At 47.7% G+C, this 71,304-nt stretch overlaps 2 protein-coding genes across 2 annotated transcripts; one reads left to right on the forward strand and one right to left on the reverse strand.

Annotated features, from left to right (window-relative positions):
• The first annotated feature begins 1,226 nt into the window (after nt 1-1,226).
• Nucleotides 1,227-6,319, forward strand: TCL1B (TCL1 family AKT coactivator B). The gene is made up of 4 exons (XM_053224907.1): nt 1,227-1,468; nt 1,855-3,845; nt 5,908-6,084; nt 6,266-6,319. Exons 2-4 carry the CDS (start codon nt 3,684-3,686, stop codon nt 6,317-6,319), a joined length of 393 nt encoding a protein of 130 aa, XP_053080882.1. The 5' UTR covers nt 1,227-1,468; nt 1,855-3,683.
• Nucleotides 6,320-35,201: 28,882 nt separating this feature from the next.
• Nucleotides 35,202-38,177, reverse strand: TCL1A (TCL1 family AKT coactivator A). Its single transcript, XM_015069113.3, has 3 exons — nt 38,008-38,177; nt 35,673-35,843; nt 35,202-35,258 (listed from the first exon to the last, which is right to left on the reverse strand). The coding sequence occupies exons 1-3, from the start codon at nt 38,125-38,127 to the stop codon at nt 35,202-35,204; spliced, it is 348 nt and encodes a 115-aa protein (XP_014924599.1). The 5' UTR covers nt 38,128-38,177.
• Nucleotides 38,178-71,304: the final 33,127 nt, after the last annotated feature.

Consider the following 71,304-nt stretch of genomic DNA (forward strand, 5'->3'; position numbering starts at 1 on the left):
TTAGATGATATTAAATTCATCAGATATCAACATGGAAAAAAATTAATCTAGACCCCTTCCTTTCCTCCATCATACCCGAAAACCAATCATATCTAAAAGTGAAAGAATAGGGGCGCCTGGGTGGCTCAGTTGGTTGGGTGGCCGACTTCGGCTCAGGTCATGATCTCGCGGTCTGTGAGTTCGAGCCCTGCGTCAGGCTCTGGGCTGACAGCTCGGAGCCTGGAGCCTGTTTCGGATTCTGTGTCTCCCTCTCTCTGACCCTCCCCCATTCATGCTCTGTCTCTCCCTGTCTCAAAAATAAATAAAACGTTAAAAAAAATTTTTTTAAAAAAAAGTGAAAGAATATAACCTTGGAAGAAAACAGAGCACATCTTCAATGCCTTAGAATTAGCAAGGCTCCCTGAAACCCACCTTCTTCAGTTCTGCGTTTGGGTTGAATTTCTTTTATCATCCAGCAAATTTATTCTGTTCACCATGTGACATAAGTAGAGTTGGGATTTATTTTACTTAATTTTTTTTTTTTAATTTTACTTAATTTTGAGAGAGAGAGAGACAGAGCGTGAACGGGGAAGGGGCAGAGAGAGAGAGGGAGACACAGAATCTGAAACAGGCTCCAGGCTCCCAGCTGTCAGCACAGAGCCCCACGCGGGGCTCGAACCCACAAACTGTGGGATCACGACCTGAGCCAAAGTCGGACGCTTAACCGACTGAGCCCCCCAGGCGGCCCTAGAGTTGGGACTTAGATGTTCTTATTTGTGTTGTTAACTGAAACATCCCCACCCAGGCCTTTTCTAGTGGTCACTGACTATGGAGTCGCTCTTTGTTTTACCATTGGTTCCAACATTCATCAAGTGCGTACAGATGCCATTCCCTTTGTCAAGCACCGTCATTGCTCTTGACCAACTTGACAACTGGTCGGGCTGGCACTTTCGATCCTCACCATAGAGCACTGACTTCCTCCCACCCACGCACACTGCCTCGTTTCTTACCCTTCCTCTTAGGAGCCTGTGTCCTCAGCACTGGCTAAGCCTCATCATTTCCAGGTCTCCAAACACACCCTGATTTCCCCCTCTTCCAAGTCTGTTCTCACTGCTTCCCCAGTGGAACAGCCCCCCCTGTGCCATGCTACTTCCAGGCTACCTGCCTGCGGTGTCCTGCCTGCCTTGGCCAGCTTGGGCTCGGTATGCGGGAGGAGCTGAGCAGACGGTGCAGAGATCTCCGTGACTCTTAGAGTTTTCTGAGCCCGAGTGTTCTGTGCCCCTTTATTCGGGGTTTGGAATCATCCCCAAGCTGGGTGGGCCTGGTGCCAGGACCCTGGGGCTTAGGGCTTGGGAAGGGCTTCCTCTGCTGGAGGAGGACAGCACAGGGGCCAGGCAAGACTACCCAGTCATTAACAGGCTCTGCCAGGGAGCAGTCCTGGAGAGGTTAATGTGCTTCTCAAAGACTTTTGTGACACCCACCCCAGAGAGTGAGTATACTTCAAGTTGTGGGTACCCAAGACAGACCACTTGGTCAAGAGATGTTGCTGTATCTCAGACGTGATACACAAAGAGGCCTGCTGCACCACAAGGGCCTACACTTGTGTTCTCCTTGCCTGCCAGCTCTGGTCTTTCTTCAGTGCAGGGCCAAGGTCACGAGGGGACGTGGCACGAGGAGGGCGGTCAGTGAAGCCGTCTGTTCATTGCGGGTCTCTGTGCTATCTGATGGTTTTGTTCTGTTTGCTCATGGAAGCCTCTAGTTACATCTTGTCCCCATACCGATGGGGAGGTGTTCTTGGCCTTCACCTCGCCCCCGTGGCCATTTCAGCAGCAGCCATGGGAAATCTCTCAGCTCCTGGTTCTGCCTCTCCCACAGGTGAGCCAGACTGGGTGAAGACAGGCAACAAGGCGCATGAGCGTTAGAGCCGGGAGCAGCCGGGTCCACGTTCCTCCTCCACCACCCGCCCTGCTTGGGCCACGAAGCCCCTCAAGCCTCAGCTTCTCCATTTACGAAAAATGCAGATGACAATCTCCAGCTCACGGAGCTGTTGGAGGACATAAATGAGACAACATATGTCGAATGTCTCACTTAGCGTGGGTGCCCTGCATATATGCACCAACTGTGTCCCCACCCCATCTATAGCCACACACCTGCTCATCAGGAAGTGAGACTGAGAATATCCACTATCAGTGGAGGGACAGAGATAAACACTCTTCGCGTCAGTGTTACAAGGGCAGGACTGATGGATTGTCCTCAGGGGAGAGGGGACTAGTGTGGGGACATAACTATTGGGCATCATTTTTCCAGGACCCACTGGGTACCAGGCACTGCTTTTTACACACACTCATCTGTAACCATCCTCGCGGTAACCCAGGGGGTTGGTACTTGCAGCAGACCAAGGCTCTGGGTGGCAGGGGGGGAGGGGGTCCCATAATCCCTGTCTCCTGGTATCCACACCTTTGTGTGATCGGTCCCCTCTGTTTGGATATGGGTGGGACCTGCTCCAACCAATAGAATACGATAACAGGTGTATTCCATGTATGCGATCACTTTATACAAGACTGTAATGACCTCTTAGGACCACCCCAATCCCAGGCCAGATGGACAAACACCAGGGAAGGCAGGTAGAGTTGCCGTGAAAAAGGCTCAGAAGCTCGGAAGCTGCCCAGTGATTTCAAAGGTGGTTGCCCTACCTGCCATTTATTGCAGATCAGGAACCTGGCCAGAAATCACTTTTTGCTCTTCCCAGAGGAATGACATCATCTCAGTAAACAGTGTCCTGTGTGCTAGAAGACCCATACCTGTGGTTTTCAAAAGGAAAATGACCCTTTCGTGGTGCATTCAGACAGAGCACGGAGTGCTTACCAAATGGCCTGCCTCCAGCTTCTGTAGACTCATGACAAAGCAGATCTGATAAGTTGGTGGGGCCAGGTGGACACTTTGGACCCTGTGGCCTAGGATGGACAGGCAAGACGGATACTTGCCCTCCTTCCCCTCCTTTCTGTTACCAGAAGATTTTGATATCAGATATCCCTGGGGCACTGGTGCCTTCTCTGACAGGAGGGAGTTTGATTTGTCCTTTAGACCTTGGCCAGGTACCCCCAGGGGCAAGAGCCCACTGAGCTTGAGGGACCTCTAAACTCAAGATAAAGTCTTGGCCTGGAGTCCTACTGAAGGAGTGGTGAGAAGTCTGTGCCGGCTCAGAATCTGGGGCAGGGAGGTCTGCATGAGGTCTGGGCACAGACCCAAGCCCGGGAGGAAGGTCGGGGATAGAGCCTGCCATGAAAACTGGGGAGGGGGTGCTCAGGAAGGGGGCTGCATGCAGGGGAATCATGGGAGCGAAGTGAAGTGTTGATCTTACGGAGCCATCCAGGCCCTGGACGCAGTGCCCTGGGGTGTCTCTGTACCCAGAGAGTGGCCTCTCGCCCCTTGCGGCTCGTGACCTTGTGCCAACGGGTCCAGACTGACCCAGCTCCACCCGCCCCCACCCTTCGGCCCTGCCTCTGCCAGCCCCCAGCGGTGGGAGGCCTCCCCCAGCTCTCGGTGGGTCCGCCCCTTGCCGGCCCCCTGCGGCTCAGGCCCTGCCCCTCCCCGCAGCCCCTCCCGCTGGCCACGCCCTGTGCGGGCCCCGCCCCACTTGAGGTTGCTCTGCACCTGGGAGGCCTCACTTGTGTCTCCAGGCCCGGAGGGGATGCGCTCTCGCCATGGCCTCTGGGGCTTCTCTGGTCCTTGGGGTGCCCCCGCACCGTCTGTGGGCCCGGAGGCCTGGCATCTACGAAGACGAGAAGGGGAGGACCTGGGTGACGGTGGTCGTGCGGCTCAGTCCCTCCCAGAGAGCTCGGAGCAGGGCCTCCCCAGGCGGCACAGTGAGTTGTCAGGCATGGCTGTGGGGGTCTGGGGGAGGACTATGCACGGGTGTCAGCCCGTGGGCCTGGCACATGCAGCAATAGGGCCCGGGACAGAGGTGAGAGGAGGCAGTTCTCAATTGTCTGGAAAAAACTGGCCTGTGCTGAGCGCGAGCACAGTGATGTCTATGCCTGATGCAGACCCCCAGGAGCCCCTGTCTGGAGGGACCACTGGTCTGAGCTTAGCCGGAGGAGATGATGCAGCCCTCATTGGGAGCCCGAGGGGGAGGTAGGTCAGGGCCCAGGCCTCCCCCCGGTGCATGCTGGAAAGGCATCACAGCTTGGCTCTACAGGATGAGTAGGAGTTTTCCAGGAGGTATTGCAACCTAGAGGCAGCAGGTGAGCCAACGGCGTAAGAGAAACGTTGACTTCGGGTTCCCTATCTGCAAAAATGGGAATAATCTGCCTCCTTGGCAAGTGAGAGGCGGCTCACCAGCCGCAAGGCCTTGGGGGCATTCAACAGATAACACCTTCCAGAATCCCACCTGGGAAACTGATTCCCGAGGCGAGGGTGGAGTGGAAGACCATTTAAGGTTCAAAAGCTCCCCAGGTGGTGAAGACAATCACTCAGGTTGGAAAGCATTCCCTGTAGACGAGGGCTTTAGATTCTAGTCCCTCTTTGAGGGATACAAGAAATACTTCCGTGTAATATGGTAAAAGCTTATCTGGGTATTAAAAATGCCATGTAGGCCATCGTAAACATTTTAAACAATACAAAATTCTAGCAATCTTCAGAGAGGCTCTGCAGAAAATTTTGGGTTGGAGAACACTGAAAGTCTTTCCCACACCTATGCCAAATAAAGCATGCAAAAAAATTCTGAACAAAGTATTTTGGTGGGTTTTTTTGAAAACATAAACATGTTTTCAGTGGGAAAAGTGGATTCAAGTAACGTAGTGAAGGATGCAGTAGAGGCACCCAGAGAATGAGCATTTCCCCTTATTTAAGATAATTACTTCTTAGAAGTAGATCTCTATTTTCACATATAATCTTAGGATGGGAAGCAGCGTTCTGAGCCTGATCGAACACAAGGACCAGAAAACTTTTGGTAGAGGGTCTGATAGTAACATTGTCAGCTTTGCAGGCCATACGGAGTCTATAGCAACTGCTTGACTCTGTCCTTGTGGTGAAAAACCAGCCGGAGACAATGTGCAAAGGAATGAGCTTTTGTTTATCTACAATAAAGCTTTATGTAACAAAAGAGGTAGCGGGCCAGATTCGGCCCACAATTTGGTGATTGATACCTGATCTAAAGCCAGAATCCAAAGGCAAAGAGATTTCACCATGTAACTAAAAGCATTTCCTCTGCCAAAAGAACCCATACAAAATTAAGACAACAGACCGAGAAGAGTCATTCGCCATATGTATGACTGATACAAGGCCAGTATCCTTAACTCGTAAAGATGCTCCTCACACACAAAAAGACAAATACTCCGATAAAAAAAACTCTGTAAGGAACTTTCCATTTTGTTGCATGACAAAGGGAGCTTTGGTTATAGTTGTTGGTGATTTTCCCACTCACTTTTATACCTTTCTGTATTAGCCAAATTTCATTTTATTTTATTTTTTATGTTTACAATAAGTACGTGAATGCCGTGATGAAATATGCTATATTTTGGGGGGAAACCCATCACTCCCAGATCCTAAGGTGTACAGATACTTTATTTTTGGAAAGATTGAAAAAACTGTAGAAATGGCTGAGACAGAGGCCTAAGAATATAATCAATTGCTGATGGGTGGGGAGAGTGGCTAACTTTTCAGGGGTACAGTGGGGTGTGGTGGGATGCATCAGTGGGAGGACCGTACTTGGGGGATCCAGGAGAGAACCAGTCATCCCAGATCCAGATGACACCCCCAAGGGCCATGCCAGGTGCCATGGCTTTAGGTGTGGGATTCTGAAAATATTCACATCTGACAGGGCAGTTTGCCAGCTGGGCCCCACATCCAGGACTGTGTGTGTTAGCGTGCAGACCAACCATTGGGGGAACCCTGCCCCTGATGTGCCCTTCTGTCTGGTCCCTTCAGCATGAGCCTGAGCCCAGCGTCACAGTCCACATGTGGCAGATGCCGGTGCACCCCCAGGAGCCCATGTCCCCCAGCCAGCTGACCCTGTCCCGGCTGCCCCTCGTGTGGCAGCTGTACTCTGGAAGAAGGTACAGAGCAATGGATTCCAGGCTCTGGGAAATAGTGAGCCATGGCCAGGCAAGTGTGTGGTGGCCCCAGGAGAGGGTGATGAGTGGCCTGTGGTCACTGCATGTGTGCAAAATGAGGCAAAGGATGGAGGGACTGGACTACTGAAATCCACAAACCCATGTTTCCATCTGCTTCAGGCGGATGGACAAGCATTTCCTGGGGACTCTGACCACTGCTCCCTCTCCTGCAGATCGACTCCACAGAGGAGCTGGTCCTGACAGAGCTGCCACCAGGGAATGGCTGACCGCAGAGAGCGGCTCACAGGCTGGTATGTTGGGGTCTGTGTCTCTCGGTGTGGCATTCAGACAAAGGCAAGGCGGTCTCTCTTCTTTACAGGAAGGCAGTGCTGGTTTCCCTTCCCTCATGCTGTTCCCTGAGCTTATCTTCCACAGCTACCCCGTCACCCTCCTCCCCTGATCCCTTGGATGTGTTTTTCACTGTGGGCATGTCCCCCACCTTCACAAAGCATGAGATCCCACCAAATAATAGTCATCATGTAATCTTTGTAAGAATTCTGTGAGGTGTATGTATTGAAGTGCCACTCTCCAAAGGAGAAAACTGAGGGTTGGAAGGATTTCCCCAAGACCTGGAGCCTGGAAATAGTAGCAGTCAAGCTCACATCCAGTGAGCATGATCTCTTGGTCTGACCATGGCCCTGGGGTGTCACCAGTCTCATTGGTGGCAGTGGCCTTCAAGGACCTGCCTCCTCCCTGACACTAACCAGGATAGGGCCAGGTGCCTTGGAAGGACTGGAGCTGAGGCTTGCCCTCCTGTCCCTGGGTCCAGCTTGGGTTGGGCGCCCCATTCCTCCATGGTTCTCTGTCTCCTTCTGTCTTCTCCCAGGTCTTGCCGGCCCTATGGATCTTCAGTGAGGATCTTTTCATACCTGCCCTTCTGTTAGCACATCTAGCATGGCCTCCCCGGGGGGAAGGAGGCAGCTGGGCCCCTGCCTACTCTGCTTTTCTTGTCATCAGCTGTCCTGCTCTGCTCCACACTCAGTGACTTGCTGGATGGACCCCCATCTGTGTGCTGGGCTCAGCTCCCCCACTGGCTGTGATCCCTGGTTTCTCTTTCCCCTTTGTGCCCTCATGCCGGCCTTCCAAGTGCCCCTTCCCAGATCCCCATCAGGCCCCCTCCAGGCACTGGCCCGGTCAGACCCCCGGACTCCAGTGCAGCCCATGATTGTTACTTGCTGTCAACCCACTCCATGTCAGGCAGGGAGTGACTCAGTTTAAGAGCAGGCCTCAGAGGGAGCCAGGTCTGGACTTGGGACTCAGATGGGCATCAGTTCTGCTGGGCTGCTGGCCTGGAGTAGATGGAGTGCTGGGCAGGCTGTCCACTCCTGGTCCCAGGCAGCCTGCACCAGGGGCTGTGCGCAGGGATGGATGGATTTGGCCCATGGCTCTCCTGCTTCTTCAGTCCTTTGGCTCCTGCGTGTGATGCTGGTCTGTGAAGTTTCCTCCCCATACTGGTTAATTAAACTTCATTGCTTGTTGTCAACTTTTGTGCTGAGTCAGAGCTTAAACTGGTTTCTGGTAGAGAAGAGCAGCTTAGGCTGCACTTAAGGTTAAGGTAAATTCTAATTACCCATTTGGTGCTCTCCCCAGTAGGAGGAAGCTGTGATTGGCCCATTTCAGGAGCAGGACACTGGGGGAAGGCAGGGAGGTGAGACTCTTGGGAGGAGGGAGCTCTTGGTGAAGCAGGGAAAAGGCAGAGGAGACCCTGGAAGAAGCTGGAGAGGACCCTGGCTTTTGCAGAGGGACGACGCCCTGGGTGTCTTTGCAGGATGGTGGAAGGAACAGCCTGTGGGCAGAGCATGAGCCGCTGTCCGAAGTGCTGACCAGGGCCACGGGTAGGGGTGGGGGAAGAAGAGGGCCATGTGGCCACGGGGCAGGGTGACAACTCAGTGGTGGCAAGAAGAGGGAATCCCATCCCTCACACCAGTCATGAAGAGAAATCACCAGTGGATTAAAGTCCTAACCTTAAAAAAGGATCCGTGAAAGCATCGAAGAAAGCGCAGGAAAATACGTTCCTGATCTTGGGGCATGAGAATCGAGTAAGACACAGAAAGCCAAACACAGGTTGTTCGAGGTAAATGTTTTCTATATGACGGGAGACTGAAAGGCAAAGGTGGAGGACATTAGGGCTTTATACAAACCCCTAGAATGCAGAATGCATAGAGAACATCTAGATATCTCTAAGAAAAGGGGGAGAATGTCAGGAACTAGCAACTTACGGAAGAGGAGACGCCCAGACGCTGGAGTGGGGAAGCGTGGATTTCAGAACTCTGAGATCTGGGTCTTTGTTGCTGGTAGAACTAAAGGCTCGATGGGATCGTGTTTTGTGGGAGTGTAAACCGTTATAGCTGCTCCAGAGGTTTGGAGGACAGTTCGTAACATGGCACACGGGCCCTTACCCGGAGTGCTTGCCTACAGCAGGGTTGCTAAGCTCAGCGCTGTGGACACTTGGGGCCGGGTAATTCCTTACCACAAGGAGCCGCCCTGTGCCTTGTAAGGTGTTTGGCACCATCCTTGGTGTCCACCCGCTAGATGCCAGAGGCACCCCCCTCCCTGGCCCCTTCTAAGTTTTGACAACCAAGAGTGTCTCCGGTGATTGCTGCGTGTCCCCTGGGGGGAACTAGCGCCCCAGTTGAGAACCACTGGCCAAGAAAATCACTTGCACGTGTGCACAAGAGGGAAGGAGAGGAAGCATCACGGTAACAGCTGGGGTCCACCATGGAGGAGTGATTGAGTAAAACGAGATCCCGTGAGCAGAGGCTGGGCTGGGCCCCTTCCAGTTAAAGGCTTCTGTGATGGGAGAAACAGGCTCTCTGGAAAACTCTCAGAATGCCCTCCCCTCCCACTGGCCTGAGACAGAGGTATGTGGGGTGGAGGGGGTGTTGTGCAGCCTGTATCCTAGTTACAAGCCAGGGGTGTTGTGCAGCCTGTATCCTAGTTACAATCATCGTTATGATTCCATAACGATGCATAGAGCAAGAGTTAGGAAGCCATCCTTTTAGTTCAATGGGAAGCTTACAAAGCCAGGGATGGCAGAAGGAGGCATGCCAGGGCGAGGGAGGGGTGGGGGGGAGCTCTACTGGACACCCAGTGAGCATGTGGTCCTGGGGAGGAAACTCAGCCCCGCTTCGTCTCCCTTCATACATGGCAGGCGTGAGGGCAAGGGTAACGATCAAGAAATACACCTCTTGGGTGCCAAGCAGGCTGGTTTTGGGCGCCAGCTATTTACAGATGTCCGGCACCTGGAAAGGCTCCCAGGGTGGGGGAAGGAAGCCTCCAGTCCTGAGGGTAGCTGGACTGGGGTGCAGCCTCTTTATGGAGAAACGGGGCTCCAGTCCCTGCTCTCCCCCCCCCCCCCCCGCAATAAGTCTCCAGCGTCAGGTTTGGACAGCTTTGCTTCTCCTGTCCCAGGGAGTCCTTGTCCTATGGCATTGGGAGGGTCCCCAGGCTCAGCCTGCTCCCTGGGGATGCACTCCCCTTTACCTGCCTGTGGTCTGCATACCTTTATGGCCTCCCCTGCAGCATTATCACGCATGTTCTGTGCCCGTGACGGCTTCATCTGGGCTCCCACTGCTTCTGTGCAGAGTGTCTCCTGTGACCCCCATGAAGCTTCCGTCTGGGTGGTCTGTCGTCCGCGCCTGCTGTGGGGTCAGCTTGCCCTGGCACCACGTGGGGTATGGTAGTGACTCCAAGAGGATATGCTCCTAGACTCCTCACCCCACCCTCACCGTTTTGTGCCTTCTGCTTTGGCCCCAGGGGCTCCCCCTGGCTCCTCCTACCTTTAAGTTTCCCCCACTTGTGATTTTCCTTCTCTCCGTGCTCAGGAAGGGGAAGTGGGCCAGCTTGATTTTTCTCCTCCCTCCCTGTGTAACCCCCTTTCCTTCCCAGCCCAACAAAAAAGCAGCAGGCTCTCCTTTGACCTCCCCTGGGTCTTTGACTCAGTTGTTGATATGCTTAAGGACAAGAAGAGAAATCTGGAGATCCTCCTACAAGACGGCCGCCTGTCTGGTCAGGGTGCCGTCCTGCGGAGCCTAGGTGCAAATGTCAAAAGTCTTCAGTTGCTCCCTGTTGTCCTGGAGCAAAGACTAAGTCTGCCCTTTCTTCTAGGAGGTGGATGTCTAAGGCCATCTGAGACAGAAGCTTGGTACGGGAGGGAGCAAAGAGAAAAGCACATCAAAATGTTTAAAATCACTCCCGGCACATATTCAGGATGGCCATACTGCGCTGACGCATGCGAGCCAGAAGCCATCATGTGGCCGCCTACGTTCTCTGTGTGTTTTCTAAATGCTTGCTCCACGCGTTCATGAGTGGGGTGTGCGTGTGTGGTGTGGCCTCCTTAAAGTCTGGTCCCAAAACGTCATGACAGTTGGCTTCAGGGCAGGGTGAGAAAACTTGGCCCGGCCCCACCTACAAGGAGCTGAAGACTTAAAAAAACTAGTTACGAGGGACTGTGTTAAAGATTTTAATGTACAAACGAAAGGTTGTCCAGGAACATGAGGAAAATTTATCTTTTTTTAAAGAATTATGGGCAACATACAGGTGGTTTAATTACTTTGCATGGGCACCTCGGGGCCACCCTGTATGTCGGAATCACTGGCCACAATCAGCACCATGAAGGACGTGCCATGAGTGTCCTTCCACTCGGCCAAAACCAGGGGCCGTGTTGGAAACTCTGCACTCCCCATGTGGCCTGGGCACTGACCAACGGCAACAGATGCTGGTCACACGTCCCTGGATGTCTGCATCCTGGATGAGCCCAGCCCTGGCTCTTTCCGGGCCGTGTCACCCACTGGACATCTTCCTCCATGGGAACCATTAAAGACTTCACGTTCTGAGTCTCCTCTCTGTGATAGCTCTGCCCGAGCCTTGTCACTCATTGGTGCAGTTGTTTGTTCTCAAGTATGGGAGCTTCCGGAGGGCCTTTGGCCAGGTCCTACACACATTTATGGAACCTCAGCTTTGTGCCAGACCCTGTGCCGAGTGTTAGGGAAAGAGAAGTGAGTAGGAGTCGGTCCCTGCCTTCACGGGGCTCAGTTTCGCCACAGAGCCAAGGACTGTGCATCAGCACTGAATGCAACTGAGGCCAAAGTGAGGCAAGAGAAAGAGGGGGTGGTTGTCATGCTGCTGGGTGATCCAGGGAGGCTTCCTGGAGGAAGAATCAGGGTAGAAGAATCCTCACCTTTACATGACACTGCCATCTACACAGCACTTTCCATTACAGATTATAAATGAAACACACAGTCTGATTTCCAACTTTGATCCTGAAAGCAAGCCTAGGAGAAAGGCAGGTCTGTTGCCCCAGCAATGTGCCCTGGTCTGTCATCAGAAGTGGCAAAGCCGGGGCCAGAGCCTGAGTCCCCTGAGTCCCCATCCCCGCTCTCCTCCTCTGCGCAGCCAAGCAGTGGCTGCGAGGATGGAGAGAAATGAACACACACGAGCGACTGAGGAGAGAGAACAGATCGAACTTGGTGATGGGCAGACGTTGGAAGTAGCAAGAGGTGGAGTCAAGGATATGCCCTCGGAGTCTCATTTGGCCCACTGGTCCTGAGTTGGGAACATGTGAGCAGCAGAGATCTAGGGTAAATAAAGTGACATGTTCGATTTTGGGTGTTGAGTTGCAGATGCATGTGGGACAGCATCCTGTGAGTGGAGGTGTTGTGTGGGTCTGGAGAAAGATCTGGGCCCAATCAGCCACTCTTAGGAATTCTGCTTAGAGCGTGGAGTATTATACTTCTTTTGTTTTTAATGTTTATTTATTTTTGAGACAGAGAGCATGAGCGGAGGAGAGGAGAAGAGAGAGACAGAGACAGAAACCGAAGCAGGCTCCAGGCTCTGAGCTGTCAGCACTGAGCCCGACACAGGGCTCGAACTCACGAGCTGTGAGATCATGACCTGAGCTGAGCCACCCAGGCACCCCTTACGCTTCTAAAGTATGACAAGATGAAAATCGTAATAGTGTTTGCTTCCAGATATTGGGAAGAGGAATGAGAAGGCAGGGTAGAGTAAGTACATGGGGGTCTTCATGGAAAGGGCTTCAGGAAAGGCCAAGTAACAGAGTTAGGAACTTATTACATAAAGGGGAAAAGTAGCTCCCAGAAAAACTAACACTCATTAAACCAATGAAAACCGGTGGTGGTGGGCGAGAGCGGGCCGTGGGAGGGAACACAAATACACTACATCATCGTTCAAGGTGGAGGGCTGAGAGGCTGGTGAATAACAAACCGAGCTACTTATTACATAAACCTCCAAACGTACCGTACAGACTTTCCAAATCATCGTAAGGAAAACATTTACCACCCGAATATATCTGAACCGATAAGACAATTCAAGAAGGCAAGTGGTTATGTATTTAACACACAAAACCTGTTTTCTTGTACGCAGGTATGAGTCAGAAAAAAATAATGGTCACATTGAAAACACCTATATGGGGACACCTGGGTGGCTCACTCGGTTACAGTGTCCGACTTCGGCTCAGGTCATGATCTCACAGTTCGTGGGTTCGAGCCCCACGTGGGGCTCTTTGCTGACAGCTCAGAGCCTGGAGCCTGCTTTGGATTTTGTGTCTCCCTCTCTCTCTCTGCCCATGTTCTCTGCTCACGTTCTAAATAAATAAATAAATAAATAAATAAATAAATAAATAAACAAACAAACAAAAAAAAAACAAGCATGTAGAGGAAATTTGGCAAAGGACTTATTTTCTGAATATATAAAGATCCCGTGTAATGGTTTCTTCTTCGCTGATCCCTCACCAGCTTAGATTCCATGTTGCAAATGCTCCTCCGCCAATCAGGACTCCTCTCCCCCGTTCTGAATGATCTGCCAGGTAAAATGCCAAAGTCGGTTGAGCCCAGGTCGCCTTCTTACTTTCTAAGCCCAACAGAAAACTACGGCTAGACCAAATCATGTTCATACAATGGGCCGATAGTTGTTTCAACTTCCAGTTCCTGACTGCAAACCTCAGAAGGCCAGAGACCTACTGGGCAATTCTGTGAAGCTTCTCTGGTACATCTGTTTTCACCGGGTCTGGGATGGATTGTTTATTTATTTTTTGAATTTATTTATTTTGAGAGAGCATGAGCAGGGGAGGGGCAGAGACAGAGAGAGAAGGGGGAGAGAGAATCCCAAGCAGGCTCCGCACTGTCAGGGCAGAGCCCAACACGGAGCTCAAAACCCACAAACCGTGAGGTCATGACCTGAGCCGAAACCAAGAGTCGGATGCTTAACCGACCGAGCCACCCAGGCTCTCCAAGGTGGATTGTTGCAAGTCAGCAATCTCCATCAGAGAGGATAGAAACAGTCTGCCTTTACTGGGAAGGGAAGCAGCACACATTCATTGTCTTGCCCCAGGGTATATGAACCCTTCCGGACCTTGAGCCTTGGCGTTTCATGGGGCATGATGCTGGGTCCACCATTTCGAAGACTTCATGCTATTTACCTTATGAGCCTGACTGATGACCTGATTGACCTTCAAAAGCCAGGGAAACCTATCAAGTGCTTCCTCTCCTTAGTGGCAGGAGATGAGGGCCAAGGGGAGGCAGGAGGTGCGACCCCTCCTGTACTTAGGCTGCCGCTTACATCCCTCACCCGCCAGCAAAAACTAAAATTGTATGACACAGCTCATCAGATATTGATAAATATAAGTGCTATATTGAAAACAAAACCTATAAAGTGATACACTCAAAACTAAAAAATACTCCTGTGACGGGCTCCAGGTTTGGGGTGTGCTCAAAGGGCTTTGATTTATAATGTTTTATTTTCTTAGGAGGAAAATGTACTTACAGCTCACTTGTGCAGTTAAAGTTGGTATTGATGAGCTGAAAGATAAACACGCCCCACCAAAAAGCAAGTAATTACAGGGGCGCCTGGGGGGCTCAGTTGGTTGAGCGACTGACTTCGGCTCAGGTCATGATCTCGCAGTTCATGAGTCTGAGCCCCGCATCGGGCTCTGTGCTGACAGCTCAGAGCCTGGAGCCTGCTTTGGATTCTGGGTCTCCCTCTCTCTGCCCCTTCCCTGCTCATGCCTCTGTGTCTTTTTTTTCTCAAAAGTAAGTAAACATTTAAAAAAATTGAATGGGAATGCAAGCTGGTACAGCCACTCTGGAAAACAGTATGAAGGTTCCTCAAAAAACTGAAAATAGAACTACCCTACGACCCAGCAATGGCACTACGAGGCATTTATCCACCGGACACAGGTGTGCTGTTTTGAAGGGACACATGCACCCCCATGTTTATAGCAGTGCCATCAACAATAGCCAAAGTATGGAAAGAGCCCAAATGTCCATCGATGGATGAATGGACAAGGATGTGGTATATACATATATATTTATATATGTACACACACACACACACACACACACACACACACACACACACACACAATGGAATATTACTTGGCAATCAAAAAGAATGAAATCGTGCCATTTGCAACTAAGTGGATGGAACTGGAGGGTGTTATGCTAAGTGAAATTAGAGAAAGACAAATATCACATGACTTCACTCATATGAGGACTTTAAGAGACAAAACAGATGAACATAAGGGAAGGGAAACAAAAATAATATGAAAACAGGGAGGGGGACAAGACAGAAGAGACTGAAATATGGAGAACAAACAGAGGGTTACTAAAGGGGGTGTGGGAGGGGGGATGGGCTAAATGGGTAAGGGGCACTAAGGAATCTACTCCTGAAATCATTGTTGCACTAGATGCTAACTAATTTGGATGTAAATTATAAAAAATAAATGTAATTCAAAAAAATAAATAAAAATAAAAAATTGAGAAAAAAAAACAAGTAATTACAAATGGTTCTCTCCCCACTTACCTAAATACCTTCACTGCCGGTAACTTATTTACCATCTAAAACAGCGGCTAGCAAACTACAGCCCATAGGCCAAATCTGACCAGTCACCTGTTTTTATAAATAAAGTTTTGTTAGAAGAGAGCCATGCTCATCATTTATGCATTATGTGGGGATGCCTTCCATACAATGGCCAAGTAGCCACAACAGAGACTTTTATGGCTCATAAAGCCAAGATATTTACTGTTTGGCCCTTGACAGGAAAAGTTTGCTGACCTCTGGCTCCTTAACTTAATTGGTTTCCCTGGTACCTTCTTATGACTCTGGGTTCAGCTGGAGTGTCCCCTCTTCCGCAGCCGGACCTTCCTGTGTTCCTGATCCCTGCCTTCCATTTACCCCATCATGGTGCTTCCTTCTGTGCTGGAAAGTGCGCCCCAGAGAGCTCCGTATTTGTGCACTTTGCTCAGGGCCAAAGACTGCATTAAACATATGAATACTGGAGGCCAGAAATAGGGCCAATTCTGGGAACATCTGAGCCACACCACATACTCACCTTGGACAGCTAACTGTCTCTGAGGCTGTTTCTTCACCAGGAAACTGGCGGCAATGAAATTACTTCTTTAAAATGCTAAAAGAGAATCTATATTAATTACATACCACAGTAATTCGTACATTGTCGTTTCGTTTTAGCCTAACTCCCTTTCTTGACGGAGGAGGTGACTAAAGTGCGGAAAAGGGCTGATAGGACTCGTTCCTACAGCAGATCAGTCAGTGGTTGGAACTAAAATGCAGCCTCCAGACTCCACTGCTTCCCACACCTTCACCTGGCCGGGCCAACCAGTGGGCGGATTACCTGGAGCCTCTCTGAACCGAAGGAGTTGAGTTCATTTGAAAACTAAAAACTGGGGCACCTGGGTGGCTCAGTCAGCTAAGCGCAGAGTTCGGCTCAGGTCATGATCTCGCGGTCCCTGAGTTCGAGTCCCATGTCGGGCTCTGTGCTGACAGCTCAGAGCCCGGAGCCTGCTTCGGATTCTGTGTCTCCCTCTCTCTGCTCCTTCCCCACTTGTGCTCTGTCCGTCTCTGTCTCTCAAAAAAAAAAAAAACATTAAAAGAATTTTTAAAAACTGGGATTAATGAATGAAATTCAGGGTATGGTATTTACAAATCTGTCTTTAAGAAAAGGATTATGCAGAAATGTGAGAATAAAAATGCATAATATATAAGTTTCATTCTTTTCTTTATATATGCAAATACCTTTGTTTTAAGTAGCTACAAAGCTAATAATACAGTGTTATTTCAAGTTTACCTTCTCCTTCTGTGGCATTAACACCTGGATAAATTCATTTTAGGCAGCCTGGAGGAAACAGGGCTGAGGGTACTTGCCACCCTGTTAAACAGTCTCCAAGGAAAGCAGAAATGTTTGGGAAAAGGCAGTTGTAACACAGAGCAAAAATCGACCTGATTATGTGTAGTAGTTTTAAAGGCGAGCCCTTCAATCTGCCAATTGTGTGATTTTTTTTTTTTTTTTTTACAGATCAAATTGGATCATTCTTGCAACATTTTTTCATCTCTAGCTACAAACCAATAGTCATTCGTTCCCTCCTGTTTAAATTGTATTAAACTCAAAATCAAGGAACAGGCACTGGGTTTGTCCCTCAATGCTTATGACTTTTTTACAAAGTAAAACAATCTTAGAAATGGATTAAAGATGCTTCAATCAACCTTAAAGCAACCTTAACGATGCTGTTAATGATCCTTTTCACAAAATACAGAAAATGTCATAAAGAAGGAATACTGATTTTTATCGAACCTACTTGACGGTAGACTTCACATTGATTTGATCTTAACATTACGTGATAGGTTTCAACGCACCTATCTTATTATAGGTGTGGAAACGGTGCCTCTGAGAGGTCAAACACTTCACTGGGGGTCTGAGTAAGGAGGTTGACTGGCATTCCATCTAAGTGTGCTTGTCTTCCTAGAGTGCACAATAATAGCACCGTGACCAAGAGCGTGGCCCAGGGCCAGGAGCCCGCTTTACTCCAAGCCTGCTACTTACCAACTCTGTTAACTTTGAGCAAAGTGGGTAATCAAAGATCCTATTTTCATGTGCATAAAAGAGGCATCATTAGAACCATACCTCCCTGAGGGGGAGGTTCTTAGAATGGCACTTTCTTAGCCCCGTGGGCCTGCTCTCAATCCTGGGCCTGGCTCAGTCCCCTCTCCTGGCCTCTGCCCACCAGGAGCACCCAAGGACTCCCTGCAGTGGACCACCTCCCACATGATTTCCAGTAAGTGTTCCTCCATGGGTTCTGTCCGTGCAAACTCTCCCGCCCTTCTTCCTTCTCAGCTCAAACACTCTGAGTAGGTACACTAGCAAGAAAGGAGACAGAAAGAGAAAGAAAATAAAGCACCCATAATTGGCCACAGCAGCCCTGGCTCCTAGGAGAGAGAGACATAGTTTCTTTTTGGGATTGTCTTTTATTTACCAGAACACAGTGATGGGGCATTGAATCACTGATGAGCTAGCCCCTAGGCAAACAGAACGAGTTGTTCTGCACACTAAAGTAAGAATGTTAGCTTTTCAAGGATTAGCTATAGAAGGAAGGGTCTGGGAGGGAGGGAGGGAGGAGCCCAAAAAGAAGTGTTGGGCTTAATGGGGGAGGGGAGGGGAGGGGAGGGGTGATAATGTAGCAGTGGCTAAGAGAGTTTTGCAAAACGAGGGTCTAATATCCCACTGTAAGGTATCGTCTGAATGTTAACCCACAAACCTCCCCAAACCCTCAAACTTAACTCCAAACAAGCCCCCAAAGTCTGTCACCTACAGTGGTGAAGGAATCCGAGCGGTGCCCAGTGTGGGATGGAATGATGTGTCTGGAACAAGAATGAGACGCCTGGCGGAGCATCCAGAAGCCAGACGAAATCAGCGGATGCTGGCGCTCTGAAGTAAGGGGTGATGATGGGGAGGAGTGTGAGGCCCTACTGGAGTGACAGTGAAGGGTGACATGGAGGTGGCAGAGTCAGGCTAAGTTAAATCTTTTTTTTTTTTTTTTTAACTATAGAAAACGGGTCTGTTGATGTTTTGTGAGTCACAAGGAACAAACTCTATGGTCTACAGAATCATACAATTGTGTTGACAGTAGTTCAGCAGGATAATAGGGGGCTTTGACCTAGCATGACAGGTGGTCCTGGAGGTGGCCTAATCTTGACCTCTTAAGTATGCCATTTTATGTTGGAGGAGCCAAGCATCTCCAAGTGCACGCCCTCCTGCCCCGCTGAGATCTTAACCATATCACAAGTAATGTTAATTTACGTCACAGTGTGTAGAGTGGACAAAGCTTGGTCTTGGGGGTAAAAGCAGATGTGTATTCAATGAAAGGGTGGACCTACACCGGCCAACTCCATCTTGTTCTGTGTCCTCCACCTTGACCACACCTCCTCCCTTTGTGTAACTTCCCGCTCACCCGTTCAAACTTCCCGATCAAAACACGCCCAGCGACCTGCGTAACAGGACTCCGACCCTTCCCCAGCCAATCGGCTGAGGCCACAGCCATTACCTCACCAACTGCCCCTAGACCCCTATAAAACCTTTGTGCTTTTGAAACTCGCTTCCTCCCTCCGGTATCTCACTGCTGCGTCGGTGCAGGTAGGGGATTGAGCTCGAGCTAGCTCGAATAAAGGCTCTTTGCTTTTGCATTGGACTCGGCTCCCTGGTGGTCTTTGGGGATCACGAATTCTGGGCATAACATTTGGGGGCTCGTCCGGGATCCCCAAGACCCCCAAGGGACCCCCAACCCAGAGAGCCTGACTGGCCACGGTTAGTGTCTGTGTGTTCCATCTTTTCTGTGTGAGCTCATTTCTGAAATTCTGATAGTGCCTGACACTGTCTAAGTGGACGCACTGGAGGACCACGGGCCAGGAGTTTCGGAAGACGTTCCGATCCTCCCTTTTGGAGGGATGTGGAATCCCCTCATAGGTTTTGGAGGGACGTGGAATCCCCTCATCGGTTTTGGAGGGACGTGGAATCCCCTCAAAGGTCTGAGACGAGGCGGGTCGCTCCCGCCGGTCGGCGTGAGGCCGTCGTCTAGCTTTCAGTTTTGGAGGGACATGGAATCCCCTCATCGGTTTTGGAGGGACGTGGAAGCCCCTCAAAGGTCTGAGCTAGCTTTCAGTTTTGCTTCCATGGAGTTGGAAGACTGTTTCTAAGGGCCCTCTGTTTGTCTGTTTCTCTGTTTTGTTCTGTGGACTTACTGGACGGATGTTATGGGACAGACTCAGACTACCCCTCTACCCACCCTCTTGCCTTAGGCCCTTCCTAGCCCCACTCCCTCCGGAGCCAAAACCCATTCTTGCTTTGCAGGGGACAAAGAAGAAGGAAAACAAGAAAAGTCCTACTCCGCCTTCAGCACCCCTCTACCCTGTCCTACAAGGGGGGACTGAAGAAGAATTAATTTTTCCTCCCCCACATAACCCCCCTAGGATGCCGGAAGAACACCATCCTCCCCCTCCAGCGGGGGGCAGACGCCGTTCCGAGAGCGGGAGGCGGAAACGCTCCAGTGGGAAGCCCGCCCTTTACCAGACAAAGGGCTCAGAGGGAGCAATCCGCCTCCGCCGCCGACTCCACTGTTCTGCCCCTGCGAGCCACCGGACCCCCAGAGGCGGAGGGGAATCAGCCCCATCACTATTGGCCTTTCGCCACTAGTGACCTCTACAATTGGAAAGCTCAGAATCCTAAGTTTTCCGAGAAACTGGCAGGGCTTATTATTAGACTCTGTTCTTTTTACCCATCAGCCCACGTGGGACGATTGCCAGCAGCTTATGCAGGTCCTGTTCACGACTGAAGAAAGAGAAAGAATCCTCAATGGGGCCCGAAAACTAGTTCGGGCACAGATGGGAATCCCACCACCAACCAGGCTCAGATAGATGCCTCCTTCCCCTTAACTCGGCCCCAGTGGGATTTCAACATGGCAGAAGGTAAGGAGAGGCTCCGGGTCTACTGCCAGACTCTAATGGGGGGTCTCCGAATGGCTGCTAGAAAGCCAACCAATTTGGCCAAGGTAGGAAATGTACAACAGGGAAAAGATGAATCTCCGGCTGCCTTTTTAGAACGGATCATGGAGGCATTCCATACCTATACCCCCATGGATCCAGAGGCTCCGGAAAGCAAGGCACCTGTTATCATGGCCTTTGTAAACCAATCGGCCATAGACATTAGGAGAAAATTACAGAAAATAGATAGACTAGGAGAAAAAAGTCTGCAGGACTTACTGGTGGTAGCCGGAAAGGTATATAATAACCGGGAGCCTCCTGAGGACAAGCAGGCTCGCGCCATGGCGGCTGCCAGCAGTAAGCAGACTTGAGACCTGGCCAGAATACTACTAGCTACCACTGCTGACTTCCCCGAGGAACGAGACCGCCGTCTCCGGCAGCTGGCAGACGACGCAAGAAAAGGTAAAGGAACCACCAAGGGGGGGAAGCAGAGGCTGCAGAAGGATCAGTGCGCATACTGCACGGAGATAGGGCATTGGGCCCGAGATTGTCCAAAAAGGGCCGGTGGGAAGGGAAGCAAGACTGATCGAGTAAAAGTCCTAGAGCTAGATGAACTAAGTGATTAGGGGAGTCGGGGTTCGGACCCTCTCCCCGAACCCAGGGTAACTCTTAAAGTGGAGGGGACCCCTGTTGACTTCCTCGTCGACACTGGAGCACAACATTCAGTCCTACGCACCCCACAAGGAAAACTAGCCAGCAAGAAGTCCTGGGTCCAAGGGGCAACTGGTATGAGCCAGTATTCATGGACTACCCGAAGAACAGTAGATTTGGGAACGGGCCGGGTATCCCACTCCTTTATGGTAATACCAGAATGCCCCTACCCGCTGTTAGGACGGGACTTACTGACCAAGATTGGAGCTCAGATAACTTTCAGACAAGAGGGGCCTCAGGTCACCAGTGGCAACGGCCACCCCATCCGGGTCCTGACCATGAAACTGGAGGATGAATACCGCCTCCACCAGGAGGCGCTCCCGAGAGAAGATAATATAGACAGATGGCTACAAGAATTCCCCTCGGTTTGGGCAGAGACAGGGGGGATAGGACTAGCCACTCACAGGACCCCGGTCCTGGTAGAGCTGAAGCCAGGAGAAAGTCCGGTAAGGATCAAACAATACCCCATGTCTCAGGAGGCCCAGAAGGGGATCCAGCCACACATCTGGAGACTACGAAGCCTAGGGGTACTAGTTCCTTGCCAGTCTCCCTGGAACACCCGCCTACTGCCAGTCAAAAGCCTCACACAAATGACTACCGACCGGTACAAGACCTCCAGGAAGTAAATAAGAGGGTCCCGGACATACACCCAACCGTTCCCAACACATATACTCTCTTGAGCTCCTTGGCGCCCTCCAGGGTCTGGTATACTGTACTAGATTTAAAAGACGCCTTCTTCAGTCTGCCGCTGGCACCCCAGAGCCAACCCCTGTTCGCCTTCGAGTGGCATGATCCGGAGGAGGGCTACAGTGGGCAACTCACCTGGACACGGCTACCTCAGGGATTCAAAAATTCGCCCACCATCTTCGACGAGGCACTACACGAGGACCTGGGTGAGTACAGGAGGGAGCACCCTGGCCTCACCCTCCTGCAGTACGTAGATGACATCCTGATTGCTGCCGACACGGCCAAAGACTGTGAGCGAGGGACCCAGGACTGCTGGCTACCCTGGGGGCCTTAGGGTACCGGGCATCCGTGAAGAAGGCTCAGATATGCAGGGAGAGGGATAGATCCTGGAGGGCAGACAGCGGCGGTTATCAGATGCCAGAAAAGAAACTGTCCTAAAGATCCCTACTCCCACCTCCCAAAGAGAAGTAAGGGAATTCCTAGGATCAGTCGGCTACTGCCGCCTCTGGGTTCCAGGTTTTGCTGAGATCACCAGCCCCCTATATGAAGCTACCAAAGAGGGGAAAACATTTAAATGGGCTGAAAAAGAATCAGTTACAAAAGGCCCTCCTAAGTGCCCCAGCCCTGGGCCTACCAGACATTACAAAGCCCTTCCACCTCTTTGTAGACAAACATAAGGGAATAGCAAAAGGGGTTCTAACTCAAGCCTTAGGCCCCTGGAACCGCCCAGTGGCTTAAGGACGGACTATAAAAAATAAGCAGGAGATACTTAACCTGCTTACGGCCTTATGGCTTCCTGCCAAGCTAGCCATTATCCACTGCCAAGGGCACCAAAAAGCTGATAACCCAGTAGCTAGAGGTAATCAAAAAGCTGACCAGGCAGCCAAGGCAGTAGCCCTTACTTCAGTCCCCACCATGACCATACAACTACCAGACCCGGAGACCCGGTTTTACCAGCCCAGCCCAAATACTCCCAGGAGGAGTTACAGTGGATCAAGAAACTCCCCATGGCCCAGGAGATAAAGGGATGGTGGTATACCCCTAACAAGGAGCTCGTGCTGCCAGACCGGCTCGGAGTCTATTAGAGCACATGTATCGGTCTACTCACATGGGGGCCTGAAAATTAAAAGACTTAATCCGACATGCCAGAATCAAGATTCACCAACAGGACACCAAAATAGAGCAAGGTGTGTCTGCCTGCAAGACCTGCCAACTCACCAACGCGAGAGCCACATCAAATAAAAAAGGAACCAGGCTCAGAGACACCAGACCGGGAGCCCAATGGGAAGTCGACTTCACTGAAGTCAAACCAGGAAAATATGGTTATAAATATCTTTTAGTATTTACAGACACCTTCTCTGGCTGGGTGGAGGCATACCCAACCAAGCATGAAACGGCTCAGACGGTGGCTAAGAAGCTACTAGAAGACATCTTACCCAGGTATGGTTTTCCTGCCATGGTAGGATCAGACAATGACCAGCTTTTATCTCGCAGGTAACACAGGCAGTAGCCAAGGCGGTGGGGGCAAACTGGAAATTACATTGTGCTTATAGGCCCCAGAGCTCAGGACAGGTAGAAAGAATGAATAGAACCCTAAAAGAGACCCTTACCAAATTAACCATGGAGACTGGCGGGGACTGGGTGACTCTCCTACCATATGCCCTTTACTGGGTTAGGAACACTCCTTACACCTTGAGTTTTACTCCCTACGAGATCATGTTTGGCAGGCCACCCCCTATTATTCCCAACCTTCGAGCTGAACTTGCTAAGTTTAAAGATCAAGAACTTTTTCTTTCCTTGAGAGGGCTCCAGAAGGTGCATGAGGACATTCGGCCGTGCCTCCGTGCCATCTATGAGGCTGGCCCGACCCCGACACCTCATCAGTACAGGCCGGGAGACTGGGTCTACGTCAAGAGGCACCACCGAGAGACCCTCGAGCCGCGCTGGAAGGGACCCTACATCATGATGCTGACAACCCCCACCACTCTCAAAGTAGACAGCATCGCAACCTGGGTCCATCACACCCATGTTCGGCCAGCGGACCCCTCCTCAATCCAGAAGGACTTCGTCATGCGATAGGCCATCAATAGGGACCAACACAACCCGCTCAAGCTCAAGCTACAGCACATTCGACCCACCTAATATTGGTACCTCTGTTAACTCTGCTTGTCATTGCTCATGCTGCCGGGAGTCCCCACACCCCCCAAAACATCACCTGGCAGATCACAGACACCAGCTTGGGGACAATACTTAATCAGACCTCCCAGAGCCACCCCAGGGACACTTGGTTCCCAGAACTTTGCATAGACCTCCAAACTCTGTTCCCCTTGTCACCTTACACCCCTGGAATACAAAATAGAAATGCAGCTGGTCCCATGATTGGGTCCGCAAGCTACATGACAAGGGGGGAATGAAAGGGTGGACCTACGCCAGCCGACTCCATCTTGTTCTGTGTCCTCCACCTTGAGTGACTATGTCCCCGACATGCCCCCTTTCCGGGAAAATTGCAGAAACCTCAGACCATGCCTCCTCCCCTTGAGTAACCTCCCGCTCACCCATTCAAACTTCCCGATCAAAACACGCCCGGTGACCTGCGTAACAGGACTCCGACCCTTCCCCAGCCAATCGGTCGAGGCCACGACCCTTCCCCAGCCGATCAGCTGAGGCCACGGCCATTACCTCACCAACTGCCCCTAGACCCCTATAAAACCTTTGTGCTTTTGAAACTTGCTCCCTCTCTCTGGTATCTCACCGCTGCCTCGGGGCAGGTAGGGGACTGAGCTCGAGCTGGCTCGAATAAAGGCTCTTTTGCTTTTGCATCGGACTCGGCGCCCTGGTGGTCTTGGGAGATCACGAATTCTGGGCATAATATTCAATACCTGATCTCACTTGTGGCAGTGTGATTCAGGCGAGTTAGCAAAAATATCTGGGCCTGAGTCTTCTCATCTCATCAACCCGAGTGCATCATCACTTGCTTTGTCCCAATCACAGTGTGCTTCGGACTGTGCTGCAAATTACACATCGACGGGTTTTAAGTGATAGTAGGAAGGTCATGGCAGCAGCTCTCCTCCCCTTTTGTCCGGATTACTGGAATTGCTCTCTTAAGGGAATACCTGCCTTTAGACTCTTCCAGGCTAAATGAAATCTTATCTACAAGGACGGTGTGCCCTGACTGGTGTATAGATTACAACAAGTGCAGACTTCATGATGAGCCAGACGGAATGATCAAATTACGGCTAGGGTCTATTTTTCTTCCACAAGATAGGCTGAATTTGCGCGTGCCTTCCAAGACGAAAGTTGACTGTGGATAGCCATGACCCTCGAGGTCAGCGAATCAGTAGAAATGAGACACGCAGATATTTAACCCGGTACAATCCATCCAAAAAGTCAGGGCAGTGAACGCGGCTCCCTGGTGTCCTTGGTTGGTGGGCGATGGTGCCAGTGTTGGAGGGAGGCACCATCAGGTCAGAGCACACCAGCCAAGTTCCCTAGCTTCTGGCTTTTTTGGCCCTCCAAGCCCTGAGGCCTAGGTCATCAGCACCTCAATCAACCCAACCTGCTGTGTAAGTACCACATCATCATCGGGACCAGGTTCCAAAGTTGAGTTTGTGCAAAGAACTCTCCCATATTATTGAAATGGGAGCTTTATGAAATGGGAGCTGAAATGTTCAGCTTTAATAGTTCCAAGTACTGTTGATTTTTCATCTCAAAACTATGAATTCTCATTACAGTAAAGTATTTGCAAGAACATTTTCTTGGAAAATATCACACGTAGATTTATAAATGGTGTTTGCCATTGGAAGTTCACTTGCTATCACAAAGAGGATTCACTCACTGACAAGGACTTCACTGGACCAGTTCATGTTGACTCATCTGGTATAGACAGATGGGGAAGAATCTCTTAGAATTAGTATGCTTCTAAAGGTATTTCCACTTTGTAAATAAACTTATTTGGTGAGAGAGGAAAAAAAAAAGAGTAACAAAGTATCTTTAAAGTACAACAAGGATCGGGGGCAAGGTGGTGAGAGTGGCATGGTTTTCCAGTCTCCTCAAATGACAAAAACAAGTAGAGTAACGGGGATAGAAAAAAAGAAACAGTGTATAAAGTGGAAACACAAAATCAGTCGAAGAAAAGGATCAAAAGGATTCAAGAGAAAGTGATGGATAGAAGAGAGGCAAAGAAGATCCAACATATGCATAAGGGGCCCCTCCCCAGCCCCACGCCCGACACAACACAAGGACAGAAGGTAAAAGGTAGTTAAGTGAACAAATATAAGCCACTATTAAAGAAAACTTTCCTGAAAACAAACCAAGAAACTGACTTGAACCTGTATATTTAAATGGGACGGTATTGTGCTTGGACCAGAACAGTCAACTCCAAGACACTGTCTGTTAATTTTATTAGAATTTACAGAATAGAAATCCTTTTGGCATAGGTAAAACGACCAGGTAATTTACAAGGTATTACACCTTCGCACAATACTTTTAAGTTAAAACACAATGGACAAAATTAAGTAACATAGTACAGATACCCAAGAAAGAAAATGTGAGTCATTACTTGAAAAGTTTTTTATTTACTTATTTTGAGAGAGAGAGATAGAGTGCAACTGGGGAGGGGGCCAGAGAGAGAGAGAGAGAGAGAGAAAGAGAGAGTCCTAGGCAGGCTCCACATTGTCAGCACAGAGCTCAATGCAGGGCTCAAACTCACAAGTCATGAAATCATGACCTGAGCTGAAGTCAGATGCTTACCCAACTGAGCCACCCAGGCACTCTGAGCCATTTTTTTTAAATTCAGCCCAAATGCCCTTCAAGTATGAAGGCTATAGACAAATTGTGATAAAGTTGAGGGAATCAGGGAATAATGCGACTGTGTGCCCTTCCTGAGTAATCTACTAAATAAATAATATGCTTCAGACAACCAAGAAATGTTTAGAGAAGCTTTTCCTAAGAGCTACTGAGAAGCACTGAATATATTTAACTGTAGAGTAAAGACTAATAGGCATAGGGTGAAGAACACTATGTATTTGTCATATCCTCTGATAACAAAGATGTAATTCAGCTATCAAAACTGGGGAGAGAAGGGAAAAATTATATAGAAAGCAAGCTTGCTGGTGCCCTGAAAGGTATCATTTAGCACTAAACAGATACCACTTTAAGTACTTTGGGGGAGAAGAAGAAGAGGGGAAAGAAGAGGTTACTAATTTCAATATTGTTCATAGTAAGGAACCCAAAGACCTGCACTGTCCAACATGGTAGCCACCAACTGTATGTGGCAACTTAAATTTTAAATTCATTAGCATTAAAATAAAATCTTAAGTTCAGTTTCTCAATTATACTGGCCACAATTCACACTTCCATTTCTTTTTTGTTTGTTTGTTTTAATATTTTTAAATATTTATTTTTGAGAGAGAGAGAGAGAAGAGCGTGAGCAGGAGAAGGGAAGAGAGAGAGGGAAACACAGAATCCAAAGCAGGTTCCAGGCTTTGAGTTGTCAGCACAGAGCCCGACGTGGGGCTTGAACTCGTGGACTGCGAGATCATGACCTGAGCCGAAGTCAGACACTTAACCAAATGAGCCACCCACGTGCCCCCACATGCAGCTAGTAGCTTCCACATTGGAGATCACAAATAAAGAGCATGTCCATCATTACAGAATGTTCCTTGGACAGTGTTACAAAGGAGGAAGGATGCCACCCTGCGATATTAATATAAAGGTAACCGTTGAAACAAAACATCTGATCTGTGGCATTCGGTTATGGCAGCCTGAGCAGATTACAGATAGGAATTCTCTGCATATTGAGCTACAGACTCAACACAATCTCTATCAAAATCTCCCCTGACTTCATTGCAGAAATTGACAAACTGATCTTGAAATTCATATGGAAAGTCCAGGGACCCAGAATAACGAAAACAATCTTGAAAACGATTGGAGGACTCATACTTCTCAATTTCAAAATTTATCACAAAGATAGAGCAATCAAGGCAGTGCAGTACTGACATAAGGACAGACATAAAAACAGATTGTGTATATGTATACACACACACACACACACACACACACACACACACACATCAAGGGAACAGAATTGAGAATCCAGAAATTAACCCTTACTTTTATAGTCAATTGATTTTTGACAAACGTGTTAAGACAGTTCAATGGGGGAAAAATAGTCTTTTCAACAAATGACACTGAGGCAACTAGCTATACACATGGATCCCTACCTCACACTATACATAAAAATTAACTCAAAATGGACCATATACTTTAGTGTAAGAATTTAAGCCATAAAACTTTTAGAAGAAAATGTAGACTAAACCTTCATGACCTTGAGTTAGGCAAAGCTTTCTTAGATATAATATTAAAAACACAAGTAATAAAAGGAAAAATAAGTTAGAATTCATCAAAATTAAGAAGTTTTGTGCTTTTAAGGGGACCACCAAACAAGTGGCAAGACAACGTGCAGGTTAGGGGAAAATATTTGTAAATGACATTTGATAAGGGAGTTGAATCCAAATATATAAAGAAGTCTTACACCTCAGTAATAAAAATGAAAATAACACCATTTAAGGAACAGCAATAAACAAGTTATGGAGATGTAATATACAGCATGGTAACTACAGTTAATGATACTGTATTGTATATTTGAAAGTTGCTAAGGAAGTAATCTTTAAAGTTCTCATCACAGGGGCGCCTGGGTGGCTCAGTCGGTGAAGCGTCCGACTTCGGCTCAGGCCGTGATTTCCACGGTCCATGAGTTCGAGCCCCGCATTGGGCTCTATGCTGACAGCTCAGAGCCTGGAGCCTGTTTCAGATTCTGTGTCTCCCTCTCTCTGACCCTCCCCTGTTCATGCTCTGTCTCTGTCTGTCTCAAAAGTAAACATTAAAATAATAAATAAATAAATAAATAAATAAGATAAAGTTCTCATCACAGAAAAATTTCATAACTATATGGTGATGGGTATTAACTAGGCTTGCTGTGGTGATCACCTGGCAATACATACAAATATTGGATCATTAGGTCGTACACCTGGAATTAATACACTGTACATCAATTATGCCTCAATCTTAAAAAAACAGGCAATGGACCTTAAGAGGCATTTCTCCAAAGAAGATATGCAAATGGCCAATGAGCCCATGAAAATGTATAAACATCATCAGACGTCAGGAAAACGCAAATCAACACCACAATGAGATACCATTTTATGCCAACTAGATGGCTATAATCAGAAAGCCACATCCGAGGTGTTGGCAAGGGTGTGGGGAAATAGGAACTCGCACACACTGCTGGTGGGGACGTGCAGCCACCATGGAAAAGGGTCTGGCGATTCCTCAAAACGTCAAAACCAAGTTACCGTATGACCCAGCAATTCTGCTCCCAGGCATATAACCAAGAGAAATCAAAACATGTGTCCACACAAAAACTTACATGTGAAAACCTGTAGCAGCATTATTTATAAGAGGCAAAAAGTGGAAAGAACCCGAATGTCCATGAATTCATAAAATGTGGAGTAGTCATATGATGGAACGGTATTTGGTCACAAAAAGGAATGAAATACTGAAACGTGCTAGAACATGCGTGACCTTTGAAAATATGATGCTAAAGAATCCAGTCACAGAAGACCGCATAGTGTAGGATTCCATTTATATGAAATTTCCAAAACAGGTGAATCTATAGGGCAGAAATGAGATCAGCGACTGTCTGGTGCTGAGAAGTTTGGGGGCATCACAGAGTCCATGCTAGCGGCTGTGCAATGTCTTTCTGAGGTAATGAAAATGTTCTAAAATTGGTCACGGTGATGGTTGTATAGCTATGTGAATATGAAAAAAACCAACTGACTTATACACTTTGAATATGTGAATTGTATGGGATGTCAATTACATTTAAATAAAACTGCTATATATCTGGCTACAAATTCTAAAAAGGATATAAACACCCAATTGAAATAGCTAGAAAACAGGAGAACAAAGGAGTACAGAAATAAAGAATGAAATATAAAAACAGACACCAGTGAGATAAAAAACAAACAAAAAAGAATGAATGAATCAGAAAGTTGGTTCTCTGGGAAACAGACAAACCTAATTTTACTGAGTGGGATAACACACAGAAAAGACAAAATAGGAAAAGACAAGGGGCAGTAATCCCCCAGAGAGAATATTAAAAGTCCTGAGACTAATTTGAATAGCTGTGAAGATAAAATATAAAACCTAGGTGAAATTGATGCTTTCCCAGGAAAACTTATTTAACTTGGCTCCAGTAGAGAGAGAGAGAGAGAGAGAGAGAGAGAGAGAACTTAGACCAATTTTCACAGAAGAAATAGAAAGCTGTACAAGTGCTCCTTCTAAAAAGGCACCAGGCGTGAATGGGTTCTACCAAGCTTAAAAAAAAAGTCTAATGTAACTTATACTATAATAGGATATAACACAAGAAAAGTCTCCCAATTATTTTTATAAAGTGAATATAACTTACATGCCAAAACTTGACAGAGAGAGGAAGGGGGGGTGGAGAAAAATTCTAGACCTCTTTTGCTATGATGCAAAAATGTTAAATATCAGCAAAGAGATCCACCAGCACATGAACACATTCTACATCATGACCAAGTGGGGTTCATTCCAGCAATGCAAGGAAGAGTCCATAACCTAATATTAACACGGTATCATTAGAGTGTAAGAAAAGTATCATAGGATCATCTCCTTAGAAATGAAAAAGGCGTGTAACAAAACTCAATACCCATTCAAGTTAAAATTCTAAAAAAGGAACTGAAAGACACTTCTTTAACATGCTAAAATACAAACATCCAAGCTCCTAAGCCAGGATCATACTTAATGGGGAAAACTCTAGACGCTGTCCTGATAAAATGAAGAAAATAAAAGAATGCCTAGTATCTCCGTTATTTACCATAGCGCTGGCGGTATTAGACAAGAGAAGACAGTTATAACCATAGAATTAGAGAGAAAGAGGAGATAATAACTCTATTTGTAGATACTATCATTATATATCTGGAATACCCAAAAAGTAAATTAAAACTACTATAAATAATGAGATAATTTAGTAATACAGAAGACTATAAAACTGGCTTACAGGAAACGATAGCTCATGATATACATACTTGCGTACTCACACAACCCTTCGGGCAACATCCTGTTAAAGATGATGAAAGGAAAGACATCGTTATAATAACAAAAAGAATCAATAAAATGCCTGAGAATAGCTTCCACGAGAATGTGCGAAACCCTCATGATTAAAACTATAAAGCATTCCCGAAAGACAATGTAGACTCAAATAAAAGGCAAGACAATAATCTTGGATAGGATGACTACGCATCATAAACATGCCAAAGGTACAGAGAGGACGGGTTCAGAAGGGGACACCAGGATGGATGGGAGGACACCGGAGCCCACAGATCAATCTTAAACCACCACTCTGAGTGGGGTCACCTGACACTGCGCACTTCCTGATCTGATGCAACGAGCACCAAATGTGGCGCCACCTCTACGAAGGATCCGTGCCCAAAGAATTCAACCAGAGTCTCAGCAAGTCTGGGATGCCATCGACCAAATCCAGAAAGTCTTACAGGACAATCTACCTGCTCTGTTCTAAAGAAGGAAGAGGGCTGTTACAGATTACAGGGCATTTGAGACACATCAGCCACGTGCTGTCTGCATCTTGAATTATACCACCTGTTGGAAGCCATTTGAGATCATGGAGGACATTTGAAAACAGACGGGGTAGGAGAAGATATTAAGGAATTACAGTTGGTTTTGTTAGGTGGGATAACGGTATGCTGGCTATCAGGAATAAAAGTCTTGTCTGTGAGGATATGTAATAAAATGCTTGTGGGTGAAATGATCAGCTCTTTAAAATACTTAAGACAAAAAAAACCCCAATCTTGTGTGAGGGAGAAAGGAAACGAGATCGGCCTGGCATCGAAAACTGCGGAAGCTGCAAGCTGCCCTCAGATGCCGACACACCTCTGTGCCCGGGGTTCATCTCTGTTAGCTTCCGGAATATTGTTCCTTTGACAGCACCCTCCCCGTCCTGCCTCATCAATCGGTCCCCTTCTCCTGAAACTTTCCTTCAGTGCACACGCCTAGGCTCCTGGGCTCCAGCTTAACACACCCTCGGAGCTACCTTCTCCAAGACCCCCCAGCAGAGCTCATAGCAAGGTCAACCCTCCTCCCCTCCCCTTTCCTCCACACCCACCCCAGAGGGCAATACCCCCGTCACAGCACTGAAACTTTCCCTGATGTCACCATCAGACTCCGTGTGACCAAATCCAATGGTCACTCTACTCAGCCCCAAGCAGCAGGTCCTGCAGACTCCAGTTTTTTTTTTTAAGCTTATTTATTTAGAGCAGGGGGTGGGGGGCAGAGAGAGAATCCCAAGCAGGCTCCGCACTGTCAGCGCAGAGCCCGATAAGGGACTCCGACTCACGAACCACGAGATCGTGACCTGAGCGGAAATCAAGAGTTGGAAACTTTACCCACTGAGCCACCCAGGCGCCCCCTTGTAGACTCCTTCTTGAAACACGTTCTCCTCCCGCTTCCACAGGCACCGCCACGTCTCCGTAAGTGAGCCCAGTCAGGCCCCGGCTTTAATGGTCATTTGTATATTTTTAATGACTCCTCAATTTATGCTGTTAGTCCTGGGTAAGCTCTAGATGTGGGCAACAACTCCAACTGGAGGTATCCCAGACATCTCAAACTCAGCACGGCTAAGACAGCACTCCTGGTCTCTCTCCCTTTGCCCTAGCCACATCTCCAGGCCACATCTGCACCTCAAGCAGTAGCACCACGGTCCACTCAGCTGTTTCAGCCAAAGCCCGAAGTCACTCTTGCTGTGGAAACCTGCAATTCTGCGCCGTGTTTACGGTTAACGCACTGGGGCCACTTATTCTTATAAAACAGCATCTCTTTTAATGAGAAGCAACCCTCTTGCCATTTCTAATGTCCACAGAAAATGAAACCTGCACGGGACTCGCCATTTCCTCTCCCTGGAACTCTCTTCCCTGGCTTAAGAGCCTAGCTCGCTCTCATCTTCAAGGTCCAATCTTAGAGGCCACCCCCAGAGACGGCCATCTCTTCACCATCTGACCCAACTCACCGTCAGGCTATCCTACTCTATTTTCTTTGTAGGACTGGGCACAGCCCGAGCTTCTCGTTTGTCTTTTTCTGGAATGAGCAGTGCGTGAGAGCAGGGCCTTCGTCCTGTTCACGGCTGTATCTGTAGCACCCGGCAGAGTTCACAGGGCTGGTCACGCTTTTCAGAAACAAAAGGATTTTGAGCAAGAACTGTCAGTCCGCTTGGGCCATTGTAACAAAATACCAGAGACTGGGTGGCTTCAATAACAGACGTTTATTTCTCAAGGTTCTGTAGGCTGGGACGTCCAACACGGAGGTGCCGGCAGATTCCTTGTCTATTGAGAACCTTCTTCCCGGCTGGCAGACTGTTGTCTTCTCACCGTGTCCTCACTTGGCCTTTCCTTGGCGCGCGTGCACGGAGAGAGCTCTTTCTCGGTCCTCCTCTTCTTAGAAGGGCACCAATTCCATCCTGGGGCGACACCTTCAGGACCTCATCTTACCCTAACTGCCTCCCAAAGGCCCCATCTCTGAATACACACATTGGAGGTTAAGGCATCGACATGAATCTGGGCGACGGAGGGAGGCACAAACATTCAACCCCAGATGAGAACTTTCCTCCTCCTGGGCCTGCTCCTAAAAGTGAGACAACTGGCTGATCTCCAACATTCCTCCTGTCCTGATATCCTGATGCCCTGTCCCTACTGACCAGAGTCTTGTCTAGTAATAGCTCTAATCCACCAAGCTCTCACATCACCAAGCACCGTGCAGGGCAACGGGTTTAAAATCACAAGAGACAGAGACCCTGTCACACGTAGTACCCGACGTTTATCTGTCCAGTGCCAAGACTGGGATCCAGGAAAACAAAATCGGAGAAGCAGTACTTTTCTTATATAATTTGCTTATTGGATACTTAACAACACGTCTATCATTCTGTTCGCGCCTGTGACTACAGTCGCATACGAGTGGGGACCACCAGTACTCCACATGGGATGGATGCCTTCTACTGGAAGGCCTCCCTCTGCGACACTGGAGGCCGTTTACCCTCTCAGAGGGTAGAGGCGGCGGGCAGCTAATCTTGGCAAAGGAAGCAGCAGAGACAGGGCCTGGGGTGGGCTGGGCTGTGAGCACGGAGCATGAGAGGCAGGGAGGGGACTGTGGCTGAGGCCTGGGCGGCTGGGCACAGTTTCAGGCAGGGAGGAGGGTCTCCTACTGGCACCGGAGGTACACATGTAAGGACAGAGCCTGGTGAGTGCCAGAGCCAGGTGGGGGGGGGGGGGGGTGGAGATGACTGGCCGGGGGACCAGACAGAGGGGTCTGGAACACCAACAAAGACCTTCTGAGGTCACTTACCCCAATGGTTCTCAAAGCGGGCCTCCGAGAACACTGGGGTTTTGAGCATTTGGAGTATATGCCAATCAATCATTCAACCCAGCCTTGTCACCAATGTAAAAGAAACACACTAAATTCATGAGTCTTCTTTCCCTTCCAAAACTTACTTGGTGACTGCCTGTTCTCGCTTCTCTCCCCTAGAATCGAGGTGAAGGGATAGGAGCTGGGTCAGCACCGAGGCAGATGAACTGTTTCACATGTAATCCACATTACAAAGTGTTCACACTACATACGACTTCATGACATCCCAGGTGTGTGCGCACCATTAAAAAGGGGCAACTTCAAGCTCCGTCCTTGGACAGATGGGCAGCCTGAGGGCCCGTCCACAGCGCTCGCTTGCTTGGCCTCCTGCTACATCACGAGATGTGGATTGCTGACGTCCTGGGCGCAGACCTGGGCTCCTCTCAGGCCTTCCTGGGAACCGCACCTCAGCCTGCTTGGGCTGGGGGGGGGGGGGCGCTTCTGTAGCACGGTCACGGGCACCATGTGAGACAGCTGGTCCAGGGGCCCCACGGCCTGGCCCGGGCTCGAGTGAGTCGGCTCCGCTCCCTGGCAGCCAGAGGCACACGGAGCTGAGGGAACAGAGTGAGAAGCAGCCCGGGGTACGCAGCCCCACAACACTAGTTACCGAGAGCGGCAGAATGAAGAGAGAGGCCAAAACCCACCAGGAGAAAGCCAGAGGGCAGGACAGCCAGGGCACCTGGACGGGGCCGCAGGCAGGCTCGTCTCCTGCCTCTCATTCTCTCCCGGGCCGGGGCGGGGGGTGGGGGGCACAGAACAGAACACACAGGGCTGGCACACGAGGGTGAGTGCAAGCATGAACATCCCCACTGCAGGCCTGCAGCACTTGGGGACAGGAGGAGACAGGAGCCGTGGGGCCTGGACCAAGAGAGGATGAGAGAAGACACAGTCAAAGGCAAAGGGCAGGACCTGGTAGAGTTGAAGGGCGGGCCGGAGGTGGGGTGGAGGGAGGTTTTTGGGGGGGGGGGGGACAGAGGCAGAGCCAGCGGGGGCAGTTCTGGACTGGGAGCCTGGAGGTGAGCGCGGGTCCCCGGAGCTGAGGCCTCGCAGGGGCAGACTCTGACCACAGCGAGGGGCCCGGTGATGGAATGCCTGGATTTGGAACATGGCTCTGGGACCTAAGAAGTTACTGTACTTCCTCGAAGCTCATTCTGGTGACCTATCGAGTCAAACGATCCCCGGCGCAGTTGGCGTGATAATCTACAATGCCCGTAACCTGTGAGGCGCGGTACAGATGTGCAGTAAGGGGGCTGCCCAAAAATTATTAGTCTCCGAGGTGGCAGAGGGGAGAGCCCCCCCCACCCCTGCCCCCGAGACCCTCAGAGGGCAGTATGGTCGGGGTGGAAGTCAGCACTGCCTTCGTGGTGAAAAGGCTGCTCCTTCTCCCCGACCTGGTCACTCCAGACTAACAGGTCTCACGCCCCAAAGGTACTTACCTCGTCACTCATACTCCGGGTCCGGCAGCTGCTCAAGGAGCATCTCCTCCGTGCCACTGAACTGCATGAAAGAAGGGGACCAATGGCCAGAGCCCTGGGCATCCTTCCATCCTTCTCTTCCTGGCTCTGGGTCTCCCGGTAGTTTGGAACGGGAGGCAGGAACCTGCTTGGGGGCGAGGGATCCTAGGAGCCCCTCCTCCCCACCAGGCCTTCACCCCGACTGCCCTCCGGAGAGGCTCCCTGACCCCCTGCAGCCGAGGGGGCTTCTGTTGGACCTCAGCGGGTGGCCCCAGTCATTCATCTTCTTCTAACATCTCTCTCATCCAGTCCTTTAAAATCCTGCAGCTGTAAGCTCCTGCCCTTGTTATTTTTAGTTTTTGCTGCAGAGCTGGAGGGAACGGAGGCCAGACATGGGGGAGGGGGTGCAGGGCCACCCAAGGCCACCCGATGGTCCCGGGAGAAGGGACACACTTGCCTCGATGTGGTACACGATGCGCCAGAAACTGGAGTCTGAGCCTCGGTATCGTCTTCCAGGGTAGAGCTGCCACATGGAGGGCAGCAGGCCGGGGGCTAGCAGGCCGGGGCACACAGCCTCCCCCAGGAGTACATCTTCCTGCCGCATGAGTACTTGGAGGCTACTCTCCATCTGAAGAGGAGGGAAGGCCGGGCACACCTTCAGGGCCCAGGCTCCCGGGCCCACAGGTGACCAGAGTCCTTCCTGCCACCCTCACAGCCTCGCCAGCATCTGAACTGCCTGTGACCGCTGTTCCCTTGAGCCACGCATGCTCCTCTCGCGGACTCTGGCCAGGCCAGACGACCAGCGGTCACGTGTGTCTGGACACCGAGACAGGGCCACACAACAAACTGAGAGTTTGTCCTTGAACTTCCTTAGTTCAGCTGCTCTGGGATTTTCTTTGTTTGTTTTTTTTATTTTGTCATAGAGCTCCTTTTATTTTTTATTAATATTTATTTATTGGGGGGGGGCAGTTAGTGACACAGAGAGAGGCAGAGGGAGAAGAGAGAATCCCAAGCAGAATCCGTGTTGTCAGCACAGAGCCCGACACGGGGCTCCAACTCACAAACAGTGAGATAATGACCTGAGCGGAAATCGAGAGACACATATCCCCGGACCCCACAATCAGGTGATAGACCACTTTTCCCCACCTCCACCACTGCCCATCTATTGCAATAAATCTAACTTGCTGCCTGGTTGATCATGTGCCCCACAACCAGATCCCCACACGACAGCCAGGGTGTGCATCTAAAACGTCACTCCCCTGCTCGATGCCCTCCAGTGGCTTCTCATTATGGGCAGAAGCACCTGAAACCTTCACTATCTGGGTCCCTGCCTCCCCCATCTCCCATTTTGCCCCTCACCCTCCACCCTGTTCCAGCCACAAAGGCCTCCTCGCTATTTCGGGGACATGCCACATTCCCAGTAATCTCTTGTATCTGTTGTCCTCTGCCTGGAACATTCTCAGCTAGATCGACACAGGGCTCGTACTCTTTCTTTCAGATAGCTCTCTGCACAAATGTTACATCTAGAGGGACAAATTTCAGGGAAATCCAACTCTCTGAAATACACACGAGGCAGGCAGGCCTAAAACTGTGGTTTGCAAAGGTTTCAACTAAAATGACAGGCAAACGAGAATGAATACTCTTGCAGGGTCTTGCCTGAAGACCCCACACCACTAGTTACTGCCTCTCATCCGACACAACTTACCACCAGCCTCAATTACTTCATTGTCCTTCACCCCAGCCCAGTGTTAGCTTCACAAGTGGTAGGATTTTATCACATTCACTGCAAACCCTCAACAGTCTAGAATCGTGCTTGGCATATAAACCAGGCCCTTATGCTTATTCAATGACTCTCTCTCCAGAGTGGAAATATTTTTAACAATTTTCCATCTATGAAATAAATTAGAATTGTTAAGACATAATTCAGATCATCCTGCAAGATGTAAGTGGAAATCACCATTCTTGCTGTGTTAGTATAGAGTTTTCTGTATCCTTCAACCACTTTTAGTTTCCTTCTTCATCTTTTTCTTATTGATTTAAGTAAATCTTTACATATTAAGAATGCTCTCAATTACACGGAAGCAAACCCTGCCCCACGGTTTGCTAGTGGGTTATGCTTCATGCAGAACTTACAATGATTATGTGAAAAACTCTGGTTTGTGGTTTGGGCGGTATGTTTAAGAAGATCTTCCCCAAGCAGAGGCTGAAAAAAAAAAAGGATATTCTACAAATACCTGACTTTAAAAAAAGTAAATATTTAACTTGATTTTTTAAAGGACACATAGGTGTCTATTCATGTCCTCTGCCCATTTCTTCACTGGATTATTTGTTTTTCGAGTGTTGAGTTTGGTAAGTTCTATATATTCATAAAAATTTTTTTTAATTTTTTTTATGTTTATTTTTGAGAGAGAGAGAGAGAGACAGAGCACTAGCAGAGGAGGGGCAGAGAGAGATGGGGACGCAAAATCCAAAGCAGGCTCCAGGCTCTGAGCTGTCAACACAGGGTCGGATGTGGGGCTCCAACTCACAAACCGTCAGATCATGACCTGAGCCCAAGTCTGACACTTAACCGAGCCACCCAGGTGCCCCCCCCCCCAATTTTTTAAAATAAAAGTACATATAGGTACATTTTTTAAAAAGGCAAAAAAACTAAATAAATGCCACTACAGAGGAGGCACGAAACACCCCAAACTCCAAGGCAGGCCCCCCACGTGGCCCAGCGCACTCCGCAGAGAAACCCGCGTGGACGCGGCCGCCCACGCCCAGCCCCGCCTGCCCCAGGGCGGCTGTACCTCGATGATTATGGGCAGCCACGTACGCTGGTTCTCGTCCACGTACACGGACCTTTCCCAGATCCACAGGTGGTCCGGGTGCAAGGCCGTGCGCGCCCTGAAGAACGGGAGCTCGCCCATGGCTCCCAGGGCGTCCTAGGCGTCTCTGGAACCCACTCGCTGGTGCGCGGGACGCTGGCCCGTCGCTTTATAGCGGGGGCGGCGCGCGGGCGCCCCCCAGCGGCGGGGCGGGAGGAGGGCGGGGGCGGGCTGCGCGGAGCAGGGCGCGAAGCGGGGAGGAGGGCGAGGCGGCGTGGGCGGAGAGCGAGATGGGATGGGCGGGGCGACTGGCAGGAAATGCTCGGGAGCTGGCCCTGCGCCCTGGGACTCCGGCACCGTCTAGGAGCGCAGACCCAGCTCGGTGGACGCGGGGCTTTCTCCAGGCCCCCAGCCAGCCAGCCCCCACTCCCCACTGCTGGGGAGGCACCCCTGCCTGTGGCCTTTGGCCTTTTCTCTGTCAGGAGGTGCCGGCGTCCTCTGCTCCCCAGGACGCCCAGACCCTACTGTCCGAGTCGGGCTCTGTGTGTGGCTGGTCAAGTCATACTCAGACAGAGACGCCAGGCCTCTGCTGGGAACTCACAGTCGACGCCAGGCAACCCAGAGCCAGGACCCCCTCCACATCTTCTGGGATCAGAACAGACCCATGGCAGCCAGAACCAGGCCTGGACTTTCCCAGGTTCACGGCATCACCTTCAGCCTGTGGATGGGGTGTCGGAATCAATTGCCTTGGCCAAGTGCAACTCTTGAAGCCCCGGTCCCCCTCCCACGGACATTTTCCACCGCTTTGATGACGGTGTGGTCATCTAATAGCTATTGTGAAACAGGGCGGTGAAGAAACATGGGTTTTTCCCTTTATAGGCTTTGAATTCGTTAGTGAACACATCGTTCACTTAAAAAGAATCCTCTCCCTCTACCCCAAGATCAATGGAATTGAAAAGTCCCTGGGTTATATGATCAAACTGTCTCTCTGTAAATTACAGCAACTAAGGAAAACAATTTCACTTCGCTTTGCAGCGCACCACATGCCCATTAAGGCAATTAAGAAAAATAAAGTACAATGAGAAACATGGAAAAGCAGCTCCAGGCTCATTGCTCAAACATCACCACTGGCCGCAGTTTGGTGTCTCACCCTCCAGCTCTTTCCTGTCTCTCTGACTAGGCCCTAAGAAAACAATTTGTGATCTTTTGAAATATCACAAAAGTGAAAATGAGCTTAACCCTGATCCCTTGACACCAGAGGTATGTATTTGCTTCCCTGCCTGTCCAGACAACCTAATTCCCAAGAAAGCGCTGAGGTGGCCTATGGTAATAGAGACAGAATTGGATTTAGCAGGAACACGAAATAGAAGACAAAAGCCAAGCAAAGTTGGGAGTGGAGAGGGCAGACGCGAGCCCAGCAGACCTCCCTCCCAGGGAAGCCCCTGTGGTGCTTGTATTTAACATTCAGACTTGTGGCATTCAGGCTGATTTCTCTGTGGATGGTTCTTAATTCCAGACTCAGATAGCTACTGGGAGCGTGATAATATGGTAATCTGTCTGCTGGGGCAGTCTCATCCTAGTCCTGAGCTTTGAGGCCAAAAATGATAACGAGTCCAGCTTACACAGTGTGGCAAAAAAGGGGACACCTAGGAGCCGGTGTGGTCACCGACCCAGCGGCATCAATGGCCCCAGGACTCAGAATGCCACCGGGTCTGCTGGTTTCGTTGGCACTTGTTCCATTTTTTGAAGGAGCCACAAAAGGAACAAATAATGGACCAAGAATCAGACTCACTTGGCTGGATATATTTCTCAACGTTCTGGCAATATGATCCTTACACCCCCAATCCCCTTTGAAAGAACAGTGTAGGTCTTCGGTTTCACACGAGGGTTTCTTAATATTGAGCAAGATATTATACCCAAAAGTGGATGTCATTCTTCTGTAGGGCTTAGAAAATCATTTGAGAAGGGGTTTCAGAAAACGAAAGTGACATGGGGCAGCTTCTGTGGGGGCCTTGAGACTTCTTTATGGAAATCCCACCAGAAAGGAAACAATGCTCCTGTGTGGTCCCAGGGACAGGCAAGCCTCTCCAGCACGCTATCTGCCCCATCTTAGGGCCGGAAGGCCAGTGGGTCCAGCTTTATGTTTGTATATTTCTTTCTGACCTTGCTTTATTCGTCTACAAACTCCCTGAGTATAATCAAGTGGTGTTTCATTTAGAAAATAACACAAAGAGGGGCGCCTGAGTGGCTCATTCGATTAAGCGTCCCCTCTTGATTTCAGGCTCGGCCATGATCTCTCGGTTCATGAGTTCGAGCCCCGATTCAGGCTCTGTGCTGACAGTGTGGAGCCTGCTTGGGATTCTCTCTCTCTCCTTCTCTCTCTGCCCCTCCCCAATTTGTGCTATGTCTCTCCCTCTCTCTCTCAAAATAAATAAGCTGTCTCTCTCTCTCTCTCTCTCAAAATAAATAAATAAACTTTAAAAAAAAAGAAAGTAACCCAAAGCAATTGTTTTGACTTTTTTTTTTTTTTTTAATGTAGAATCCTTAACTGCTGCATTCATGGTCTGGCTTTGGATCCAGTTTTGACTTAGCCTCTATCGCCTGTGAATTTGGCAGATCCTTTGCATCTTGGTTTCATTGCCACACTTGGGTAATCAGTGGGCCAAGCTAGGTGCCCTTGAAGCCCATTCTAACTCAATAGTCCCTGATCCTCTGATAACGTTGCCCAGTGGGAGATTAAGAATGATTTTGAGCAGAGTGGTTCTGGATATGAAGGACCACAATGGAATTCATTCTGCAGGAGTGAGGAAGCCATTTTCTTGTTTGGGTCCCAAAAAAGGGCCCTGAGAGTGAGTCCTGACCATCAGTAGGATCTAGCAACTTGCTATGGTAAGTATGACCCCTGGACCAGCTACGCCTCAAGCCTTCCCCAGACCAGCTGGGTCAGAAACTGCATTGTAACAAGGGTTGTTGGGTGCACGTTAAGCATTGGTCTATAGGGGGAGGATTAAAAGGGACAGATGGTGGGTGTCTGCCTCATTCTACCATTTCCCTCTAGATTTTCTTTGTGACACAAAACCTTGGATATGTGTCTCTGTATCATTTAGTCCTAGGCTCTCTGAGTTTCTGTCAAAATCACTTCTTTTTTTGTTGTTGTTTAAAAGATTTTTAATGTTTTATTTATCTAAGAGAGAGAGAGAGAGAGAGAGAGAGAGAGCATGAGCGGAGGAGGGGCAAAGAGAGGGGGAGAGAAAGAACCCGGATCAGGCTCCTGGCTCTGAGCTGTCAGCACAGAGCCCATTGCGGGGCCGAACCCACAAGCTGTGAGATCATGACCTTGAGCCAAAGTCAGACGCTTATCCAACTGAGCCACCCAGGCACCCCTCAAAATCACTTCTAATATATAAAGTGTTTTCCTCTTAAAATCCTGGTAATCAGGATTGGGTAATCAGGTTAGGGCATCCTAGACGTCAGCAATGACCAGCAAGCTATAAAGAAACTACGTAGGGCTACTTAGGTGGCCAGGCCTCCGGGCCCTACAATGAATGCCCCCAAACCACTAAGCTGGTGAATTGAAAACCTGGCTGCTTATTAGAATCGCCTGAGAAGGGGCACCTGGGTGGCTCAGTCGGTTAAGCGTCCGACTTCAGCTCAGGTCACGATCTCGTGGTCCGTGGTTCGAGCCCCGCGTCGGGCTCTGGGCTGATGGCTCGGAGCCTGGAGCCTGCTTCCGATTCTGTGTCTCCCTCTCTCTCTGCCCCTCCCCCGTTCATGCTCTGTCTCTCTCTGTCTCAAAAATAAATAAACGTTAAAAAATTAAAAAAAAAAAAAAAAAAGAATCGCCTGAGAAGCTTTCATAAACTACCTGTGTCTGAGCCCGTTTGGACCAGAATCTCTGAGACTGAGGCTTTGGTGTTTTCTTTTTTTTTTTTTTAAGGGTTTTTCAGGTGATTCTAATGTGCGGTGAGGCTTGAGAACCACTTATCTAAGATTTGAGCTCCTGTTTTTGAGGCGTGAACAAGATTTATAAAACTAAATAACCAGGAAAATGTTAAAGCTATTCTTTCTACCATCAATTCTCATTGTAAACCTCACCCCCAGCCTGCACTTGACTTCCTTCCCTATTCCCTGATGGGTAGATGTTGAGACATCCATGCTAAGTCACCCGGAGTGGATTTTGTTTGTTTGCTCGGACATCTGGGCCACATTTTAGATCATTAAGGCTGATGAACAAGTGAGCCCAGAGTAAAAAGGGATGTTACGGCCTTTACCCACAAGGGATGAAATTTCATCTTTAGATTATTGGAGAACGTGGGACAAGGATATTCCCAGTAGAGCTCAGGGACCGATCATAGCCTTACCCCCTGCGTGGCTATGATCTGTCTTCAAACTTAAGATTTTCTTTACGTTTTAAACATTTTCCGAATGGTAAGGTGTCTATGGGGACGTTGGGAAAATGACTCCGATTCACCAGGATTGGGTGGAGACTTGGCATTTCCCACAAGGTCCGGGGTGAGCCTGAGGCTGACGGTCTCTGAACCACTTCTGAGGAGCAAGGCCCTGTACCAACCCAGTGCACACACCACACAGATGCAAAACACACCCACGGTCCCGACTCAAAATGCACCGAGTAGTTGAACCTGACAGGTTGGTGGAGGGAGCAGCAAGTAGCAGAATTGCAATGGATGCTTTGAGCTAGATTTGCCGCGGTGAGTTAGAGTTGACCTAAGTCGGTATCAGAGGTATTTCTCAACCCTGGGATGATTCCACCCTCTAGGGATAATGCCCCCAACATTGTCGGTGCTGTGGATCAACTTGTTTCTCATGATGCCAACCTCCAATTCTTCAAATATGGTTGATTTAATTTTACCTCAGGAAAAGATTTCTTTTTTTTTTTTTCTTGGCAAAATCATTCACATATTTCTTTCCAGAAAACTGGCTCATCACCTTCATGCCTCTTAGATATATATAAGTTGAGGGAATATATTAACTACGTATTGCTTTCAGCTTCCACACTGAAAATCCCCTCTGTACCATTTACCCAATATCTCTTGACCCAGATCTTCGATTGTAGGATATCTTATATATTTTTTTCCAAGAAAGTATTTTTATTTCCTTCAGATGAATACCCACAATTAGGATTGCTGGATCATATGCTGGTTGTATTTTCAATGTTTATTTTTATTATTTTTAATTAATTTTTTAGATTTATATATATTTTTAATTTCCGTATAGTTAACATACAGTGTTATAGTGGTTTCAGGTGGACAATAGAGTGATTCAACACTTCCATACATGACTCAGTGCTCATCACCATAAGTGTCCTATTGGTCCTCTTCTCTTTTTTTTTTTTTTAATTTTTTTGACGTTTATTTATTTTTAACAGAGAGACAGAGCATGAGTGGGGGAGGGTCAGAGAGAGAGGGAGACACAGAAGCTGAAACAGGCTCCAGGCTCTGAGCTGTCAGCACAGAGCCCGACGCAGGGCTCAAACTCACGAGCTGTGAGATCATGACCTGAGCCGAAGTCAGACGCTCAACCAACTGAGCCACCCAGGCGCCCTGGTCCCCTTCTCTTATTTCACCCATCTCCCCATTCCCCTCCCCTCGGGTAACCATCAGTTCGTTCTCTCTAGTTAAGAGTCTGCTTTTTTCTCTCTTTTTCCTTGGTTCTCTTTTCCTTGGTTCCTTGGTTTTGTTTCTTAAATTCCACATAGGCGTGAAATCGTATGGTACTTGTCTTTCGCTAACTGAGTATTTCCTTTAGCATCATACCCTCGAGATCCATCCATGTTGTTGCAAATGGCAAGATCTCATTCTTTTTTATGGCTGAGTAATAATCCATCGTATGATACACCACACATTCCTTATCCATTCATCGACAGGTGGACACTTGAGCTGCTTCCATAATTTGGCTATTGTAAATAATGCTGCAGTAAACATAGGGGTGCACATATCTTTACAAATTAGTGTTTTCCCATTCTTTGGGTAAATACCCAGTAGTGCAATTACTGGGTCGAAAGCAATTCTATTTTTAGTTTTTTGAGGAACTTCCCTACTGTTTTCCACAGCGGCTGCCCCAGTTTGCATTCCCACCAACAGTGCGCGAAGGTTCTTTTTTCTCCACATGCTTGCCAGCACTTGTTCATTGTGTTTTTGATGTTAGCCATTCTGACAGGTGTGAGGTGATATCTCATTGTGGTTTTGATTTGCATTTCCCTGATGAGTGATGTTGAGCATCTTTTCATGTGTCTGTTGGCCATCTGGATGTCTTTGGAGAAATGTCTGTCCATGTCTTGTGCCCATTTTTTAATTGGATTATTTGTGTGTGTGTGTGTGTGTGTGTGTGTGTGTGTGTGTGTGTTTAGTTGTACAAGTTCTTTATATGTTTTGGATATTAACCCTTCATTTGGATATGTCATTTGCAAATCTCTTCTCCCATTCAGTAGGCTGTCTTTGGTTTTTAGTGATTATTTCCTATGCTGTGCAGAAGATTTTTATTTTGACGTAATCCCAAGAGTGTATTTTCGCTTTGGTTTCCCTTGCCTGAGGGGACATATCTAGAAAATGTTGCTATGGCTGATGTCAGAGAAATTACTGCCTGTGCTCTCTTCTAGGACTTCTATGGTTTCCGGTCTTACATTTAGGTCTTTAGGAGCACCTGAGTGGCTCAGTTGGCTGAGCGTCCAACTTCAGCTCAGGTCATGATCTCACATCTCATTAGTTTGAGCTCCGCGTCGGGCTCTGTGCTGACAGCTCAGAGCCTGGAGCCTGCTTCTGCTTCTGTGTCTCCCTCTCTGTCTGCCCCTAACCCCCTTGCATTCTGTCTCTGTCTCTCTCAAAAAGAAATAAACATTTAAAAAAAATACATTTAGGTCTTTAACCCATTTTGAGTTTATTTTTGTGTATGGTGTAAGAAAGTGGTCCAGTTTCTTTTTCTTGTTTTTTTTTTTTGCATGTAGCTGTCAAAAAATAAACACCTTTCATTGAAAAGACTTTTTCCCATTGGATATTGTTGCCTCCTTTATAGAAAATTAGTTGACCATGTAATCGTGAATTTATTTCTGGGCTCTCCATTCTGTTCCACTGATCTATATGTTTATTTTTGTGCCAGTGCCATACTGTTTCAATTACTGCAGCTTTGTAGGATATCTTGAAATCTGGGATTGTGATACCTCCAATTTTGTTTTCCTTTTTCAGGATTGCTGGTCTTCTGTGGTTCCACATGAATTTTAGGATTGTTTGTTCTAGTTCTGTGAAAAATGCTTTTGGTATTTTGATAGGGATTACATTAAATGTGTAGACTGCTTTGGGTAGTATGGATATTTTAACAATATTTGTTCTCTCAGTCCATGAGCATGGAATACGTTCCCATTTGTTTGTGTCATCTTCAATTTATTGCATAGTATTTTATAGTTTCCAGAGTAGAGATCTTTCACCTCCTTGGTTTAGTTTATTTCTAGGCATTTTATTATTTTTGGTGCAATTGTAAGTTGGGACTGTTTTCTTAATTTCTCTTTCTGCTACTTCTTTATTCGTGTGCAGAAACGCAATGGTTTTCTATATATTGACTTTGTATCCTGCGACCTTACTGAATTCATTTATCTAGTAGGTTTTTTGGTAGCGTCTTTAGAGTTGTCTATATATAGTCTCATGTGATCTGAAAATAGTGAAAGTTCTACTTCTTCCTTACCAATTTGGATGCTTTTTATTTCTTTTTGTTGTCTGATTGCTGTGGCTAGGACTTCCAGTACTATGTTGAACACTGGTGGTGAGAGTGGACATCCCTGTCTTCTTCCTGACCTTCAAAGAAAAGCTCTCAGTTTTTCCTGATTGAGTATGATGTTAGCTGTGCAGTTTTTGTATATGTCCTTTATTATGTTGAGGTATGTTCCCCCTCAAACTACTTTGTAGAGGGTTTTGATCATGAATGGATGTTGTACTTTGTCAAAAACTTTTTCTGCGTCTATTGGAATGATCATATGGGTTTTATCCTTTCTCTTGTTGATGTGGTGTAGCACGTTAATTGATTTGTGAATATTGAACCACCCTTGTATCCCAGGAATAAATCCCACTTGATCTTGGTGAATGCTTTTTTTAATGTGTTGTTGGATTCAGTTTGCTAATATCTATTTTAGGATATTTTACTTTATTTGAGAGAAGGAGGAGAGGCAGAGGAAGACGGAGAGAGAGATTCTTGAGAAGGCTCCGTGCTCAGCACAGAGATCGATGCAGGACTAGATCTCACAACTGTGAGATCATGACCTAGGCCGAAATAAAGAGTTAGATACCTAACCGGCTGAGCCACCAAGGTGCCCCAATTTTAGGATATTTTAAAAGGAATTCTAGTCAATGTCATGTGGAACTAATTTTTTGAGGTATGCAAATATTACATAGCATATACTAATATGTATATTTTATATACTAGGTCATAATCTACTTCTATGTTAAATTTTCCAAATATTTAGCCAATTTGCCAAACACTACTGAATAATTTATCCTTCCACACAAGATTTCTGACACTAGCAATATTGAATACCAATTTCCCATTCTGGGCTCTGTTCTGTTTCATTCGTCTGTTGCTATGGTAAAACCACACTTCAAAAAGTTTTGAATTTGAACTTGAAATACTTGGTGGAATAGGTCATCCCTCTTTGTTCTTTTTCAAAGTTGTACTTTTGCATCTCTGTATTTTTTCTTAATACTTTTGGGATTTTTATTGGCATTTCATTGCATTTGTATGGTTGAGGAAAGCCTCTTATATTCTTTAATAACATTTCATAACATCCCCCATAAAAGTGTTACATATTTTGCTTGTCTCACTTCTAGATATTTTATATCTTTGTTGCTTTGGCGAATGGTATGTTTTAATTACATTTTCTGGCATAACATTTTGGTGTTAACTTTGTATGTAGCATCCTTGCTAAACTCTCTTATTTTTTAAATTTTTTAAAGTGTATTTATTTTTGAAAGAGAGTCAGAGAAAGGGAGCACGAGGGAGGGGCAGAGAGAGAGGGAGAGAGACTCCCAGCAGGCTCTGCACTGTTAGCACGGAGCCCTATTTGAGGTTCGAACTCACAAACCATGTGAGATCATGACCTGAGCTGAAACCAACAGTCAGACGCTTAACCAGCTGAGCCACCCAGGCACCCTTCTTGTTAGTTTTAATGGTTGGTATATCTGCAAATGATAGGTTTTTTTTTTTCACTCTTTCTTTACAATACTTATACTTCCCTCTGTGTGTCTGTCCCTCTATCTCTCATTCTCTCTGTCATTCTCTCTGTCTCATTAGCTTTTAGTGTTTGTTAAAATGTGTTAAACAACAGGAATGGGTGATGGCAGGCATTCCTTTCTTGTTCCTGTCTTTAATAAAAATCCTTCTAAAGTTTAACCAGTAAACAGGATGTTAGATGAAAGTTTTGGTAGATAGACTTTATCTGTTAAAAAATGTCCTACTATTCTTGGTTCTTAAACTTTTTGACCATTGTGTTGAATGGTGTTGGGTGTCATTTCTATTGAAATGATTTACACCTGGGTGGAGCACATCTTCTATGTTGCCCACCAGCCCTCACCTCCCTCTTCTTCCTTGCTGTGGAACCCTCACTTTTGGGGGACTCTACCTCCAGCCTCATTATGTAACTGGGAATAAGGGTGACCCAGCTGATGGATAAATCTTGATTTCTCTAAGGCAGTTATTTTTTTAAGCTTTTTAAAAAATTTTTTATGTTTATTTTTCAGAGAGAGAGAGAGAGAGAGTGCAGGGGAGGGGCAGAGAGGGAAGGAGACACAGAATCCGAAGCAGGCTCTAGGCTCTGAGCTGTCAGCACAGAGCCCGACAAGGGGCTCCAACCCAATGAAGGGCTCCAACCCATGAACCGTGAGATCATGACCTGAGCCAAAGTCGGAAGCTTAACCGAGTGAGCCACCCAGGTGGCCCTAAGGCAGTTCTTGATTTGGAGTGTCCACATGCCTCAGCTGTGGCACACGAGGTCTAAGTTTTGGATCTAGAAAGTTCTCAGCTATTATTTCTTCAAATATTGTTTTTCATTCTCTTTATTTTCTTTGCTTGTGTGTGTGTGTGTGTGTGTGTGTTTATGTTTTATTTTTTCTCAATCGAAGTACAAAGAGCAGTGCAGCATGCTTGCAAGGCAGCACCATCTAAATGACACGGGAGTAACAAGATGGGGATTCCCATGCCCAGAGATGGTTATGCCTAGTGGGAGAGGAGAGTGGGAATGGTCACCAACAAAAGAATTAGCCAGAGTTTTATAGCATGAGGATTCGGTCCAGCTGATGTGAAGAGCTTCCCACTATCCCAAGACCCACCACCCCTGGGTAAGGCAAGCGTGACATCTAACCTCTGGGAGAATGGTAATCAGGATAGGAGTTGGGGGCAGTGCCCTGGAGGGATAGCAGTAGAGGGAGAAGCAGGGAGTCCGTGGATAAGCAGAGGACTTCCAGCCACTGGACACCCAGAAAAATTATCCCTGGAAAGGAGGACAAATTCACTTAATAGAAGTTCTGCCCATCCCCTAGATAGAGTTCCAAAGCCAGGACAGCTGACACTGTTTTAGGGGAGCTCTGCTGCCTAGATGAACTCACAGAAAGGAATCACAGGAAGGTGGAAGAAGACACAAAGCACGAAAGAGAGGCAACAACTGGAAGGACTTAAATTTGAGAGAATAGAGCTATCAGAGCAGCCAGAACAAGGATTTAAAACACGTGTAACTGGGGCTCCCGGGTGGCTCAGTCAGTTGGGCATCTGACTTCGGCTCAGGTCATGACCTCACGGTTTGTGAGTTCGAGCCCCACATCGGGCTCTGTGCTGATATCTCAGAGCCTGGAGCCTGCTTCTGATTCTGTGTCTGCCTCTCTCTCTGCCCCTTCCCCACTCATGCTCTGTCTCTCTTTGTCTCTCAAAAATGAATAAACGTTAAAAAAAAAAACAAGGATAACTGATATGCCCACAGAAAGCAAGATAATGTCTGATGGCAATGACACAAGTATAGGTGGTTATTTTTAAATAATCATCTCCTGGAGATGCAGTGCTGTAGGAAACAGGTTGCCTGCGCCTACCTTCCAGCAACCATTTACAAGGTCCATGACCATTTACCAGGTAGGTGACCATTTCCCGGTTCCACGACCTTTTCCCAGGTCCGTGACCTTGGGCAAGTCAGTCACCTCTTGTGTGCTGTTTGTGAGATGGGATGATAGCATCCCATCTACACCTACCAGGATCTGTGTCATAAGAATTCAAGAATCAGAGAAAAGAGAATAAAAGGGAAGAGATATTTGAATGAAAAACTGAGAAATCCCCAGAACTAAAGAAGATTGGTGTTATAAGAACAGAATCAATAAGGGAAAAGGTCTAAACACACCATAATAAAATAGAAAGGATAAAAGTTTTAAAAACCCTTGTCAACAAGAGAAAAGAAACCAGATCAGAGAATTAAATGCACACAGATTTCTCACTGGCTGCATTATAAAAGTCTCCACAATACATTTGGACCAGAATTATATATCCAGCTAAACTATCATTCAAATGTAAAGATGACATGTGAGCAACCCTCACTCCCTAGACCCTATCCAGCACATAGAGACAGCTCTTTAGTAGGAAGAGAAAGAACTCCAAAAGAAATAAATGAGATACAAGCCACAATGGAATATTATCATCATTAACAAAAACAACATTTTCTAAAAGTAAGTTTAAATTATTTTTCTTAAAATATGGAAATAAAATGCCAGACATCAACATGGAGTGGAGATGTAAGTAAATCCCAAGATTCTTTTCTGTTTTTTCTTTTTTTTAACTTCAAAAAATATTAAGTAATCTCTGCCCCCAACGTGGAGCTCCAACTCCCGACCCTGAGATCCACAGTTGCACGCTCCACTAACTAAGCCAGCTAGATGCCCCCCGAGGTTCTCTTCTTTAAGGGGAGAATGAATAAACTGATTAACTTCAGATGAAATGATGTCTTTAAATGTAAGTTAAGGGCAACCAATAGAAAGTTAAACACAGGATGTGAAGAGCTATCGATTTTTGGAAAGGTAAGATATAGAGTCTGAATAATATTTTAGCTGAAAACAATGAAAATTCTAGATAAAAAATGTCTTAAAAGTCTTCTTAAATGTGTCACTGAGCTGACAAGAAAATAATAAATCAGAGGCCAAAGCAAGTGAGAGCAGAAACCCAAAGAAGTAATGGACCACCGAAGCAATTCTCACCCTGGGGACATATGCTAAAGCTCGGCAACCTTGAGCTTTCCATTTACTTTTGGACATTTCTTAGACAGCAATACACTTCACAAATACTTATTTACTCTTGCTTCTTATATCTTTTTCTCCTTCCTGGTTTCACTTCCTTGTAGGAGCGATTCCTCTAAGAACACTTTTATGGAGTCCTTGGTAGGGTAAGCTTTCCATGGATGTGCTGTCCACGATGCAGCCACTATTCACATGTGGTTATGGAGCACTTGAAGTGTGGCTAGTCTTTACCGAGATGTGCTATGATGTAAAAAACACAGTGGATTTCAAAGACTAAATATACACAGGTGCATGTGTGTGTGCGCGCGCACACACACACACACACACAGAAGGCAGTGGCACCCTTGCCCCACAAATATGCCAGTTTCCTTCATTGCTCTTCGCAAATATTTGCTTTTAATCTGTGTCATCAGAGAGTCATGAATTTCTTAGGGCTCTGTGTGTGTGATATGCAAGCTGATGGGCCCTGCGCGGGGCCTGAGAGGCTTCCCTAAGAGCAGAAACATGAGCTGCCATATGTAGGCATTACATTATCCAGAAACTGTGCAGAATGCTTTCCACCGACGGACTCTCCAGTTCTGGGAAATCTTCTGGATAATTGACGCTGCTGCTCAAGTAAGCCCTGGGCAGGGGGGGGATGTGACAGTCCCTCTCCATTAAAAAAAAAAAAAGGACATTATTTGTACATTTAATTAAAAAGCTGCAATCAGGATAGGTAGAGGGGAACTTGGGTACTAACCACGCTTACTGCCTCACGAGTAGTACAGGTTGTATTCCTCTTCTACCTTCTTGTTTTTGTTTTTACTTTATTTTCCCATTTTGTCTTTCTTCTGTCACTTGTGCTTCCAGTCAATCAAACACTCCACCCATTGCAAACAAAGAAAAACCAAACTAAAAGAGTCCTTCAACCCATCAAAACACCATTTGGTCAAGTTAGGAAAACTTTCTTTCCAGCCATAGGAGGGTGACCTATCCAATCAGCTGTGTCTTAGATTAATTAAGAGAAAGAAGCTCGGACAGTCACCTGGAAGGAACGCCAGGGGCCCCTGGTGCTCCTTTGACTCTACTCAGGACCTGGGATGAATGTTGGAAAGAGTTAAGTGTGGGGCTGGGTTGGTGTGTTGGTTAATTTGATGCGTCAACTTGCCTGGGACAAGGGATGCCCAGAGAGCTATTGAAACATTATTTCTTTAAAAAAAATTTTTTTTTAACATTTATTTCATTTTTGAGAGACAGAGCATGAGCAGGGGAGGGAGACACAGAATCGGAAGCAGGCTCCAGGCTCCGAGGTGTCAGCACAGAGCCCAACGCGGGGCTCGAACCCACAAACTGCAAGATCATGACCTGAACTCGGATGCTTAACTGAATGAGCCACCCAGGCGCCCCTTGAAACATTATTTCTGAGGGTGTCTTGAGGATGTTCCCTGGAGAGATTAGCATTTGAATTGGTCAGATGCATAAAGCAGTGGGTGGGTGTCATTCAACCCAGTGCTGATGTGAAAGGATCAAAAAGGTGGATGGAGGTTGAATTCACTCTCTGCCTAACAGCTCAAGCTGAGACACTGATCTGCTGCCCCCAGCACTTCTAGTTCTCAGGTCCTCAGAGCGGGACTAGAATCTACACCATTGGCTCTTTGGCTCTCAAACCTTCAAACTATGTCTCTGTCTTTCCTGGGTCTCCAGCTTGCAAACTGCGGCTCATGGACTTATGTCTTTTTGCCTCTATGCCTCTAACCGTGCACCTATGTATCTATCGATGCATCTATGTATGTATGTATCATCTCCTATTGGTTCTGTCTCTCTGGAACCTTGGCTAACCCAGAAGCGATGCTGTGAGGTGGGAGTGGGAGGCAAGGGTTCAACACTCAGGTGCAGCTGGGCAGCAGGCATGCTGGGATCTGGAAACACAAACCTGCAAGGATGGAAGGTGAGACAGAGCCGGATGTTTCCAGGAGGTGAAGCCACCCGGGGGTGCACTGAATAGATGAGTGAATACGATCTCTGTGCAGATTACTTTGCAATGAAATGGAGCTGGGGAAGGTGAGCCAAGATGACGCTAGAGTCATAAACATGGATTTTAAGCACGTTATTATTAAAGAGCAGAACTGCAGAGAGGACTTCCTGGAAGGTTCATTAACTTCGGCAAAGCGGAACAAAAATAGCAACATTATTTATTTGCATTGCTGGGAAATGAGTCAGAGATTGCAACCCGAAGTTCAAAGTTAGGCATCAGGGTGCTGGAATTGTATGCAAAGTTGTGTTTATATGGGAATACACGACTTTCTTTTAGGGAGACTGTCCAAAGCTCTAAAAATTACCAATAATGTGATTTAATGTTTTTTTTGATGGCTAATATTTTCCCTCTGCTCTGTGACAACTTAGAAAAATCATTTTGGGGGAAAAATATCTCCCTCTGGAGTATGACATCTGTTCTTGTGTTTGCAAAGAAAGTAAATGTAAACAAATCTCCTCTTACTGACTTTATCAGGTTACGTGATTGACCTTATCATCATTTGGAAATGCTCACAAGGAATCTTGTGCCCAGGCTGATCCCCCCTAATAGTTTTACATTTTTTTAAATGTTTATTTATTTCTGAAACAGAGAGAGACACAACATGAGTGGGGGAGGGGCAGAGGGAGAGGGAGACACAGAATCCGAAGCAGACTCCAGGCTCTGAGCTGTCGGCACAGAGCCTGATGCGCGGCTTGAAGTCACAAACCGTGAGATCATGACCTGAGCTGAGGTCAGCCGCTCAACCGCCTGAGCCACCCAGGCGCCCCTCCCCTAATAGTTAAACACTGCATTCCCCTCACCCCTGTTCCTTTTTAGTTCTATTTACTTCCCAAGCATTTATTTGCTTTTGCTTTTTTTTTTCCTGTGAGCCACTTTTTCCTGATGGCCCCTATGTATTCATTTTCCTAATCTTTTGTCTCATTTTGCATGATGTTATTTGGATAAGGATGGCGACGGCTTGTAACAGCCATTTGTCTTAAAGCTTAGTGGCCTCACTAAGATCTTTTTCATTTCCTGGCTGGTGTTTGTGCCAAAAATGTGGCCACTGGATTATCTGGGCATTGCTCTGTTTTGTTAAAAACAGGCAAACCAGTTAGGGCAATCACCTTTGGAGATTGGAATGTATTTCTGGAATATCACGTCAAGGAGGTACTGTTTTTCCCTCATTCTAATTTACAGCCCTCTGCTGTCGGTTTTATCTCTTCTAGTGCTGCTAGAGAAAGTCATAGCATCTTTCTGATTTAATACATTCATCATGTCTGATCCCAGCACGCAGCCATCTTGTTGGCTTATTTCATTACTCATATTGAAGATTTCAGACTTATTCTTTTCTTTAAAACTTCCCCACTTGAATGTAAGCTCCATAAGGGCAGAGATTTCAATCTAGTTTCCTTGTATTCTGAGCACTTCGGATTTAAATCTGCAAAATATTACAGAAAGAAATCAAAGAACACCTAAATAAATTGAATGCGAATGTATATCATGGATAAGAACACTCGACATCATGAAGGTGTCATTCAAAGCAATTCCAATCAAGATCCCAACAAGTTTTTCTTTTTTTTTTTTTTTTTTGGCAGAAATTGACAAATGGATTTTACAATTCATGTGGAGCCAGAAAGACCAACAGCAGCCAAGGCCATCTTGAAGAAGAACGGAGCAGAGGGAGACACAGAATCCGAAGCAGGCTCTGGGCTCCGAGCTGTCAGCACAGACCCCAATGCAGGGCTCGAACTCACAAACCATGAGATCATGACCTGAGCCGAAGTCAATGGCTCAACTGACTGAGCCACCCAGGCGCCTGTTCTTTTGCCAGATAGAAAGCTACAATAATTAAGACAGCGTGATAGAGTCAAGGATTGACAAACTCAAGAATGAGCATAGATAGTCCAGAAACTTATCCACAAAAAGGATAGTTCAACCAAGGGGAGTAGAATGCTCTTCTCAACCAGTGATGCTGGGTGAAGTGGATATACACGTTGAGCCAATATGAATATCAATTATTACTTCATTTAGTATACAAAATTATTTCCAGATGGATCGCAGATTTAAATGAGAAAGGTAGAACAATAAAGCTTTTAGAGGAAAATGTAACAGAACATCTTTGGGAACCTGAAGTAGGCAGGTTTCTTAAGTGGAATATAAAATCACTAATCATAAAGGAAACAGTAATAAATCTGACTATATAAAAATTAAAGACATGTATTCATCATGAGACACTATCAAGAGAGTAAAAAGGCAACTCACAGGGGTGCCTGGGTGGCTCAGTCGGTTAAACATCTGACTTCAGCTTGGGTCATGATCTCATGGTTCATGAGTTTGAGCCCCACCTCAGGCTCTGTGCTGACAGCTCAGAGCCTGGAGCCTGCTTCAGATTCTATGTCTCCCTCTCTCTCTGCCCCTCCCCAACTCATGCTCTGTCTCTCTGTCTCTGTCTCAAAAATAAATAAACATTAAAAAATTTTTAATTAAAAAAAAACAACTCACAAAGTGGGAACAGATATTTTCAGTACAAGTACCTGAAAAAGGACTCTAATATAGTGTATATAAAGAACTTCTACAAATCAATATGAAAAAGAGGTAACCCAATAGATAAATGGGCAAAATACTTGAACAGGGACCTCACTGAAAACTAGTTATCCAAATGGCCAGTAGACATATGGGAATAAGCTCACCTTTGGGGCGCCTGGGTGGCTCAGCTGGTTAAGCATCTGACTTTGATCTTGACTCAGGTCATGATCTCATGGTTTGTGGGCTCAAGCCCCACGCCAGACTCTGTGCTGACAGCGTGGAACCTGCTTGGGATTCTCTCTCTCTCTCTCTCTCTCTCTCTCTCTCTCTGCCTCACTCTCTCTCTCTCTCCCTTTCTCTGTCCCTCCCCTGCTGGTTCTCTCTCTCTCTCTCTCTCTCTCTCTCTCTCTCTCTCAAAATAAAGAAAACTTAAAACAAAAGAAAAGAAACTTGCCTTCAAGAGGCATCAGGGAAATGCAAATGAGCCATCACTGTATACTTACCAGAATGGATAAAAGGAAAAAGACAGGAAATATCACGTGCTAGTACGGTTGTGAACAACTGTATCTTCCTACCCTGTTGGAAGAATAGTAAATTCACTTTGGAAAGCTGTCTGACAATTCTACTAAAACTGAAAGCATGTATACCCCATCACCCAACAATTCCATTCTTATACCTATCCCACAGAAATGTGCACATACGTCCACCAGAAGACACGAACTAGAATGTTCACTGCAGCACTGTTCACAACAAGCACAAGCTGGAAACGACTCAAAAGCCCACCAGTGGTTGCGTGGTATCGCTCCATTGTGGCATAGATCCACGCAACTCGGCGATGAGAACAAGTGAACTTCTGTTGTACACAACGAAATGGGTGAATCTCACAAGCGTAGGGCTGAGGGGGAAAAATCAACACGTAATGAACTCACAGACATCAAGTGGCAAAAGAAGTCAGATGCAATGAGGTACCTACCCCATGACGCAACTTACAATTGCATTTATGAAAGGTACAAGAAGAGGCAAAGCTACTCCCCAGTTTTAGAAGTCAGGAGGGTGGTGACCCTCGGTGGGATGGGGTGGTGGCTGGAAGGGGGCATTTGGGGAGATCCTGGGGGTCTGGTCATGTTCTCCTTTTTGACGTGGGTGCTATTTGCACAGGCGTATTCAGTTTGTGTACATTCAACATGCTCTCATTCCCAATACTTGCCTTTTGCTCTATGTATATTTGAGTTGAAAGGTTCTATTGTTAAAACCAAGTGTTAAATAATCAGGGAAGAGAAGTTAATTAAATGCTGACAATTAAGCACCAAAGGACTGGCACAGGCTTAGGTGCTGTAAGAGCTCAGAGGTAAGAAGTAGTCCCCGGGGGTCTTCCTGGGGGAAGGGGTGCTGCAGACAGGCTTTGGATAAAAAGGAAAAGGTTCTTTGGCTCCAGACCAAAATATAAAAATAAAATAAAATAAAATAAAATAAAATAAAATAAAATAAAATAAAGTAAAGTAAAGTAAAATAAAATAAAGTAAAGTAAAGTAAAATAAAATAAGATAAAATAAAATAAAATAAAATACCTTTGAAAAGTAGGTCAATGATTATAGCTTATTTTTTCTATCCAGAGAAGTCCTTCTGACCAGCTTAGCACAATTCTCTCTTTTTGTTTTATGTTTATTTATTTATTTTGAGAGAGAGAGAGAGAAAGAAAGAGAGAGAGCTGAGAGAGAGAGAGAGAGAGAGAGAATCCCAAGCAGGCTCCATGCTGTCAGCACAGAGCCCAACATGGGGCTCTATCTCACAAACTGTGAGATGACCTGAGCCGAAATGAAGAGTCAGATGCTTAACTGACTGGGCCACCCAGGAGCCCCTGGCCTAGCACAGTTCTTGAAGGAAAAGACTCACTGCAAATTTTAGCATGGAGTAGTGGGTATGGAGGAAGGTGGACATAACTGTAAGATCCTACTGAAGTTACTTTGCTTCTCTTAGTCTCAGTTTCTTCATCTGTAGAATGGAGAAAATAATGTCCCCCTCCGGGGACTGTGGGAGTTAAATATGATGGTTGGCACAAAAATGTTAGCTTAAAAAAAAAAAAAAAAAAAAAAAAGATGAGCCCTACTTGGCCTTTATTGGTCTCTAGATAGTGTATTATATTTTGGGTTTGACCCTTTTCTGGACCTCCTCCCCCAGATGCTCCCCAAGTATCTGTGGGTGACAATGATAAACATATAAACAGCAGGCTCCGGCCTTCCTGCCCCCCAGGTTGGAACTGCGGCCGAGGGCCTTGGTGCCAGGATGATTCACAGAGACGACTGGAGTGGGTCTGGGCTCGTTATGCAGTTTATGAATTTAATTCCCTTTGGCTGCTCCATATGCCCTGCCTGGAGATGAAGCAGCACTTTTATCTGAGGACAAGAAGCCAGCTCACAGTGGGTTCTCAAGTCCCCTGGTGCCAAATGTGCTTTGGTTTGTCAGATGCTTCGAGGCTGCTCCCTCCCACTGAAATCCTGGGGGTGCCATGTCAGGAGCTTCAGGACTCCCGGGAAACAAGAGACGGAGGGTGAACTCAAATGTCTATTGACAAGTCCGCTGCTTCTTGGGATTTACCACCTCTTGCCTGAGCCTCTTGTGGCAGCCTCCTAAATGGTCTCCAGACTCTCCTCCTCATGCCTGCTGTCGGGGTGAGGGTCAGGCTCAGAGCAGACTGTACACGATTCTTGGATCTGGCCTTGCTGAGCACTGGAGACCCTTCAGGGAGACCACCAGGATGGTGGAGTGTGCGGGGGGCAGGGGGGCAGTGGTGACGGTGGCAGGGCACAGGGAGCTGGCTGGTGAGACACGAGCTGTTGAAAAAGCTATTAAGGAAGTAGAGTCCACAGGAAGTAAGGTAGAAGCAACCGGAAGTAGAGTCAACAGGAAGTCAAGTCAAACCATCAGATAATAAAGCAGAATCAACAGAAAGAAAACCATCTGGTTGGGTGTCTGGGTGAGGCGGGAAGAGTGAAGAAGGGCAAGGAGGCGTGGAGAGTGCCTTCCCAGGTTCTTTCCTGGGACCGGTGTGGATGGGGTTGCCATTAGCTATGAGGGGGAACACAGGTAGAAGAGCCAGGCGTCTTCACCTGCCCCCCTTCCCCCCTGCAGAAACAGAACCCAAGAGAAAGGCTGGTCGTGGGGTTGTTCCTCTGCGAATGTAATGCCAGAGAGCAGGAATGAGGGCGTGAGGAGGTGTGCAGGAAGAACTCATTCCCAGTTCAAGGTGAATATAGCAAAATAAGAAAGGCACGTCCCCGTCCTTGGGAGCCCACGGTCTCACAGGAGCAACAAACAGCCAAGTCGTACAGCAAGTGTGCTCCTACTGCTAGTTGGTGGTGATGCCTCTTGGCTGCTCTAAATTAAGTGCTTTCCCATGAATCTGCCCATTTACCTCTCACGGCATCCTCCTACTATCCCCTTCCCACAGACAAGAAAATGGTGAGGCGTTGTCCAAAGTCATAAGCTGGGAAATGGTAGAACCAAGATGGCCAGCCTTTGAACCCCCGTGGAAGTCTCAAAGGAAGTAGGTGCTGAGTCCAATGGGGAGGAGGGGACAGATCTGCCATCACCTGGTGGGAACAGTTCCCCTTTGTAGTTTTGCAAAGGCGCTCACATCCATGGTCTCATCAGTAGTGGGGATGCAGGGCAGAATTTGCCATTATTATCTTCATTTTGCTCAAGTGGAAACAGGAGACAACGGGGCGAGTTGGGGGGGTGGTCTTTCTCCTGGTCACACAGAGGATTCTCAGTGGGGCCACTGCAGGATTTGGGCCACCTCTGCCCGGTGAGTGGGGACCCTGCTCCAGGACGGGACTGACCAGCACGGCCCGGGTCCATCACCGTTCCAGGGCCGTCCCCAAGTGAGTCAGGCACCGCGAAACAGACTCAGTTTTATCTGTGGTAATTTCCTCCCTCCATAAAGAATTTGGGCTACAGAAAAGAATGGATTCCTCAACGCTGAAAGCAAATGTCACCTGTAACAGTGCCTGCTGATTCCGCACAAAGAGGGAAATTCTTCTTCTGCAGACCACATCTCTGGGGTCTTTCTCCCAGAAATCCAGCCATGGGTCGTGGGCCACGAAGCATATGGCAGCAGCCACACTTCAGGTAGCAGAGGACATTTGCACACCCTTTGGTTGGATTAAAAAAAAAAAAACAACAGCGCCAGGATACTGCGTGTTCCGAGGGCAGGTGGCCAGGCAACAGGCAAGTGCGAAGTTCTTACCGTCAGAGCCGGTAAGGATGAGGCCGCTGACCTGCCTCTGAGGACCTGTGTGTGAGTTCCGCCTCTTCCGCCTGCTCACTGCACAACCCCGGGGACCCACCTCCCGGCTCTGGGCTGCAGTGCTCTCACCAGCCTAACAGTGGAGGGCAAGGATTATTGAGCTAGCTCTGCGTGAGCATGAATTCTGGACCAGCTGAGCGAGCTTAGGCAGATGATCTACCCTCCCCTTGCTCAGTCACCTTGTCTGTAGAGAGGACGTGATAAAGGGGCAGTTGGGGGGATTAGATGGGTTAACGCTGGCAAGGTGCTGAGCAGGGGCCTGGCACCTTCTTCCTTTAAAACCTTCCCTCCAAGGCCGCCTGGGTGGCCCAGTCGGTGAAGTGTCCGATGGACTCTTGATTTCCACTCAGGTCATGATCTCACGGTTCACGGGATTGATCCCTGCATCAGGCTCTGCACTGAGAGCACCGAGCATGCTTGGGATTCTCTCCCATTCTCTCTGCCCCACCCGCACTGTCTCTCTTTCTCTCTCTCTCTCTCTCTCTCTCTCAAAATAAATAAATAAACATTTTTTAAAAAAACCTGCCCTCCAGAGAGACTCTGGCAGTGGTCTGTAAGCCGTACTCCCCACTGCCCAGGATCTCCACTCACTTCCTTTGGCCTCCCACACTCGCCACCACCCATCCTTCTCCCTGTGCCAAGGCATGAGCTCCCCGTCCTGGCTCCTGACCACCACGTACACTGCCCTCCATTGACCATCATGCTTAGTGTGAGCTCCCCGGGACCCTAGCTATGGGGTCTTCTGATGTTCATCGTAGTTTTTTAGCTCAGCGGAACTCCTTGAGATCAGAGACCAAGTGCCATTCATGTTTGTATTCCCTGAGGTCCTGAGATCAGTGTCAGGGCCAGCAGACATGGCCAAGGAATAATAATGATAAGTAAATACACAAATACATAAACATACACATATACATGCATAGGACTCTCATGCTGTACATTTACATATACTCATATATATGTAGAAATATATGTGTTGCTACACACGGCATAGTATATGTAGTGTATGTGTATACACATATGTGCATGTGTTCTCAGGCTCCATGTGATCCTCTCAGCAGCCCCATGAAGCGGGTACTATTAGGGTCTCCATGTTGTGGAGAAGGAAACTGAGTCAAGCAGATGCTAAGTGACTTGCCCACAGCCTCACAGGGATGCTGGCAGTCTGGCTCAGAGTCAGGGTTCCGACGTCACGCGAGTGCACCCAACTCTAGATGAGACGACGCTGGGCTGGATGTGGATGGAAGATGGATGAATTGGACAAGATGCCCAGCTCCAGCTCACTGAGCAAGGCTTCTCTTGTGCTGACGCGCCCCCCCACCCAACAACCCCGTCCCCCGAGTTATTCTGCAGGCGATTTGACCCCTTTGCTCTGCACACACTCCCACTTTGTAGTTGGAAGGGACACCTTTGACTGGTCTTTCAGGGACCTCCCAGTGACCTGGAGGTGATTTTCCCTGGAAGCATCTGTCATGAGAGTTACTCAGCTCCTTGGCCAAGTCATCTCCTACCATGACATCAGGGCTTCAGACTGGGATCAGAATCCCTAGACACCCACACCTGCCGCTGGAGGAGCCAGAATGAATTACTCGGCTTGCATTAGATCCTGGGACGGAGGGTGGAGAGAATCCTTAGGAAGAATCTTAATGCTTTTCACCTAGATTCAGAGCGACTAAAGAATGAAGCTTTTAGGGTCACACCTATTGTTTCCTCCTGATGACCTTGGGCAATTTTATCCCTTCCAGGGCTTCAGCTTCCCCAGCTAGAACTTGAGACCCTCCCTAAGGTCTTTCTTATTTAATAGCCCCTGAGCCCAACGACTGTCTTCTTCCTTCCAGTGGCTTTTAGATCCCAGGGGCTGACCCTGGTCTTTTTCCAAAAGCAGGTAGCACGGCCAGCCGATTCTTCTATACAACACGCATTGCCACAGTGAGGACCCAGGGTAATATATTTTGCCGTGCCAGACAGAATAGCGCCGTAGGCTTTTTTGGTTTGTTTTTTAAGAGGACAATAAAAAAAGGAGAAGTACCCTGGTAGGAGGTTGACTTTTGCCTACCTAATTAAATCTGGGGGAGAATCCTTCCTGAAAAAGAATGCCAACAAAATGTGTCTCTCAAATTCATTATGATCACTGACTCAACGTTGAATAAGCAATATCTTTCTCCTGTGTTCCTCTGACTTGCATAGTTCTTTTTTCTAACTTCGGGTATTCCTTCTTTCAACAAACACCGTGCTTTTAGGCACCGTGCTGGATGCTGGGGGTTTGCAGATAATGATGATGATGCCGAAATCAGGTACCAGGCCCTGGGATAAGGACCTTCATGCATCATCCTATTTAATCCTCTGAGGCAGGTGCTCATGGTATCCCCATTTCATAGAGGAAGAAGCAGGCTGAGCTTGATTAATTGTTTAATGTCACCAACAGTAAATGGCAGAGCCGAGGTCAAGCTGTGTGTATTCTAGAGCCTTTAAACCACCGCAGTGCTGGCCGAGACCGTACCCTTCCTTTGAAATGGACAGTGGACATTTCTCACTCTCCTATGACGTGTCTGGACACACCTTTAGAGATTCTTGTTTTAGACCGGGAGTCAAACGGTGCCATTTCAGCTTGAGGACAAGTCTCCTAACCCCATCCTTCCATCAGATCACTACCCATAGGCCCCCCGCTATCCAGAAAGCCTGTGGCAACCGCTGTAGAGACACAAAGAGGTAAATATATTACTGCAGGTGTTGGGATAAGGGTCTTTAGAAAGCATAATGGGGAAGCAAGGAAGAATTGGCTTCTCCGGAGGGGATGGTAGGGCCGACCCCACCTTTGCAGTTGGAAACGACGCTTCTGACCAGTCTTCCAGTGACCTGGAGGTGATTTTCACATCTGATATTTGTCAGGACAGGCAACACTAGCTGTAGGGAATAACGCCCCAAATTTCAGTAGTGCAACACGGTATAGATTGCTGTCTTAATCCAGCGTGGGCGTTCTCGCTCAGGGGTGATCTTGCCCCAGGCCGTTCAGAGACCTGCATCCCCTCATAGTGTCGTTGTGCTGTCCCCTAGGATCTCAGAGCCCTCCGCTCCATCCTCGGTCTCCGGCTAGGAGGTGGGGGAAAGGAGAGAGGCCAACCCTGAGAGGTTCTTATAGGGTGGGGTGAGCGACTCTTCCCACTTGGGGCTCACAGCCCAGGATGCAGAGACACCCAGCTGCAGAGAAAGCTGGGAAATGGAGTCTGGCTGTGTAGATAAGAGGGAAGGATGCAGGTTTGGAGCTGGTTGGTCCTCCACATTGTCTCCACACCCAATGCACCTTTTTTCCCTGTAACTGTTCCTCTGCAGGTATGTGTTCCCATCAGAGCGTGAAGTGGCTTCATGAGGGAACAGAAGGCCTTGGGCATAAGAGGGGCTCTGCACGTCTCTGTTGGAAGACTGATAAGCGCATAAAAGGGGACTTGAGTCGGATCTGATTTGAATTCAACGTAATTTTGACCTCACGCCATGATTCTGTGTGCATGAAGAGTTCTGAGTCACCGCACATGCAATGCTTTCTCGTGTGTAGGAGGAGTTCTCGTTTGGAAAACAAAATCAATGCTTGGAATGTGAAGAACCTTTATGCCTTGCTAGCCTGCCCGTCCCGGCCATTAAATCAAGCCTGAGCACTGTCACTCGTGGGATGGCAGTACACGGGATGCATCAAACTAGCCTGTCTGCTCCTCCCGCATGAGTGTCATAAACCCAGCGGACAGCAGGGTGGCAAACATCATCATTCTCTGCAAAAGAGACAGCGTTTTCTTTGTCAGTGACGCTCGCTATTGGGAACGTGGTTGGCCAGCATTGCCCCCTCCAACCGCCATTTGCCATTAAGGAAAGATGGCGGGAGGGCTAGTAAGAACAGCAGCTGCCAAGTGTTAAAGGAAGCCCTGGAATATGATTCCAGGATTCCTCAGCACTCCTGACATCTGGGGCTGCGTCGTTCTTCGTCGTGGGGGCTGCCTTGGGCATCACTGGGGGGTACTAGGTAACGTCCCAGGCTTCCACCCATACCCCCCCCTTCCCCAGCTGTGACAACTTAAATGTCTCTAGACATTGCCAAATGCAATGGGGACAAAAGTCACTCAGGCTGAGAACGGATCTAGAGGGGCGTCTGGGTGGCTCCGTCGGTTAAGCGTCTGACTTTGGCTCGTCATGATCACACTAGTCCATGAGTTCGAGCCCCACGTCCGGCTCTGTGCTGACAGCTCAGCCTGGAGCCTGCTTCTGATTGTGTGTCTCCCTCCCTCTCTCTCTCTCTCTCTCTCTGCCCCTCCCCTGTTTGTGCTCTGTCTCTGTCTCTCTCTCAAAGAATAAATAAATATTAAAAAAAAAAAAAAAGTCTCTTGCTCTACTGACTGAGCCAGCCAGATGCCCCTGGTGCGAGTTTTTGAAAAAGAGAGAGAGACAACAGACCTAGAGAGTTCCTGATGAAAAGTGTGGGTGTGAGGGCCACATCTCCTAGTTTTCTCTTGCACCCTGTGTAAGGAGCAGTGCGCGAATCACAGGGTGTTATCGTTCCTGACAAGGATCTGCATACACCTCAGTAACGTTTAAGGGAAATGGGGCTGCAAACTCTGAGCAGTCACCTTTCCCCCCAGCAGACGGTGGGGCTGGAGGGAAGGGCCTCATGGCCCAGGCTGCCGCGAAGGGGCTGTTCCGGCAAGATGGTTCCAGATGAGGAGTCATGCGGGGGCGTCCACAGCGGGGGGGGGGGGGGGGGTGCTTTCCCAATGGCCTTGGTCAGCTCCAGATGCTCACAGAGAGAACCCCCAGCACCAGGAGGCCCAGAAGACTCGGTCACAGCAGCTAGCGGAGGGGCCACACTCAGCTCTGCACCCACTGCCCTAACTCAAAGCGAAGGGCGCTTTGCTCAGTGTGGTTCCCCAACCTGAAAGAACACAGTCGGTCCAGGAGTGACCGTGTCATGACTCTTTATATCTGGCTTCTCCTTTCTGGCTTTAGGTCTGCAACAACCGTAGAGGAGGGAAGAGCCCTAGCCCCACTTTACAGATGAGGAAACTGAGGCCGAGGGAGGTCGAGCGACTTTGCCAACAAAGACTCGAACCTCACATCATTCAAATTTCAAATGAGGGTCCATCGAGTTTGGAATCGAGGGCCGTTTCTCCTCTTGCGTGGCTGCAGCTTCAAAGGCAAAGCTAGGAAGGAGTTTGCCATGATGAGCTCAGGGCACACAGGCTTACACAGGACGTGCATCCGTCTCCTTCTCCCTCCCTTCCTTAGGTAGGACGCCCTGAGGGTAGGGGCTTGGGCTCTGGAATCAGATGGCTACTTTCACATTCCGGCTCCACCAGGACCAAGGCTTCAGCAAATGCCTTAACCCCACGTGAGTCTCAGTTTCCCCGCATGCAGAACAATAATAGTCACTGCCCATCAGGCTTGTGAAGCCGATGCACGGAGCCATCAGCACAGTGGCCTGTGACTGTCATGCTCACTTCCCCTGAGCCGCGATTGTCCCTTGCGCGTTTTGTTTTTCTGCCACTCAGTACAGCTGGCTCTCCATAAATGGGGGTGAGTCCCTCACAGAATAGGTTTGTTTTTGTTTTGGAGAAATGTAATTAAAATCTGGGAAGAGTTCACTAATCCTGGAGAGAAGATAAGTCCCCGCTATGTGGTTCGGCCCCATGTCTATTATCTCAGACGCGTTGGAGTATGCTGTCCTTTAGAGGATGCTTTTTCCCTGTTTTTTTTTTTTTTTAAAGTAATTAGTATTCATTAGTTTAGCAAATTCTAATGAGACAGGCAAGTAGGGTTCAGGAAGCTGGCAACATGACAAGGTAAACGGAGGGCGTGGAGGGTGGGGGTCCGGTTCAAAGGGAGGCTGGGGGGTCACCCACATCTGTCAGGTGGCCCCGGAAGTTCAGGAGGGACAGGACGCTGGCACATGGGGATGACATAGGAGAATGAGGGTTAGAAGGCAGCTCCTACCAGCTTGGAACCGAGCCACTGGCATCGCCTTCATTTTTATTCCTGTTTAATCCCCACATTTTTTATTTTTATTCCTGTTTAGCCCCCACAACAACCTAATGATGAGGAAACATTCTCCAGAAAGGTCTGAGTCCCTCAGTCTGTCTCCACCGAACTAATATATTTACGGAGTGTTTGGTGCATGAGGTCTTTTCATTTGATTATCACAAATTGTATGGCTTGTATATTATTATCCCTATTTGACAGATGGGGAAATTGAGCCTAGACTAGTTCTGTGGCTTAAACTTAAGCAGCCGTTTCCTGGCAGAGCTTTATGGACACGATGCTGTGTCTCAACCTCTGTCAGAACCAAGTGGGTCTGGGCTAAAGGAGAGGCAATGACAGTTTGCTGGGGGGACGGGTTGCTGATACTTTCAACGGGGAAACAGCTTCACAATGTTTTGCCTTCAACATTTTGACTTCTCCCATTGTGAGAAGTCCAAGGTTGGGGAGACTAATTGGATCGACAAGAAATAAGGGAAGGGCGGAGGTAACATGGAAAGGAAGCTGGCAGTTGGAAGGAGGGAGTGACCCTCAGGGAGTGGAATGGTGGCCAGCCAGAATACATTTGAGAAGAAGAAATAGAAGCTGAATATGTTGGCCCAAGCACCTTCCTCGCTAGAATAACCAGAAGGATCTCAGAGAAAATGAGACCAATGGGGAGGGGCCGTGACTTTTTGTAGCTCAGACCATGGTAAAGCTCATCAAAGACTTTTGAAACTGGTCCTTGGAACACCCAGAAAAGGAGACCATTTGGATCCTTCTTCACTTTCTGTTTCTAGGCTCTGTTGTGTCCCTCTTCTCAGAACCACAAGGAGAATTTCAGAGGGCATTCAGAACTGCATTAATTAGATCAGCAGGCCACAGCTTTTGTGTAACTCTTTCGATGCACTTAAATGGCCTGTTTCCCTGGTGCTATTAAGACTGAACAATGTTTCATGTAGAGGATAACTCTTTTTCTCTCTTGACCAGGTTTTCTACCTTGGTCCATAAACTAGGAACTTTTGATCTTTTGAAAATGTTGGCAATTTCTACCCATTAGTCTTTCTACCCATTAGCTCTTCTGAATTCACTGCTCCTAGAAGTAGGAAGAAGGGCTTATTGGATTGACAACGTGGGTAAAGGGACTGAGCATGGACTCTCTTGGACTCTTTTGGCTCTCTTGGACTCTCTTGGTTCTCTCTCTTGGCACATGTAGACTGCAGAGAGTGGATCTTCCCTCCTGCTCCTGTTCCCCATGGGACAAGCCAACCTGGATGGGGCCCAGAGCAGTCCTGTGACTGTTCATGGAAGTGACTCAGTGGAAGCTTTCTTGGCCCCTCTGTGATGGACTGGGTGTGACTTGGTCCCAATTCTCCTTTAGCTGGTTAAGTGTCTCTTCTGCAGACCCGATGCACATGTTGTGTATATTTCATGATCCAGGCTTCTTAGAGGAGGTGAAAACTATGCTCAGATGTGAGAAATCAGCCAATTGGATTGGGATTGGATTCCAAGTGGATTGCAAGAACATGCAGGATGTACCTTTAACTGGGGAGGGTTGAATTAAAGGAAACAAAGCTGTAGGAGACTAGTGAGGAGATGGTTATAGGAATTTAGGGAGAGATGTTAAGGTTATAATATAAAACAATGGGAGATATTTAAAAAAGGAAATGATTTAAGAGATATTGAGGAGGGAAAATAACCATAACCTGGAGATCTATTGGTTGTGATGGGTAATGGGGAGAAGGAGTCAAGGATGATTTTCAAGTTTAACCAGACAGATGGTCATGCTACCAACTAAGAGACAGAGAACACTTTAGGACATGTTGAGTTTGAGGAGCCAGTGATGTATCAAGGTGGAAAGATCTTGTATGCAGACAAGTATGAGTCTGGCTCACTGGAAGAAGTTTCTGGTTGATGATACAGTCTTTGGAGTTGTGGGTATTTGGTTGGTAATTTGAAAAATGGCACTAAACAAGAGCCCCCATTTAAGTGATAGAAAGAGGAGAAGAGGCCCATGGGGAATCCTGGGAAAGAATAAAAGTGATATGAGATAAACCAGAAGCTGAATTGCCATGGAAGACATAGAAATGGGAGAGTCAAGAAAAACCCAGTGATAGTAGAGTCAAATCTAGGAGGCAGGCACAGTGAGATGAGGCATGGAAGAACCATATTGCCATTGGTTCTTGGGAGTGGTTCCAGAAGGGTGGTAGAGATAAAGGCCAGTTTTAATGGGCTGAGAAATGAAAGACAGTCAATGAATGGCCTTAAAGACAACTCCTTTGATATGATGGGAAGAGAAAACCAGGCCAAGAGGTTGCATGATAGCAGAGCTGAGGAGACGTCAGCATGCATCCAGCTGAGAAGAGGAAGTTACAGGTGCAGAACAAGAAGGGACAGTTTGTAGAGGAAGGAGAGACAACATGGAATGGGAAAGAACACTGAAAAAGGACAGGTAAAGGTTTTAATGATGACACGGATGGCCTGATTTAAGAAAGGACTGTGAATTTTTAGCAGAGCTAATCAATGCAGCTGCCTGGTTGTTTGGCCGCTCAGTGATCCAGCCCAGGGGCAGAGAGGGAGACAGAGTTCTGCATTGGTGGAGTGATGGGGTTTTGCCAGCATGTGGTGCAGGCGTGGAGGTATGATGGACTCAGGGATGTTGATGGGAGAATGGCTTAGACAATCCACCATGGGATAAAGGCTGGGTAGGGATGGAAAATGGGTGTGAGGGAGCCCAAGACCAGGAGAAAATGTAGCATCTGGGGTAGGAAGCATGCCGATGAGGCCTCCATATGGAATTGAAGGCATGAGAAATGGGAAGGTTAGACCAAACTGGGGAACACTAGCTGTTATGACTTCAAAAGGAGGAAGATCCCAAGGAAGTGGCCCTGCAGGGGGTGTTAGAAAGTCAGTGGCATTAAGAGGGTCAAGGATTGGAGGCTGAGGTGTTGCTGGGTCTGTGGCAGGAGTGTTGTGGCTGGAATAGACCTCCACTGGATCTGCAGTAGGATGTGTTAAAGCATGGTAGACCGACATCTCCCAGGCTTGACACACACAACCACCTGCCTATTGGACGTCCCACCTGGATGGGTACCCTACAGCTACCTCAGACTCAGCTGCACACAAGCCAATCTCATTGTGATTTCCCCCCAAATAGTCTTCTCTTTTACCTTCCTGAGTTCCCTCTCTCAACTGATGGCCCCACCATCTACCTAGTAACTCAGGCCAAAAACCTTTATCTCTCTGACATATCTCATGTTCCAGTAATTTCCTTCTCTCATCCTCCCCATTATTGTTATCAACAGCCTTTCTCTCTGACAAGAATGGCAGCCTACCTACAATTATCCCTCCAGCTCTAATTTAGCCTTTGAGGTCCTATTAGAATGATTTTCTTAAACTGCTACTCAGAGTATCTCATTCCTCTCCTCAATAACAAAAGTTCATACTCTTAACCAAGAGTCTTAGTATTCAAGCCCCACCTTTTCAAAATTTTATTTATTTATTTATTTATTTATTTATTTATTTATTTATTTATTTTTGAGAGAGAGAGAGAGATTGTGAGTTGGGGAGGAGCAGAGAGAGAGAGAGAAAGAGAGAGGGAGAGAATCTTAAACAGGCTCCACACCTAGCATGGAACCCAACATGGGGCTCCATCTCATGACTGTGAGATTGTGATTGGAGCTGAAATCAAGAGTTGGACACTTAACTGACTGAGCCACTCAGGCACCACTAAAGGCCATTTGATGTCTGTCTCTACCCTCATTTCCAGCATCATTTTCTGTATCTTCTACTCATACATCTCTAAGTTCTAGGCAAACATATTGATCTCCTGTCCTTGGTTCTGGAGTGTTCTACCTCTCTTTCTTCAGGCTGTTCACTCTGCCCAGGATGCTTTCCATCTTGCCCAATATGGTGTTTCAAAGTCCCACCCCCTTTTCAAGAACCAGATCAAATGTCACCCCTTCCATTGCTCTGGTCCCCCTTTGCCTCCCTTCACCTGAAAGTAGCATGTTTGAATTAAACCTCTCACTGTTTGCATTTTGGGGGGTTTCTGGTCGATGCCATGCATACCTGAGCAAACCTGTTGCCCTGTAAGCAGTTGGAGTAAGGGCCAAGTCTTCATCATATTCCATGCTCTTCGCTCCAAGGTACCTGTGCATAAGTGGAACTTTGGAGGCTATTAGAGTCAAGTGGGAATCCAGTCTCTGCTTGAACGCTGTGTGACTTGGGTAAGTTTCTGAACCTCTCTCAGCTTCAATTTCCTCCTCACTAAAACAGGGATAATGAAATTGACCTCATGGTAGCATTGTGAGAATGAAGTGAGGCAACAAAAGCAAAGCAATGAACATTTGCCTGGCAGATTGTAGATGTTAAATAAAGCTTCCTCTTCCCTCCAAATTGTAGCTTTGAATATGTGCAAAATAAGTAGAACAAGTGAAATCACATGCTACTCATGACTCTACTCCCAAGGGGACCCATTTCTTGGGCAAGGGTGTAGGACCAAGGGGATTTCTCCTCCCCTTCTGCTTTGCTTTCCTGCAAAAAAATTGTAATGAACATTTCATTTTTTTTTAAGTTAGAAAGCATTGTTATCAGTAAATGTGCGTGTATAACATATTCATATTGAGTCATGCTATTTTTCACTGACCTCTCTGGAAATTTTCTGGGCTTGCTCTTGAGAGTTTCCACCCAAAGACTGCTAGCTAAGCCTGTAAAATGTAAAATGATCATCTCTCTGAACAATCCCGAAGTTACTTGGATCCCCCACGGGATCCCCCCACTCCACATTCAATTTCCTTTCATCTGTCTCCCGGGCGGCTCCTGAAATGAAAAGTTTTAATTGTTGTTCTCACCAGGGTTTGGAAGGGCACACAAGGCATGTTTAATCATTTGTCTTTCCTGCTGGAGTGGGTGATGGATGGGATACATTAATGTGGTGTTTCCTCCCCGGATCTTGTCGTTACAGCGTGATGTCCAGGCGGGGTCAGCCATCATGCCAGGGGTCTTGAGATATGCAGGGGCCACCCCCAAATCCCAGAGGATGAGAGGTGCTGGACAGGAGAGCAGGCCAGCATGATCCCAAAAGGTGGTGTAGCAGAAAGAACACAGGCTGTCGAGCCAGCCCCAGCTGCGCTAGGTCCCAGCTCTGCTGTGTCCTTGTTTTGTCACGTCAGGCAAATGCCTTGTTTTGTCTCTTTGGTCCTCAGCATGGTCCTGGGGAACATGAGAATACAAATATCTTCTTCCCAGGATTTTTAGGGGTTAAGTGAAGGCCATCAAAGTTCCCCACCACAGTATACGTGCATGATGCAAAGGGTCAGGTGATGAAAAACCCCCCTTTGCATCTGTAATTTTTCATCTGTCTGTAGAAGATGCCCTTTCAAATGATGTTGACATTCATACGACATTCAATTGCTGAGCAAGGACCAATCACGTGTGCCCAGATGATATGGAAATATCTGCCCCTTACTCTCAGGGCAGTGAAAGTCTAGTGGAGCTCAAGCCCAAGACCCAGATCCAGATAGCACAACCTCTACCCCTGGATGCTAACACCCTTATTTCATAGATGAAGAAGCTGAGGCCCAGGAAGGTTCAAGTGCCCCATTCAAAGACGCACAGCTGCTGCCTGACATGGGAAAGTCAATAACCATTTCTCAGGTGAGTGAGTGAAAAGGGCCTGAAGATCACTAGTAACTGCCCACTCGTTTTCGGGAGGCATCTGGGCCCCTTTACCCTGTCACGATCTGTCATTTTCAACTTGTTCTATTCATCATTCCAAGGAGCTGCCCTCATTACCGCATGGCCCTGGTTCAAGCAGGAGTCTGCACCAGACTCCTATACCACCCAGAAGCCCTTGGCATGGAATTCAGGGCTCCACAAAGCTGAACTTGGGTTCACTTGCCTGACCTCATCTCTGGTTACAGAGTTCTTCTTGGTGATTCTAGGCTCCAGATCTCTATAGCCTTTCTGGCCACAGTCCTCAAAGCTTCCTACTTCTTTACCTTTGTTTACCTTGTACCCTTTCCTCACCCTTCTCTTAGCTTAAGGGGCTTTTCCTCAACATTTCCTGCCTTCAGAATTTTAAACATGATCTCCTTGGAAGGAGTCATGTCCCGTGCTCCCAAAACACTGCCCGTCCCTCTGGAGATGGCTCTTCAAAGCCAGCTGTGCAGTGGAGCCATTTGTGTCTGTTATCCACT

This window comes from Acinonyx jubatus, chromosome B3 (genome assembly GCF_027475565.1).
Source record: "Acinonyx jubatus isolate Ajub_Pintada_27869175 chromosome B3, VMU_Ajub_asm_v1.0, whole genome shotgun sequence".
NCBI classification, from domain to species: Eukaryota; Metazoa; Chordata; class Mammalia; order Carnivora; family Felidae; genus Acinonyx; species Acinonyx jubatus.

Coding starts and splice junctions, on each gene's coding strand:
- TCL1B (XM_053224907.1), top strand. CDS start 3,684: ATGGCCTCTGGGGCTTCTCTGGTCCTTGGGGTGCCCCCGCACCGTCTG. Junction 3,846..5,907: donor GGGCCTCCCCAGGCGGCACA/GTGAGTTGTCAG, acceptor TGGTCCCTTCAG/CATGAGCCTGAGCCCAGCGT. Junction 6,085..6,265: donor AAATAGTGAGCCATGGCCAG/GCAAGTGTGTGG, acceptor CCTCTCCTGCAG/ATCGACTCCACAGAGGAGCT.
- TCL1A (XM_015069113.3), bottom strand. CDS start 38,127: ATGGGCGAGCTCCCGTTCTTCAGGGCGCGCACGGCCTTGCACCCGGAC. Junction 35,844..38,007: donor GGCTGCCCATAATCATCGAG/GTACAGCCGCCC, acceptor CCTCCTCTTCAG/ATGGAGAGTAGCCTCCAAGT. Junction 35,259..35,672: donor GCATCGTGTACCACATCGAG/GCAAGTGTGTCC, acceptor TCTTTCATGCAG/TTCAGTGGCACGGAGGAGAT.